This window comes from Electrona antarctica (assembly GCF_951216825.1).
Source record: "Electrona antarctica genome assembly, chromosome: 5".
Taxonomy (NCBI): Eukaryota; Metazoa; Chordata; class Actinopteri; order Myctophiformes; family Myctophidae; genus Electrona; species Electrona antarctica.
The window spans coordinates 17840130-17912218 of NC_136810.1; the positions used below are offsets into that span (position 1 = coordinate 17840130).

General features: G+C 41.9%; 1 protein-coding gene across 2 annotated transcripts; it reads left to right on the forward strand.

The window, feature by feature from the left end:
- Positions 1–263: 263 nt before the first annotated feature.
- Positions 264–37374, forward strand: LOC306923137 (alpha-aminoadipic semialdehyde synthase, mitochondrial-like). Of its 2 annotated transcripts, XR_013790004.1 has the most exons (22): positions 264–340; positions 3195–3228; positions 6714–6860; positions 7154–7232; positions 7369–7496; positions 8707–8852; positions 9323–9445; positions 10133–10244; positions 12211–12270; positions 12837–12904; positions 20325–20446; positions 21626–21767; positions 24153–24263; positions 25814–25922; positions 27171–27311; positions 27813–27980; positions 29675–29770; positions 30344–30459; positions 31863–31951; positions 33177–33353; positions 33899–35664; positions 35892–37374. XR_013790004.1 is itself a non-coding variant. In XM_079501164.1 (21 exons), exons 3-21 carry the CDS (start codon positions 6723–6725, stop codon positions 34015–34017), a joined length of 2244 nt encoding a protein of 747 aa, XP_079357290.1. In that variant the 5' UTR covers positions 264–340; positions 3195–3228; positions 6714–6722; the 3' UTR covers positions 34018–37374. The 2 variants fall into 2 exon arrangements, 1 of the variants encoding a protein (XP_079357290.1); XM_079501164.1 differs by having other exon boundaries at positions 33899–37374.
- Positions 37375–72089: the final 34715 nt, after the last annotated feature.

A 72089-nucleotide genomic window follows, 5' to 3' on the forward strand; every position in this document is an offset into this window, starting at 1 on the left:
ATGCATTAAAACCGGGAAAGCGTCTGTGTCATGTTGGATTTTTTGCTATACGTAGTGTGACAAGTCTGACAACACTACGTACACTGGGGTAGTCTCTTGAGACAGACTGTTGACATCAAGGAAAAGAGGGCGCTGTTTTTCTTTATGTATTGCCAATGGGTACCCAGATTTAACCTGACTCCGCCAGATGGGGCAGCAGAGAGTACACTGGGTTCCCCCCCTCCTGCTCACCCAGTGTACTCTCTGCTGCCCCATCTGGTGGAGTCAGGTTAACCCAGATTGGCTTCAGAGTAGTTTGTGTGCCTCAGTGGATATCTTGCCCACCTGGTTCTCCCTCTATACCAGTAAGACGCCCTGAGATCACGTGCACGTATCCGCCTGGGTGACTGAGCGCTAGCGCTTTGCCATGGGGGGTCAGATCAACGGAATTAATGTCGTCAGATCAACATATAGAATGTCAGAACAGGTCAGCTCCATATATAGAGATCTAAGGGTGGCACTGGCAGCTGGGGCAGTGTCTTGAGTGTACAGGTTTGATGAGGTCTGGCCATATAGCGTATCTTGAGTGTTGAGGATCGAGTCCAAAAATGTACTTAAGTACAGTATTTGTGTACTATGTCCACCACATTGAGAATCTTATGAACATTCAGGTAGAACATTGGATCACACTTTTTGATTGCCTGCAAATGTAGTCTTTCTTCCTGTTCCTGCAGATGAAACATGGAGTCTGCTCCACATCATCACAGTACCCTGCTAGTTCCCTCTGTTAGTGAAGGTGTAAGAGCATCTCAATTGGAAATTGTTCAAGCTAACCTGTCGAGATGACTGAACAGGAGCAGACGTCACAGGAAGAAAGAAGCACCATGCTTTCTCATCTCAAACCCTCACCCTAACTCTAACCTCCCACGGGGCAGCACACCTAAACCTAACCTTAACCCTCTCCCAACCCTTAACGCACCCCTCACCAACCTTAATCAGCAATCCGGTTGTTTTAACGCATCCCTCACCAACCTTAATCCGTGTTGTGTTCTTGTAAATTGTGTAATGCAGATGTTTAATAATTTAACTCTTGAGAGCGTTAGAAACAAATTTTACACTCAGATGAATAGGTTTAAATGGGATTTCTAGGTGTATATAGAGCCGGTATAGGTGTATATGTAGGACTAGTACAGTAGCATGCCAAAGTTTGTGCTATTGCCATTGAGAATGCATTGGGAGTTAAATAACTCAGAAACTACAAAACATTTCAAAGTAAAAAGTTCCAGCATGTGTAGCTGAATTATAAAAAGTGTGAATGGAGTTTCTCGGTAAGTTATTTTTTGACGTGCCAATATCTGCCATTGAGCCCCATTATACATTTCTCAAATTTGAAAGCACTATAGGTCTACAGTATATATTTCTAATACTATTAAACATTTCAAAGATTCCCTTTCAGGCAAACATGTCCAAGATAAACCTAAATAGGTTTGAATGGGGTTGGTGTTTCTAGTATTGTGACGGACCGAAATGGTCCCTGAGCCGTCTGTTCGTGACACCTGTCACTCACCCCTGGGAACCGCCTATTGTGAAAAGCCCCGTTGATTGCGCCGGTGCGCGAGTGTGGAGACCTATACTCTTATGGTGGAGACAGACAGACAACCGTCAGCGTTGGACCTGTGAACGAGGAAGTTAGCCCCTCGATTCTCCGTGTTTGTTCCGTGCGTTTTGGTCCGTACAGTGGCGTATAGCCTCGGGCGTGTTGATTAAATCCTGCAGAGCTACAGCAATCCAAACGGACGATAAACCGCAACGATCCCCGCAGCCTGACCTGTCTCTGTTCCTGTCAGCTCTCACGCACGGAGCAGTGGTATTTCCCCCTTATAAGCGCTTGTTTTGTTTTGGAAACTTATTAAGAGCCGACCTGCTCAGACAGACGGAGTACTGCTCGTTCATTAACATTAACGTTGCGTGCGTGGACCTGGAACAATCATTGCCCTGAAACACGTCATGTGAACCATGGCTAGAAGTTCCAGGGACGAAATGTTCATATAATCGGGAAAAAAAGTTGTTGTTTTCGCTGGGTCATTTATTTACAGTTTGGTAATAAACACAGCGTGACAGCGGTAATGCAAGCCAGCCAGTGGTGTTAATTGTATCATGTACATTGATATGAAATGAACTTCAACTGACGCAAGGTTTTGGTTGAAGGTTACGGACTAACCCCATTCCTTTGAGTGTTTTGACATACATTTTTGTTTCTTTTGTTTATTTACAAATGTTTTGAAACAGTTGGTTTGTTTCGAATTGAGTTGTTTGTTATGTATGTGGGCTGAATTCTCAATATAATAACTGAAACTGAGTTGACAAGTGTCCATGGTGTTTTATTTCTTGGCGTAAAAAGGTTTGCATTTTAATATGTAGGCCTGAGTCTAGCCCCTTTCGGGACCCTCAGTTACCGTTTCTGAATTTTGGCCGACGGTAGCCCAGGGTCCCTGAGTGGTTATTCCACTCTCCATGGGATGCAGATGTACATACCCTCCATTCACGGAGAGCCGTGCTGCCGCTTGAGTGTTGGTGAGATGTTTCAAAGATGCATAAAGCGGCTATAGAATACGGAAATGTGGGAGAAACTGCATTAACGGCCGATGCCGTTAAGTATTTTTACTTTTTTGGACATTTTGGCTTCTCTGAAGTTCTCTCTTCCTCACTTCCTTGACTTCCTTATTGACTTCCCATTGTACCGCCTCCCGAGTGGAGACTGGCTAGCTGCCCGTCCTAGTTACTGCCTCTGATTGGCCGACCGTGTGCATGCAGGATGTTTATAATGCTGTTGTGTAGTGGGAGGCGGGACATGGGAAGTGAGGAAGAGAGAATTTCAGAGAAGCCAAAACTTCAAAAAAAGATTAAAAATACTTAACGGGATCGGCGGTTAATGCAGTTTCTCCCACGTTTCCATTGTCTATAGCCGCTTTATGCATCTTTGAAACATCTCACCAACACTCAAGCGGCGGCGCGGCTCTCCGTGAACTGAGGGTGTAGAAAATTCCCCATAGCTTAATTTATTTGCCTTATTTTGTACAGGCCTTTTTTGGGCAACCTCTAGTCATTCTATAGGACCCAGTTTTCAACTCTAGCTCAGGCATCTGTTGGGGCACTCCCTAATGCAACAGGACCCCAGTTTTGTGACTGTGCAGTTCTAAACTGCAGCTGCACAGACTAACCTGACCAACAGAATGTGTTCTTGAGGAAGTAAGGCAATTATTTGTGTATAAAGTACAATATAAATTCATGTTGTAACAGTTCATTGTGAAAGATGTCATCTACATCATGTTGTCTAAACAGTTCGTTTTTGGGCATTAATTCATATGCTAATTTCTGTGGCTAAGCTAACAGGAATTACCTTGTGGTTATTAGCATCTTAAGCTAGCCTTCTGCTCGGTGCAGCGGCTCACAGTGAGCAAATGGGTTAACATGCTTATTTCCATTAGTTCATGAGGCTTTGAGCTAAGCTTTAAAAGCAAAAGCATTATTTACCATAAGCATGTACTTTGTGCAGTGTTCACTTGATAACTTGACAGTCATTTCATGTATTTTGTATGTGGTGCATAGTGTGTGCTAAATTAACTAGACATGTTCCTATTCATTTACACAATTTAGCAAAGAACCAGCTGTACTCATTTGTCATTCATTTCCCTAATATTCCCATGTATTTCTGGTACTGTATTGCAGATACCATTCATTCATTGAGTCATTCATTCATTTCACCATCCATGTCTGTCAATCAACTAAACTCAACTTCATATAAACCATTCATGTCAAAACTGTGTCAACCTTCTTCATGCTCTCTGACTGGAGCCCCGTGGTGGGCATAGCATCAACCCCCCTAAGTTTATACACGCCTCCACTAGGCTAGTAATATTTTACAGAGGGTATGTACATCTGCATCCCATGGAGAGTGGAATAACCACTCGGGGACCCTGGGCTACCGTCGGCCAGAAACGGTAACTGAGGGTCCCGAAAGGGGCTAGCCTAAGTCCTGTGTCGGTTTCACCAGTGGTTAACCCAGATGAGGAAGAACTCATAAAAAAGGAGAAAAAAACATTTCTCTGGTAGACCGGATCTATCTGGCACCCCTAAAACAATTAACCATTTAACTGCGGAAACCGTTACAGTATGTAGGACTAGTAGCATGCCAAAGTTTGTGCTATTGCCATTGAGAATGCATTGGGTGTTTAAAAATTGGTTGGTCCAATCTACTGTGGATGTTATGAAGGCAAGTTGTTTGTGCCATCTCCTTAAAAAAGACAATCAGTGTTTTGCTTCCACTCAATAAGGAGCCATCCATGCGAACTAGGCCACCAGGCAGAGGGTAATTGGGCGTGTAATTATGAAAAGTCAAAAATGCAAATTAAGTCATGAATACAGTCGCTGCCTGTGCCTGGTCAAGACTGTCTGGACACATGACCTATTTTCTGCACTAAAAAAGGTGCATTTCTTGGAGGGTCTTAGACTGGATTGTGTATGTGAAATTAATTGGAATATCCAGTTCTTAGAAAGGATTACAGTATACCAGTAAGCCGCCCTGAAGGCGAGAAGCGAGGTCTCGATGAACCAATATAGAGCTTCTTAATACGGCAAAGTTAAGAAGCAGGAGTTAAACTCTGGTGTCCTGAAGATGTAGGCCTATGTGTCCTGCTGTCTGGTGTCCTGTGCTCTGTGAATAGTTTTGAAAGTAGAGATGGAGATGGAGGGACACAGACAGATGGGTGGAACGGGTACTCTGACATGGGTATACAGTATTGCTTAGTTGGGTGGGGCATGGATCTCAACTTCTCTCTCTAAGTCGTTCTCAGAATAGCCTTCCATCGTCGCTTCCAGTCATCCCGGTTCTCCATACATCCGGCCAGCTCGTTGGTGCTTTGCGCTCCTTCGTCTTTCTTGAGTACAACCACTGTTAGTATGGGACGTCCTCGTGACTGGTGCCCTTTGGTACTTGGTTCCCACAGCACCAGTTTGCTGGCTGGCAGCTCCTGGTGTCTTTCAAATCAAATCAAATCAAATCAAATCAAGCTTTATTTATATAGCACATTTAAAACAATCAAGATTGACCAAAGTGCTTTACACAATAAAATCTAGAAACAGTTATGCATATAACTTGAAAGCAAATTTGAAAGCACTATATTTCTAAAACTATGGAACATTTCAAAGATTCCTTTTCAGGCAAACATGTCCACCGTAAGATTAACCTAAATAGGTTTGAATGGGGGTTGCCAAAGTTTGTGCTATTGCCATTGAGAAGTTGTTTCAAGTTGCTGTCCGGTGTCCTGTGCTCTGTGAATAGTTTTGAGTAGAGATGGAGATCTATCATTCTGGAGATCAATCATTCTGTTGAGCTGATCATCATTGTGATATCTTGTGATATTTCTTTTTGCTTTTCTGCCGTTATTCATAGACTAGACCTGTACGTGCCCGTCGGCTACTGGCCTACTTGAGAACGATGCAACTTGGGAACCAAATATTACCCATTACACTGGGGAGGCACTAAATGTCAAATTAAATGTCTAAACTAAATGTCAAATTAAATGTCTAAACTAAATGTCTAACTAAATGAGACCCCCATCTGAACATATGTTGTACCAGGGAGCAGTGTTTTTGGCAGAAAATTTAGATTTTAGTTTAGTCATTTAGTCTCTTGAATAGTTTTCATTTAGTTTTGGTCACATTTTAGTCACCTGGAATGTTTTAGTGTTAGTCTAGTTTTAGTCGACTAAATATCATAAGATTTTAGTCTTTGTGTTGTGAGTTGTGAGCTTGTAGATCTACTATTTTCAGCATGCAACCAATTGTAAAATGACTTATGCTGGATCTCTTGTCCACTAAACCCTTCCTAACATTTTAGTCTAGTTTTTATTTGTTGACTATTGTAAACAGCATGCGTGCACATACCGGCAACAGAAGAACCCTGCCTCTCATAAGATGCAATGGAAAAGTGCTAACTGCACTCGCGTGTAAAAGATGCACCATCAAACTTTTAGATGCTGTTTTTCTCCCATGCTAACCAAATGTAACACTGAGAGTGTAACACGTGTAACCAAATGGACCATTAAATGTCTGTAACTCTGAGAGTGTAACACATATAACCAAATGGACCCTTACAGGTCTGTAACTCTGAGAGTGTAACACATGTAACCAAATGGACCCTTACAGGTCTGTAACTCTGAGAGTGTAACACATGTAACCAAATGGACCCTTACAGGTCTGTAACTCAGAGTGTACAGATGTTACATTCCCTTAGGTCTAGGGGTCATTAAAGGATGCAACAAGGCTGGAAAGTGAACTGTTATTCACAGTGCTTCAATAGGTTATATACAAAATAGAAGATATGCAATAAATTACAACAGGTATAAATATGGGAGTATATATATATCTATAATCTTCTATCTAGACAATCTAGACAACCATGACGTACTACGACAATTTAATGGGTTTCCAACCAAATCAAATATCAGGGGCTGAGCACTCTGCTCGAGCCGTATCGTGTTACAACTTAAAGATAGTGTTATTTAAATTATATAGAGAAACAAACAAAACTAGAAAGGTCGCAATTTAAAAAAATTGCAAAGTGTGGTTGCCGCAATCGCTTATATAGGCCCCTCCCACAAACTTTGCTAGACAATTAAACATTTCTGCAACAAACGGTTATCTTTTTTTAAATCTTTGGTTAATGTCCGCAGCATATTGGCATGGCTCATAACTACAGGAATGTCTACCAGGCCATCCAAGCAGTGAGGGACTGTGGGTACGAGATCTCCATGGGACTCGTGCCCAAATCCATTGGCCCAGTCACGTTTTGTTTCACTGGTACAGGCAACGTCTCCAAAGTAAGTGTTCAAAATGTTCAAAACACAACCTGAAAATAACCACACTTACAGTAATCTCAGTTCATACACCCATCACATCGTTTGGCTCATGAGATTATCTTGTCGGTTCTTGTCATTAACCATTTAGGAGTTAAACCACATGAATGGCACGTAAACAGTGCATTTTCACATTTGTGGAAGTGTTCTTCGGGCTATGATAAGAATTGGTAAAATATTGAGAGTTAAAGTTAAGACATAGTTTGGAAATCAAGCCCATGATCCATAACTTCACGTGAGTCTCCTCTGCGGCACAGGGCGCTCAAGACATCATCAACGAGCTCCCCGTGGTATATGTCGAACCTCACGAGTTGAAAGATGTCTCTGAAACTGGAGGTATTCAATTCCTTTCGCTTATTATATACGCCATATACAGAATGATTATGTTCCAATATATAGTGCACACACACACACACACATGCTGAGCCAAACGGCTGATATTATGAATATTCTGTTTGTTAACTTCTGCCAGACATGACTAAAGTGTACGCCACAGTCCTGAGTCGTCATCATCACCTCATGAGGAAGAGCGACGGCATCTATGACCCGCTAGAGTATGAATACCACCCGGAGCTGTACACCTCCAACTTCAGGACCACCGTGAGTGTTTCTCTCCCAACATTCCTACCCCTCGGTACCCCTCATCGGACTAAGTGGCTGCATCATAGCTCTGTCCTCCCCAGTTGGAGGGGGGGGGGGTTGCTATGTGGCTTGCGTTGTAAAACAATGCATGACCCACCCGACCCAAAAATGATGTGTTAATCTAAATCATCAAACAAGGTGAGTGACAGCCACAACACTAGAGGAAGTGGCCGTGATCTGGTACTATCCACATTTTGAACAAACATGGGAAAATGTGGAATGCCCTGCTGCCCCTGACACAATCCATTAAAGGAGCATTCAGTGATTTGGGTGATTTGGAAAACCACCCAGTCCGCCCTGGTAACAAAATGTGCACATGCACGCTCTACAGTGGGGAAGTGCAACAGACCAACAGCACGTGCACCAAGGCCCGCCCCCACTCGATCATGATTGGAGGAAGGCCCCACTCATCCTGATTGGATGACGGTTTTGCCACCCGCCACCAAAACTGAAACTAGGGTTTTTTTTACCCCAGGGGCTCACGGGGGACAGGGAGGAACTCCTTATATGGTCAGCACACTCTATAGTAGGGAGGATTATCCAGAAAAAAAGAAAAAATAAGTGATATTTGAATTAAGTTAAATCACTGAATATACCTTTTAAAGCATGTGTAACACTGGTTTCTTTAGCCTGAAAAATCATATATCAGAGGGAGGTACATTTTGTATGCTATGTTGATGAATTGAATACATAGGACCACAATGGAAACAAGTCCCCGGGATTTTGTTTGTGTTATCCTTTAACATAACCTGTAACCTTACCTGTACTACGACCACATGCTGTTCACATCTCTACTTTATTATAATACAATAATACTAATACTTTATATTAGTCAATGAATCAATCAATCATCACTAAAGCTAGAATATACACCCTCCTGTGAAAAAGAGCCTTTTAATGAAATCATTAGCTTCGTCAATTCAGTTCAACTCAATTAATTTACTGTCATTGCACGTGACATGAGATAAAATTACACTGTCCTGAGTCAAAATGGGAGGGAAAAAAAAGAAAAACAGAGAGAGAAAAGAATATCCACAATTTTAAAGAAAGAGCCATTTCGACATGTAACCATGAAGCAAACAGACTGAGAGCATTTAAGGTTTCAAAAAGGAATATTCAAATATAAAGTGTATATTGTTACTATAATGTTAACTTATTCTTCTTCTAGGTGGCACCATATACAACATGCCTCATCAATGGCATCTATTGGGATCCTCACACGCCTCGACTCCTCCGCCGCCTGGACGCACAGAAACTGATCCGGAAATCCTCATGGGATGGTCGTGACGACGGTTGCCCCGGGCTACCACACAAGTAAGACCCCTCCTCCATTAACCATAACCCATTCTGGGCGGGAACACCTTTTGGTGTTTTAATTATGTTAAACTTTAGCTATTGAAAATAGCTAAGATCTACAACAAAATAGCAGATCTACAAGCAAGGTCAGTCCAGAGATTTTTAAGTTGTGTGAATTTCTGCCTTTTTTATATGCAAATATGACCAATGGCATTGTAAGACTAAACAATGTACATCAATGATGATGTTTAGGTGAAAAAAGAACAGGAAAAAAAAAGATTTGTTGTTGCCCAAAAGTATCTCTGGGGCCTGAAGGCATATGACGGTGACCACAGGTCAGGTGTCAGGTCTTATCTTCAACTGTGTGTACTGTCTCTATGTATGATGGCTCAGTGGGGTTAGAAGTCGACTATAGCTTTGACCTCCAGAGCGGATAAGATAACCTTGCCGACCACCCTCCTCCTCTCCCCACCTCTGTCTCTTCCCAGACTGGTGGCCATTTGTGACATCTCTGCAGATATGGGGGGCTCTATCGAGTTCATGACCGAGTGCACCACCATAGACAGGCCTTTCTGTATATATGACGCCGACCAGCACATCGACCACGACAGGTAGGCACACACACACACACACACACACACACACACACACACACACACACACACACACACACACACACACACACACACACACACAGTGAGTTAGACTACTCTGCTCTCTACTCTTTTTATTTGTTTTTTGCTCAACTACGTTTCATGATCTACTGTACAGCAGTGTTTCTCAAATTCTCAAAACATTAAATAAAATCACACCCGTGTGAAGTGAGTGGTGCAACTCCGTGTGGGGGTCCCCGGGGGGCACCCAGGGTGCCGGCCCGATTCCGGCGAGCCGCCCCGCGTCCGAAACGGTTGAGAAATGACAGAGTTACCGTGTGGGGGTCCCTCTACTGTACCCTCTACTGTAATGTACTGTCACTGTACTGTGCTGGCAGGCACACCCGAAATCACCATGTATACAGTTAATATGTGCGTGTGTGATTGTGTGTGTGTTAGGTTGCGCGCAGGTGGTGAAAAACAACCATGCTGTTTTCGTGCTCAGACACACCCACACCCACCCACCCAGCCAGCCACCCACCCACACACATAGCTCCGTAAGGGAGTGGTTGCACCACTCAGAAATCTACAGTACTACTGCAATCTGAGCGCAAAACAATGTCTTTATTTACTGTGCATAATGAATACGCATAACAAACCATGGCTGTTCCTTCAACATGTTCCTGTTTCTCCCCCCCGTGGCAGCGTGGAGGGCAATGGAATCCTCATGTGCTCTATTGATAACTTACCTGCACAGCTCCCCATCGAAGCCACAGAGTACTTTGGAGATCGCCTGTTCCCGTACATATGGGAGATGGTAAGACACAGGTCGGGAGGTAAGGTGTTTTGATAGTGCTGTGTTTTGGGATTACAGCTCTCTGTTGGAAATATTTCCACACAGTTCAATGTTTTACAGCTACTTTATGTCGCAACAGTAAATTAGTTAGCAGATGTCCTGTTTATTTAACAAGAAGACGGACATTGCCTGCATTTCCCGTTACATACAGCAAAATGCTTGCTCAGTGGCCTTGTAGTTAGTGTCCGCCTTGAGATTGGGAGGTCGGGGGGTCCCTGTGACGTGCTAGTGTCATACCATATCCAGGTGGTGCACTTTGTACATCATGCTGCCTCACGCTACAGAAACAGGAGATGGGCCACATCACTCGGCAAGGCTTACTACAGCCAAATGCACTTTGATTCATGCTTAAGCGTAATGCACATCCAGATTCACCAAAGCAATGAGTCACCTCACCTGACAGGAAAGTTCAACACGAGTTACGTCAAATGAAGTCTTTATTTACATGGCACAATTAAAAAACAACCTGAGTTGACCCAAAGTGCTCTCCAATGGAGATTGACAAAATAAAACAAAACAAAACACAAGATATCCATAATCCGCAGTCCATAGTCCACAAAAGCAAGACTAGAATGTAAAACACACAAACTACAATAGAATATTAAAATAAAAAAACACCATTGTAAAGGGGTATTAAAAAGTCGGTGGGGCGAACGGTTCTCGAGTTATGTGGATTACAGACATGCATACTGTACGTAAACACAGCATTTATAGATACGTAGATTAGAAGTTAAATACATTAACATGGGTTAACTGAACGGGAACCCCTTTTGGTGTTTTAACTAAGCATTATGTTATACTTTAGCTATTGAAAATTAGCAGATCTACAAGCTCATAGCGCGCTATGAGCTTGTAGATCTGCTATTTTTGAAAAATCATGAAAATGCGGCACAAATCTTTGAATATATATTCTTTCAGAAGACTTTTTTTTATTTCGACGTCAGGCCTAAATGGGTTAAATGGACTTTGCAAAACAGCATATATACAGGTCGGGTATGGTAATATTGTGATATGGTGTGTCCCCCCCCCCTATATGCCACGCGTTCATTATTTTGGCTGATACAGTATAATCAGTATAATCACAGGACATTATAGTGGTGTGACAGCCGGTCAGCAGTTCTATTTAGTATCGGTGTGAGCTCAGTGAAAGGTTCCTTCTTCAGCTCAACTTGGCCTCATGATTAGAAGTTCATCGTGTCTACACTGTAAGTTAATTTCTGTAGCAATGCAATACATTTAACCTGCAGTAAGACCTGAGGCCGATTCTACAAATGCTTTCTAAAATCAGTGGGTTTTGAACTTTTATGTAATTGAAAATTATTCAAGATTCTTTCAAACACAAAATTGCAGCTCTTGACACGCTATGAGCGTTTATATCTGCTATTTTTGAATATCCAACGCTATCTGAAATGACACAGATATACCGTACAGTATTTCCCGGTTTTAATGTTTAAAGTTTGTGTAAGAATGTTAATTTGGTAATTTGTTCTCCTAGTTAAACGTACCTGTATTCTGTGGTAATTCTAACTCAAGACATATCTCAGTTCATATTGCGTATATGTATACAGTACATGTTTACATATTTACCTATATACAATGCTGTACATGATTTGAGTCTTTGAGAACAATGTTATGATGTAACACTTTGATATTTCCTTTTTTCTTTTTACATTTGAGTTTCAGTTTGACAAAAAAACTACACTGAGAAGAGAGAAGATCTGAACAGTAACCAACGCTATGGCGAATCAATGCAAAACTATTGTAATGAGTCTGTGTATGTTTACTGTTTGCTAAGGGAGAGTCTTACAACGACTTGTGAATGTGAACACGATTGTTTGCCAAAACCACCGAAAGATAGGCCCCCCCCCCCTGCTTAAACAGTAAAATACAACTCTAGTTCATATAGAATTCTGACTGTATTCAACAGCTGCCCTCTGATGCTACCAGGCCCCTGGAAGAAGAGGATTTCAGTCCCCAAGTCAGAGACGTAAGTACCTTTTTAAAGGACCTTTGTTTGTTTTGGTCTTTTTTGGGGTTTTTTTTTTTTTTTTTTACAACTTTTACAGCGATTTATTTATTTATTTATTATTATTTACTATAGTCCTACTATACCCCAGGAAATTACATCTGGCAAACAAAGATCACGGGATCTACTGAATGTGATGGGGGAGGTGACAAATGGACAGATTGAGCCTACGACACAGAGTATGGCATCCCCTAATATCCTCCTTCACATTCAGTAGATCCTGTGATCTTTTGTGGCCAAATATAATTTCCTGGGGTTTAGTAGGACAAGTAGTAAATAACAATAAATAAATCCCAGTCAAATTTTGTAAAACAAAATTACATATTTAGCCACCTGTTCGAATGCCCCCGCCCCCCCTGTCAAAAATAGCTAAAATTGCTAAAACAAAAGAAAGCAGCAAATGCAAACAAATGTAAGACTTATCTTTTACTTTCTCTAACAAACTAAAACATGAACCAAAGTTGTCATTTTGAGTGTTTAAAAAAAGAAGAAAAAAATAAACATATATATATATTTTTTGTCAATAGGCTGTCATCACTTCGAACGGAAAGCTCACACCAAAGTTTGAATACATTGAGAAGCTTCGGGAAAGAAGGTAAGACTTGTGATTCAGAGAGAAGAATGGCTCACAGTCACCACTCACTTTGAACTCTCTAAAGACTATTCAAAACAGAAACCTGCTGCTGTTTTGAATAAAGTCTTTGTAGCGTCAAATGTGAGTTGCTAGCCATTCTTCTCTCTATGATTTTGCCTCTGCGCCGAATTTGGATGATGTGCTTTATTTATATCTTTGTAACTAATCTTTAAGAATAATGTTACAAAAATTACTTGGCCATGTGTGTGTGTGTGTGTGCCTGCTCCACCAACGAGGTTATGCAACCAATCTAAAGATGACACATTTCTAAAGATTACGTGAAAGGTAACATTTTTGTTATAGTTTGTATAGCCATTATACTGTTAATTTGGCTGCTTCTAGCTAAATACACTGCATAGCAATATTTTACTGGCTGTATTTGCACCTTTATCCCCCCGTTCCACTAGCCACGTCAGCATTATTTGTAGAGAGTAGACTCTCTAAGCAAATAACGCTGATGCATTTCAAGTGTTGTCGTGTCCTCCAACTAGCCAGAGCAGCACTATTCCACTCTAGGTTAGACACTTAAACCACTTAAACCTGGAGTCCCTCAGGGCTCTATACTAGTGTGCCCTGGCCTAGGGGGAACCTAAGGTGCAACAGGACTCTCTCCTTTTCCAGTCCCCAAACAACCAGTCAATACCAGTTTAAAAGGACAAAATGTCAGTCATTTATTGACTAGTTGAGACACACACACACACACACACACACACACACACACACACACACACACACACACACACACACACACACACACACACACACACACACACACACACACACACACACACACACGTATACCTCAGGTTGGACCCTTAAAGACCTAGTGAAATGAACATTTTATTTTGAAGTGTCACTCTGAAAAGGAAAGCTGTGTGTGTTTGAACCAATCAGAACGTCTCATCCCTCCAGGCTATGGGGCGTAGCTCCGTCTCATGCACAACCCATGCACGCACCAAGCCCCCAGAAAGGCTGGCCAACGTTGAAGCCGCGAGACGTAGTGGTCATAGCTGGAACTGCAGGCGGGCCCCTGCATTTTAGCACGAGGAAACCCGATGCAGCTGGCGTTTAACATTGAGCATTGAATTAAATCAAGATACATTTTTATGCATGCGAGCCTCTACATGTCATCACGCAGCACGTTTTCGTTCAAAGGAAGTAATTTAAATTGTCCTTTTTATGGATAAAAGATAAAGATACACAATTGTTTTGGCATCCATTGTTAGGCATGCCCATACGATGATCACGGATATGGTCTAAAAGTGTGAAAAACGTATTTTTCATTTCACTAGGTTTTTAACTCCTAATCAAAGACTAGTAATAATGCTTAATACCCAACAGAAAACAACAATACAGATATCTGACCTCGGATAAAGAAGAAGTAGGTCGGGAGTGGCTTATTGTCGGTATCAGCCGGTAACACGTGGGAGTCTATCCCTGTTACAATGCGCTAGACCCCTGGGAGATGGAGTCTATCCCTGTTACAATGCGCTAGTCCCCTGGGAGATGCAGTCTATCCCTGTTACAATGCACTAGACCCCTGGGCGATGGAGTCTATCCCTGTTACAATGCGCTAGACCCCTGGGAGATGGAGTCTATCCCTGTTACAATGCGCTAGACCCCTGGGAGATGGAGTCTATCCCTGTTACAATGCGCTAGACCCCTGGGAGATGGAGTCTATCCCTGTTACAATGCGCTAGACCCCTGGGAGATGGTCTATCCCTGTTACAATGCGCTAGACCCCTGGGAGATGGAGTCTATCCCTGTTACAATGTGCTAGACCCCTGGGAGATGGAGTCTGTCCCTGTTACAATGTGCTAGACCCCTGGGAGACGGAGTCTATCCCTGTTACAATGCGCTAGACCCCTGGGAGATGGAGTCTATCCCTGTTACAATGCGTTAGACCTCTGGGAGATGGATTGCTGAGGTGGAGCGCCACACCTACCATCAGCTCCCAGTACTTCCCTTCCCGCAGGACTTGCTGCACCAAGCCGTACTACTCATACACTGAGTTGGCAGTGCCCGAGAGGCAAATATTGTACCCCACTACAATTATTTGAAAACCTTTGTTTCTAGTTAACTTTGTAGATGTTGATTATTACTACAAAACATACAGTAACCATTTCAGCCCTATTTAAACATTGACTATTTGAAAATAGCCAATCTACAGCTTGTTGATCTGCTATTTTCGATCTGCTATTTTCTGTGAAAGCCTTCCCCACAAATGACGACACAGGTTTAAGTGCTTAACTCTTTGAGAGTTTCATGGATTTCTATATAGTTTTTAGACTTCTCTATGGCAGAATGGCGTTTTTGAATGATTTATTGAAAATTCTCTGTTGTGAATGTGTGACAACGAAAGACCTTCAGAGAAAGCTTGGCTTGTCTGCTTCCAGGAAAAAAATGAACTGAGTTGATAAAATGTTTAGTTTTTGTGTTGGAAGCCATTTAAAAGAGCCTGCATTTACACTGGGTAGTGTTTCTAGGACAACAAAAAAAGTTATGCCCGGTTGAAGTTTTATTTTCTAAATAACTTTTTTTCTGCTGGGCGTACATAGCCATGCAATATCTCATTTTAAAGGGTGAGTTGTCTAGTTCAATTAAAATAAAATAAAAAGTTTCTCACATGTACCACTGTAGATATTTTGCCATCTATAAATAGCATGGTCAGTCATGATCAATCTGACCTATCCAGCTAAAAGTCCCCCTAGCTCTGAAATGGAACATCATATAAACTCAATTCTTTTTTGGGGTAAAATTAGACATTCTAACGCACATTTTGATATATACCATGTTTACATAGTCTTACCAGTACCTTGTCTATTCATGCATGTATCTCAAAAACCTGTTGTGAAGAAACAGTTTTGATAAAAAAAACACATCCAAGGACATTGTTTTGATATGACTTTGTGCCCATGATATGTATCAAAATATAGACTTGAATGTATACTGTATTATAACAAAAAATTGGGTTCTTACCATCTACCGTTACAGAGTAAATCACAGTTGAAACTCGCTTAGTCAAACCATAAACCTCAGAATAGTGAACAAAATAGCCATGACAGGTCTAACTCATTGTAAAAGCGTCTTTTATTTTTTATGACTACTAATATAATACAATTATAATAAATATTACAGAAAATAAATAGGCCTACATACAAAACAGTTGTCCCCAAACTCCCCAGTGTCCCCAAACCACTGCATTCCAGTTGTTCTTGACGGTGTGTGTGTGTGTGTGTGTGTAGGCTAAATTAAAAAAAAACAACAACTGAAATGAATGAATGCATCCGGTTCAGTGTCGGAGAACTCCATCGCAGTCTTGACTCTTCGTCTTCATCATCATCATCATCATCCTCCTCCTCCTCCTCATCTGATGCCAGTTCTAAATATATAAAAATAAACATTTAGCTGTAGTCAGCCCGGCCAATAGCCAGTTGGGGGGGGGGGGACGTAGGCTATCTGACATCATCGTCATCATCATCATCACACGGAGACACACTAAACAATGTACAATCATGATAGTATACAATATTCAATGAATGCGATTATCATGCAAGCTCAGACGTCAATGAAACGTCATACAGATCTTATATAATACGCTACTGTTAGCTTCACTCCCCGTCCCCCCTCCGATCCTTGTAGCAAGGTCATCAACAACCACGCGTTGCTTCAGTAAACGATGCATGTTTGTTCTCCGTCTTTGTAGACAGTAAATAAAAGGAGCGAACATTACTCTAAAGATCAGATCGCCTATAAGGCACGCTACAATATAAAATACTTGTACTGCCATGCGTGCATGCCTGCTACGATACATTTGTACTGCACCGACCAACCGATCGACACCACCATCCAGACATTAGCCAGCACCAATGCACCGACCGACACCAACCCCCCCATTAGCCAGCACCTTTGGTGCTGGCTAATGGCTGGGGGCCATCGTGGTGAGTCATTCTGGCGTCATGATCTGACTAGTAGTAGTAATTATCCAAGCATCTATTTGTAGCGATCATCTTATGATTTCTGATCACTATAGAAGGATCTACAATAAGATTACCTCAAAACATTCCGGGTTGATCGTCTTCTTCAATGGTTTCCCGGTATAGCTCATCGGACGACGATGGGGAGACAATGAAAAAAGGAGGGAGGGAGCAGCGAGTCTCGCTGTAAGCACTGGACCAGGGCTACTCCGCCTGGAGAAGGCGACTGGGACGCGTATGGATCAATACTACTACCACAAAACTCGCTCAAATAAATAGTACTGCTTTCAACTTTTTCTGCTAGAAAATCGCTCGGGCGAGACGGGTAAACAGGCAAAACAATGAAAACTATGAAGACTCCCTCTGCCCCCACTGTTTACAGGGGGTGGGACCAGCTTCCAATGGCAACACGTACACGTGACACGGGTTTTCTGGGTAATGTAGTTGGAATATAAGCTCAGGAATTTAAACAGCGCTTCGGAGCATATTAATATGTTTAGATTAATCAAAAACGGCGAAGACGCCAATTGGCGTCATTGATCATTTACGGAATTCTGATGAAGACGCCAATTGGCGTCTTTCATCTTCTAAGGGTTAAGCCCTAACTTCGTTCCCATCCTTTTCTCGTGTCAAGAGGGGGAAAGCCTGGTAAAGAATTATGGCTTCCGGGCGGGACTTTATTTGGAACTTCCACTGGAAGCTGTCTTCCTTTTGTGACCAATCATGATACGGTTTTCATGTCCAGGGAATGTAAAACGAATGAATAACGAAAAGTTTTTGAAAGTGCCACAATTTCTTTCCTAATATTTCTGACAATTTAACAAAAGGAAGAAAAAGGCCCAAACTAGGGATGTCAGGTGTAACGTGCGTAAAAGGCAGTGTACAACATCTTTCCAGGTGCCAGGATTTCCCGGGTATAATTCTAACACTTTGTCATTGTTCCTGCACAGTGTTTTCGTGGTGTGCTGGGTGTGCCAACCTTCCTCTGCCCTAACACCTTGCATGGCTAGCGTGCCACCTCCACCCTAGCAGACGAAGGACTTTACCCTATTACTATAAGGGGTACATCTTTTATTATCACCATGTCAATGAAATCAGCCCTTCCTTTTCACGCCTCCTCTGCATTTAGTTTTTGTCCTCAAATGACAACGCCATCTGTTGAGCTTTTTGTTACTATTTTATCCATCAATATTAATTTGCCAGATCTTTCGTTTCCCCTTCAGTGATTCATTTTGTACCATTCTTTCCTGAAATTATGTTGATTTGAGTACAATATATTGCTAGGAAAATGTTTCTTTCTAATCCTTTCGAAGCAGTAGTAATAATATGGCATATAAAAAGGATTTGATTCATTCCTGCTTACGTCAAATATTATAATGTATACAATATAATCATAATAATATTTAGGCTTTGCTTTCGATACATTGCATGTAAATAATTATGGCTTAAGTCATTCTGAACACTCACTGCTGAAATAGATTCACTTGAATGGTTTCTAATCCTTATCCTTTTGACTGCAAACTGGACCGACCTACCCAATATCACAGTTGTTACTAAGAAGGATCAATTTGGAAACAAGGGTGCAGTTGAACTGGAAGTGGCTTATAATCCCTCGCGTTTGAAAATGTTGCTCCGGCCACGCTTTCTATTTGCTGTTATTTAGGCCACTTGTAAGAATGAGTATCATTTCTCCAGACAAGCCATGATGCCTCACAATCTTAATCCCTTTGTTTGAGTTTGGTTCCTTAAGATATGAAAACTTGGGGTAAAAACCTTGCACAGTGGCCCCTGTCACCATTGTTTTTAATTAAGGAAGCAAGCCTTTCTGCGGTGGATAAACGGACCTCATGCCAGTCCTGTTGTGGTTTACGCACGTGTAGTGTCGCATCCAATTAGGACGAGGTTAATGATTACACCCAAATGAATGACTCCTTGGGGATTTGTGAGGGAGCATATTAAATATGACCAAGCAAGTGGCCTGACTTTAGAGGTGGGATTTATTTATATTAGGGGCTCTTACAGTCTTAAGTTGGGATACTCTCCCTAGAATGCAACATTTATTTACTTTTTCTTACGAATCCAACCGCTTCAGTGTAGCTCTAATTTTAATGAATTCATTTGTATATCCATTTCCCTATCATTATGATCTTGCATGATGGTATGTCTCAGAGTAAATCATCACAATTATTGAGAATATTCAAATTAGGGCTGCAAGTTCTGCAACTATTGATTATTTCCCCAGCAATTATTCTAAATATTTTAGATTTTTTTTTGAGGAAATCAATTAGTCTGAACCACTTGCGCCCTGCGCAAGCTCACAACGTAATGAACAATGCAATGTGGTTTGTAGATCTGATATTTTGGCTATTTTTGAACTGTTGCACCTCTAATTCAAATGACGTGAATTGATTCATTATTTCCATGGCATCCTCCCCTCCACTTCCTGCTTGTAAAACCAGTCTCCTGTGTTTGTTCATGATCATATAATATCACTCATTGTTTTTTTAATTGTATTCTCTTTTCTTCAACCTTTTATTTATTAATAGAATTATCAAAATGGTTGACAATTCTAAACATAAATGTGCAAAATGTTATCTGTATACTGGTGAACTTTTTTTTTTTTTCACCCATTATTACCTGAGGCCAATTCTACAAATACCAGTAGTTGTCAAAGAAAAACTAAATTATTCAAACACTTTTTCAAATATGTTCACAAATAGCAGATGTACGAACAGATTGTATATCTGCTATTTGTGAGAACCACTGTTCTAAATCCTAAAAAAATTTTATATGTCGCAGTACGAAAAAAAAACGAGTACTCCCGGTTTTAATGGGTTGATTACGGTTTTAATGGGGGCACAGTGGTGCAGTCGGTTGGCGATGTCGCCTCACAGCTAGAAGGTCCTGGGTTCGATTCTCTCTGGGGAGGCTGTGGGCGCTGGGGGCGTGTTCTCTCCTCCGCGTCATCAGTGCCCATACCCTAGGTGGGGTTGGCGAAAGGGCCTCTCTGTGTGGAATGTTCTCCCCGTGTCCCCCTGACTACCCTCACAAAAAACATCAAGTAATCCTGGTCTCTAAACTGCCTCCCCCTGGCCAGCCGGGGCGCCTGATGAAGGGGAAAATAACTGGTTGGAATAACGTGTTCCTTCCACGCACTACATCCTACTACTTGTCAGGTGAAAAGAAGCGGCTTGGACGCTCATGCATTGAAGGAAGCATGAGGTCAGTCCGTTGCTCTCCCCAGGTTGGCGGAGGGAGTGTAGAACCCAGGATTACATTCGATAATTGACACTGGGTGGAAAAATGGGTTACAAAAATCGTTGGGTTAAAAAAAACGGGGAAAAAAACAACAACAATTCAGGAGTGGTTCCAACACTGTTTACATCGTGTACTTGTCCTCCCAGGGAAAAAGATCAGATCCTGAAGAAAGCTGGGATGAAGCGAGTCCTCCTCCTTGGTTCAGGATACATGTCTGGCCCCGTCATCGAGTACCTGACTCGAGATGAAGGGACTCAGGTCACTGTTGGTGAGTTCTTACTGTTGGATTCACGTAATGTTGTTGGTGAATGGTAAATGGTTGATTTAAGGCTTATTATTGTTCTGTAATATACCACAATCGTTGTTGTCGGGAAGAAACCTTTTTACCTCCAAATTCTCAACATGTTTTCTCGTCAAGCTAATGAGTGAAAATAGCCGCTCTACAATCTCACAATGCATTGCGAGCTTGTATGTAGATTGTAGATCTGCTATTTTCCACCTGTAATATACTAATATGTATTAATACACTAATATGTACTTACTGTATAGTACTTGCTACAACATGGAACTCTTAACAGCCCTTGGGATGGTGGCTTGAATGGTGGACAGTAAGGGCAGGGTCAAAAGGGCAGGGGCTCAAGCGATAATGGGCGTTTGGGCGATGTGTCGGCCGATGCTCGCCCGCTGTTAAAACATACTGTTAGAACTAACAACATTTTTAAGTTATTTATTTTCTTTAATCCATACTGTACTACAGTACATTTGGAATGTAAGTGAATAATGTGAGTTGATGGATTGTGTTTCCAACTCATTCTTTAGTATTCTAGTCTGTTCAGTTCCCAAATTCTTGTTTAATTGCCTGCCCAGAGTGAGGGGTGCTCACAGGTACTCAACCAGGGGAAGTTCATATGATCTTGTCCCCCCCCCCCCCCCCCCCCCCCCCAGGTTCAGAATGGCCCGAAGAGGAAACATTGTTTTATTACACAGCCATTACAAAGTGGAATGCCCTCCCTGCAGTCCGGAAACCCATACATTCCCTAGATTTTTTCTTACCCCATTTAGACCTGAGGCCGATTCTAAAAACGCTTTCTAAAACCTAACCTAAGGTTTCTAAAAACCTTGAAATTATTATTCAAAAATGATTATTTTTTGTTGGTATAGCAATAACTAATGAGACACAGAGGTAGCATCCGGATTCAAAGCTTAAACAACATATAGGTTGCATCAGGTCTAAATGGGTTCAAATGATTTTAAGTCAAGGCTTCATCTCAACAAACATTGTAACTGGTCATAGTTAGATCCCTATCCCGGATAGCCCACTCCTCTTCTCCTTCTCAAGGTGAAACATGTTTCGGCTTTGGTGTTTTATAAAAAATGGTGACATTGTTCGGATTCTTTTTTTTTAAACTGCCAATTCAATATTCTATTCTATCTGTGTGTTTTACAGCGTCGATGTTGTTGAGGAGGAGCTGTGAAAAGGCGGAGAAGCTGGCGGCCAAATACCCCAACACCATCCCTGTAATGTGTGACGTCACCAGCCAGGAGAAACACCTGTACTCTCTGATCAAAGACCATGACCTGGTCATCAGGTAATATACAACAGGTCGTTTCGAGGAAGCGATCTGATTGGTTGAAACAGCCTTCTAGTCGTGGTTCAAACGAGCACCACTCCACACCTAATCAAAACAAAGAATTCAGCTGCTCTGTTTTCCCAGAGCGCAGCAAACTCGGTGGCTAGGCTAGTGACTACATCTGTCATTAAAGAAATATGTTTTTTCAGCGATTTTCTTAGTTTTAAGGGTAACTGTTGTATAATTGCAATATTACACGAGAGGGGGTGGTTTAACGTCATTAATGCACTTCGGCGTTGCTTTCGGAACTCGCCCTGCGGGCTCGTTCATGCAGCATCGCAGGCGTGCATTAATTACGTTAAACCACCCCCTCTTGTGTAATATTGCTTAAATATACTGTAGGAGTTGGGGCGCCCGATTTCCTAGCGGTCCAGGCGCATACCACATAGCTAGGCGCATGCCTGACAGCGTGTCGCGAGCTCGAGTGCCAATCCCAAGGACCTCTGCTGCGTGTCATTCCCGGTCTCTCTCCCTGTTTCCTGTCTATATTCACTATATCCTATCAATAAAGGCAGAAAAGCCCCAAAAATGTCTTTACAAAATAATAGACAAATTCAGAAACGGGTCTCATGGTCGCAGCAAACGTATTTCCTGTAGGCAGAGACGACATATCTGCGGTGTAAACTCGCAGGTCTTCTACTACAGGGGTTCTCAACCTGTGGTTCGTGACCCCTCGGGGGGTCGCCAAATTATTTTGGGGGGTCCCCAAATTATTATTTTTTGTGCAACTGAATGGCTGGAAAAATGGAAATGAAGAGTTTACATAGTACACATAGTACATTCATAAACTTTCCTTAATGATTATATCTGGTTTCAGTATTCATTTATGATTATATCTTCTCTATTATTATGGTTATTTTTGCAGTCAGTTTGTATTGGGGGTGGGGAGGGGGGCGGGGCGGGGGTTGCGAGACATGGCCAAAGCATTTCCGGGGGTCCCCAGCCAAAAACGTTGAGAACCCCTGTTCTACTACATTGAATGGTAGAGTGACTGATGTTAGTCTGCTCAAACGTTACTCTTTTACCTACACACTAACTTTACAAAGATGCCCAGAACATCGCACAAGGCTGCTGTACTATACCTCATACTAAGCATTTAAAGTATGAGGTATAACGTACAGCAGCCTTGTGTTTATACAACAGAAAGATTGGGTATTGGGTAAGACTGACGTTATGTATCTTTCAGGACTTTTCACTGCTTCGTCTCAACCATTACTCTATGGCTCTGGTCTCAGTCTTAGAGTATATATGAATAGAGACGGCACCCGAGTTCTCCTCCCATCCACTTGCATTAAGTTGCTCTAAAGCTTACTTACTTACTTACTCCTCTTCGTCCCCTATGGGACATAAGGCTTCAATGAGCGCTCTCCATTGCATCCGATCCCTGGCAGCATGTTGCGCCTCTCCCCAGGACAGGTTCATCTGTTCCAGCTCCTGCGTCACAGTTCTGCGCCAGGTGGTCTTGGGCCTCCCAGGTTTTCTTTTGCCTGGTGGTGTCCATCGTAAGCGCATGAGGCGATTTCTCTCCTCCTTCCAGAGTGCATTCTGGGATGGATTTTCCCCAAACACATGAACGCGCTGCCGTTGACTATCATTACACGCGTTCACGTGCGTTCACGTATGAAACAGCGTTCACGTGTCATCGTGAACATGCACAATGATAGTCAACAGACCAGCGCGTTCATGTGTTTGGGCCCACGCTGCAATACCAAATTCGGCCACTATGTCCATTTCTCCTCAGGGTTTCCTCCAGGTGCCGTCTCTATTCATATATACTCTAAGGTCTCAGCCACCGCGGTGTATTTTTTGACATTCTGTTTCTCTCCAAAGGTGAAAAAGATGAACACAGGTTCATCCCGATGTTCTGGGCATCTTTGTAAAGTTAGTGTTAGTAAAAAGCAGGTAAAAGAGTAACGTTTGAGCAGACTAACATCAGTCACTCTACCATTCAATGTAGTAGAAGACCTGCGAGTTTACACTGCAGATATGTCGTCTCCGCCTACAGGAAATGCGTTCGCTGCGACCATGAGACCCGTTTCTGAATTTGTCTATACATACATAGCTGACATACATACTGTAGGTGCCATTATGTGACATATAAGTCTTGTGTTTTTATAACTGACGTGGAGGTATGCACATCGATCAAGTAGGGCGTTTATTTACGAAAAAACACAAAGTTTAAATCTGGAGATAAGAGGTTTCTGCAACAATATGCCTCATCATCACATAACAAACACAGTGCCATGCCAGTGTGTAGATTGGCTAGTTTCACTAGTTTCAAACATATTTCTTTGGTTTACTTTCCAGTGGTTCTAACTTTGTCCTCTCCCTCTTCCCTTCCAGCCTGCTGCCGTACTCCTTTCATTCACAGATAGCCAAGCACTGCATCAAGGCCCAGGTCAACATGGTGACCGCCAGCTACCTGACCCCTGGCCTCAAGGAGCTGGAACACAGGTTGGCAGGTTTAGTTTTAGTCATTCATTTAATTTAGTTTCCGTCACATTTTACCTGGAATGTTTTAGTGTTAGTCTAGTTTTAGTCGACTAAATATCATAAGATTTTAGTCTACTAAATCTACAGTTGATTTAGTCGACTAAAATGTATTTTGGTGGGCTTTGATGACGTCGTAATGACTGTTTTTACACTTGCTGAAAATAGCCGATCTACAAGCTCACACGTTGTGAGCTTGTAGAGCTGCTATTTTCTGCATGCAACCAAGTGTAAAATGACTTATACTGCATCTCTTGTCCACTAGTCCCTTCCTAACATTTTAGTCTAGTTTTGATTTGTTGACTAACTTAATTTTAGTCATCATAGCTTAGTTTTCATTTAGTTTTCGTCAGTGGAAAAAGGTAGTCGACGAACATTTTCCGTCTTAGTTTTAGTCGACGAAATCAACACTGCAAAGAGAAAATCAATATGATCTGACATCAGGACAGGAGAGTCCTTATGACTGTGAATGTGTTGAATCATGTATTGAAATGGGGGCTGCCTGCAACTGTTGCATTTCTAACCCAAAATTGCATTTCATTTTCTAAATCAAAATACTTGATTAAATGGAATCGTTCAATTAAAGCTACCGTATATTTCCAAATAGTAGCCCTACTGGAAATAGCCGCCTGGTTCCATTTAAACACCCGGCCAAACAAACGTTACGCCCCGGGCTACTTGGAAATATAAAGTACACTCTTCTGCCCTGGATTTGAACCTGGTTTCTGGAGTTTGTACCATTGAGCAAATTGAGCCTGCCTACTTGCTCAACCATCAGGTCAAAATTAGTGTCAGATCCTGTGTCTATTTGAGACATGGCATGATCCAAATGTATTAATAGAAGAGCAGGGAGACAAAATTGTATAAGTTATATTGTATTACAAATACATACTCTACCATACAGATTTGACAATTATTTACATATTACATTTTATTCATTTAAAAAAAGCTGTTGCACCCCTAGACTGAACATGTCTTTAGTCACTCTTCTACTGATATTTCTGACCCGTGTCAGCTGTCACTCTGTCACTCTATTGAGAAACATGCTTTTCTCAAGATGTTGTTTAAATTTTGGAACAGGAAAAATATAAACCAGGAACAGAGATAGAGATTTATTGCATCAATAAAAGCCAAATCAATTCAAAGTATTCCAGAAACTGGGACACAATCGTGACACATTGTGAGCTTGCAGATCTGCTATTTTCACTACTTCTTGTAAGTTCATTTATTTATGGAATTTCTTTGATTTAGTTTTGTACATATGAATCTTTCTTTTACTTCTGAACATTTTAGATTTTTTTGAAAGATTTTTAAAAATAATAATAATTAAAAAAAAAAACGTATAGGAAACGGGGAAAAAAAATATTTACTCACGACCCACAAAAAAATGAGTCTGCAACCCACAAATAAGTCCTGACTCCTGACCCAGTGTCTGGGAAGCACTCATCATCAACTATGATGTGTCATCGTGCATTCTATAAAAAAACGTGCTGCTGCTTTTCTCTGCCTTCCAGCACTGAGGAGGCGGGCATCACCATTGTGAACGAGATGGGCTTGGACCCTGGCATCGACCACATGTTGGCTATGGAGTGCATCGACCAAGCCAAGGCTGACGGCTGCACTGTGAGTGAATGCACTGATGTGTCATCGTACTGTATACAAGCGCGTGTGTGTGTGTGTGTGTGTGTGTGTGTGTGTGTGTGTGTGTGTGTGTGTGTGTGTGTGTGTGTGTGTGTGTGTGTGTGTGTGTGTGTGTGTGTGTGTGTGTGTGTGTGTGTGTGTGTGTGTGTGTGTGTGTGTGTGTGTGTGTGCGCGCGCGCGCTCACATGCGTGCGTGCGTGCGTGAGCCATGGGGTGGTCAGTTACTGTGTGCAAGTGTTGATAAGGATTGTTTGAACATATGTTGACATAGTGAGCAGTGTGTCGCCATATTGATTGCAAAGCAAACAGCCTGCTATGCTATGTGTGCCACGTTGTTCATTTCTCTCCTCATGCTGACGTCAGGAACAGAACAGCTCACCGGCTCATCCCTAAAGAACTATATGGGAAACACCCACTCCCTTGATGTGCATTTCTCTTCATTGTTGATCAATCAATCAATCAATCAATCAATCAATCAATCAAGCTTTATTTATATAGCACAATTCAGACAACTGAAGCGCACTACAAGGTGCATTTTAAAGCAGGAAGAGAAATGCAGAAACTGGATGCACAAGAATCCAGAGTAGAGCAAGGGGCCAGTGAGGCCATTCAACGTTGAAGGTCTGGGCCCTAGTGGTAGGAGGAGGGACTACAGGCGGACCCGTGGATTCATGACCGGGAAACCCCGTGCAGCTGGGCTTTAACATTGAGCGCTCGGTTGCATACGTCATCCCGGACCTCAAAGTTGAGGTCCGGAGGAGGGACTTCCGGCAGTCTTCCGGGTGCTTCAAAACGCCACTGAGCAACTTCCACTGACATGAATAGCGGAGGGGGCGGAGCTTCGCGCCAGATCAGTCTCTATCCTTTTATATACTCTATGGAGTAGTGTTTTAAACTAAAGTGACGTTCCACCTTTAAGTAGTTGAACCTTTTTTGGGGGGGTTATTTTGTACGGATAACCGAATACAGGTGTTTGAAAAGCACTGCAGTGGATGACGAAAGATTGAATGAAGATCCCGGCAGCATGCCTATTCTGGGGGGAACATTCAACAAAAGCTGCCAATCTATACGCACACGCACATGCATGCACACACACACACACACACACACACACACACACACACACTTGCACACACGCACACACCCACACACACACATGTACACATAAAATCCACACATTTGGTGTTCATTTGGTGGTTAAACGTTTACGCCTCGTGTGTGTGTGAACAGGTGGAGTCCTACAGCTCGTTCTGTGGTGGTCTTCCTGCCCCCGAGTGTTCCGACAACCCCCTGCGCTACAAGTTCAGCTGGAGACCATACGGAGTGCTTCTGAACACCGTCAGCCCTGCCATCTTCCTCAAGGACAACGAGGTACCATAACCATACCATACTGTACATAGAGACAGCGCTTTATGAGCAGAAGAGGGCTTTGTTACGTTTTGGACGCATCAACCGTTACTACTGTGTGCGAACGTCCTGTCATTTGCAGGTCACACTGACAGATACACAAGACACAAAGCTACACAGCATAAATGTAGCTTTGTGGCATTGTAGCTGAAGTTGAAACCAGCTCAACCTTTCTTTGTAGCTTTGTAGCTGTCGTAGCTTTTGTAGCAGCTACAAACGTCTAATGTATCTTTGTATCTTCATGTCGCTGGCTTCAGTTGAAAAATAATGTTAACCTGTATCTTTGTATCTTCATGTCACTGGCTTCAGTTATCTTCATGTCACTGGCTTCAGTTGACAAATGAATGGCATCCTGTTTCTTTGTATCTTCATGTATCTTTGTATCTTCATGTATCTTTGTATCTTCATGTATCTTTGTGCCAGTGTGAACGCAGCTTTACCTCCCTGTGTCCCGCTGTTCCACAGGTGGTGAGCATCCCAGCAGGGGGCGCTCTAATGGACTCCTCAGTAGCCATGGACTTCCTGCCTGGTTTCAACCTGGAGGGTTACCCCAACCGGGACAGCACCAAGTATGCAGAGCAGTACGGCATCGAGTCAGCCCACACCCTGATCCGAGGGACACTCCGCTTTAAGGTGCGCATTATAGAGCGTCGCAGTCCCCCTTTCATGACGACGCCAGGCCCAGGAAATAATTCCCAATGCATTTTCCTCATAGACATTTCAAAAAGTATTTATTTAAAGACCTTTTAAGCGTCGTACGAAGCCAACTCTTGTCGTGACAAATCATGACAACAAACACAATATTTTGAATAAGAAAAACAACAAAAAAAAACTGCCGTTTTTTTCTTCTTTCTAATTATTTGTTCGGCCCAAAACATTGTGTTTATTGTCATGATTTGTCACGACAACAGTTGGCTTTGTCCGCAGCGTAAACGTCTTTAAATAAATACTTTTTGAAAAGTCTATGAGGAAAATGAACGGGGAATTATTTTCCGGATCTCTCGAGGGGGCGGGACTGCGACGCTCTATATAACCCATTAATACTGAGGCCCATTCTACAAGGGCCTTCTAAATCCTAACAGTTTTCTGAGAAACCTATGTTGCTATATATCGTTGCTGTTGGGCGGAAACCTCTTATCTCCATATTTTAACTTTTTGTGGGTTTTTTTGTAAATGAATGCCCTACTTCATCACACTACAGCCTCACACAAACGCATCAAAAGTAGCAGATATACAAGCTCAAAACGTGGCGTGAAGCGTTTTGAGCGATGGCGATTTGAATCCTGAAAATCGAATCTAAAATGACACAGATGATTTCCCGGTTTCAATGGGTGAAGAGACTTTTATGGGGGCAACAGTTAATTTAACTCATGGATCGATTTGAATAAAATACTTTATTTTGAGGTGGGGGATAGATCTATTTATTTATGTATTTTGTTTTTAAAATACAATGCCATAAATGGACTGTGAAGTTGTCCAAAGGGGCTGCAACAGTTAACCACTTTCAAGCTGGCATCCCTATGTTGGGTATGTCAAAGAATAGGGGAAAAAAGCAGATGCACAAGCTCACAACGCATCACATTGCTTGTAGATTGCTTATTTTCGCTACATTTGTTCAACACTATTGTACGAAAGTATAAAACAGTGTGATCTCTTGTTTTCTTTTTCTATAGGAACTGTAAATTATTTTTACAGGAACTGTAAAAAGAAAAAGGAGGAAAAAGTATACAGAGGACTAATCTATCAGAATGATTGAGTACTCGAGAGACTCAAATTGAGTTCTGTCAGATTGGCGGACTGGAGGAATTATAAACTTATGAATACAGTGCTTGACCTCCCCCTGGCCAGCCGGGGCGCCTGATGGAGGGGAAAGGAACTGGTCGGAATAACGTGTTCCTTCCACGCGCTACGTCCGGCCGGGGAAACTCCTCCCTGTCAGGTGAAAAGAAGCAGCTTGGACTCCTCATGCATAGAAGGAAGCATGAGGTCAGTCCGCTGCCCTCCCCAGGTTGGCAGAGGAAGTGTAGCGCCCAGGATTACATTAGATAATTGACACCGGGTGAAAAAATGGGTTACAAAATCGTGGGTATGCTTGAATTTGTATACATTTTAAATTGATGAATCGGGAAAATAATCAATAGAATAAAGAAATAAGGAATAAAGAAAATAATCGATAGTAGAGAAGTGCAGAAGGGATCTTCAACAGGGCGTTGGATAGCCAACGTATGAAGTGGTTTGCATTATCGTGATGCAATATTAACCCCCCAGGACCCCTTTGAAAACCACTGATCATGATAATTTGGGCCATTATTGTGTTTCTTCCACAGGGCTACACCAGCGCCATCACTGGGTTTGTCAAGCTGGGCCTGATCAACACGGATCCCAGCCCCATGCTGGGACACACCTCAGCTCCTGTCACCTGGGTGAGGATCCAACATCCAGTGTTTTATATCGCTTTCCCCATACATGCTGTAGCCCTGCCTCTACTCCAATTGACTCGACTTGAAAAAGTGCATCAAAAGTGAAGAAAGTCAATCGAAGAACAAGATATTTGGACAGAATCCTCTTTTGTCAGCAAAAGTGCTCTCAGGACTGTTGCCGGAGCCCTCATGCAATTTTGACTATGCTTGCACCTCCTGGTTCTCCCAAAATCTCAATGTCACTAAATAAAAGCTTCAGACCTCTCAACACTTTGCTAGTTTTGGAAGACTCAGGGTAGAACCAAGACAGGTTAAGCAAACATCACATGGGATTGGTATTTAAGGTAGTCAAAGGGGCAGTGCCCTCAATACGCTCATACATGACTAGCTAATTGTCCAAAGTGAGTGACACCCACAGCCACAACACTAGAGGGAGCGACCACGATCAGGCACCGCTCAAATTTAGAACAAACAAGGCATGGTCCATGGCACAAAACACTTTATCTGGGATGTCCTTGGCACGAGAACTACTGCCATAATCCACTGACCCCCACTGTGCTCCTCCCTATGCTACAGAAAGGCCTGCTGTGCAAGCAGATGGGTGTGTCCACGTCCTCCTCCACCGAGGCCTTTGAGGAAGCCGTCTATGAACACATTGGAAGAGACGACTTCAGGATGGACACCCTGAGATGGTAAAGTCTCCGTATCACCTTTCCTTGTGCGCACCCAATATGCTCTGGAGCATTTAACCACTATTCTGGGGATCTTAATATAAATTGAATCAATTTAACAACACTGTGTGTGTGTGTGCGTGCGTGTGTGTGTGTGCGTGTGCCTGCGTGCGGTCTCCAAATGACAGTATGGTGACAATCATACGATTTGCCTTTATGGACTAGCAAGCTATCTCTCTCATTGGCTGCCGTAGTGCCCGTAATAGCAAGCTATCATTCTCATTGGCTGCCAACCACTTTTTGCCTCTAGCCGACCTCTCAGCCGTGGGATGCTATCTGAACGTCATGAAGTCAAACCATTCAACACTACTTTTACGAAACTATAAAGCAAAGACAGCGAGCGCAGCTGGTGATACGAACGGGTAACGACGCGGCCAAGATGGATCTAAACAATACTTTTATCCTAGATCAGTGGTTTTTCAACCATGTTAATGTAAAGGTCTATTATTTATACTACATTTGAGCCACATACCACCAGTTGATGAGATTTAGTCTCTCAGACACAAGAATAATTTGGTGTCGCTGGATACGATTTTGTCCACAATGCCATGCTGTATTGATGTTTTACCATAGGAGAGACAACAGGCAAACGTTGAACAAAATATCAATTATTCCACATCTGATTGTGTAGATTTCTTGTAAATTAATGCAGATGTTTAACACTAATTTAACTTGAGAGCGTAAAATGACGAGTTACACTCTCAAGAGTTAAAGATCTAAGGGTCTATTTGGTTACCAAATCTCCATAATTTAGCTGGGGGACCACCTGGAACCCCTTCAAGGACCACTGGTGGTCCACGGACCACTGGTTGAGAACCACTGTCAAGGATGGATGGATGGAGTGTGCTTTGTGTTTACACTTTAAATGCGATTATGAATATGTGTGAAATGGCATATCTGAAGTACGCGTTCATTTTTCAATCAAATTTTGGTTTTAAAAAAGTGTCTTCTAGGTCAAGGCTCTGTCGAATGATTCTTTTTGAGCTGTCAGCATTGAAAAGGAAGGCAGCATTTGCTGCCGGCCTTGAAATGTTGAATTACCGAAGCTGTGAAAGCAAATAGAGACGGTCCATTTTCCCCACGTTAAAAAAAAAAAGCGGAAAAGGCGCACGATTTGAACCTAAATTCAATAAGTCATTGTTCGTCTATTCAACCTGTCATAAAACAGTGATTAAAGGCAACTGCTCATCTCTTTAGAAATACCCAAGGATGTGTTGAGGTGCTGTCAACTCAGCGGTGATGATGATAAAGATTTCTTTTGAATATATATATATATATATATATATTTTTTTTTAAGATTTGTGAAGGTTTCTGTACTTTTGGAAGGAAAATTGACCTTCTTGGTTTGTACTTGTTTCTGTCAGGCTTGGGATGTTGGGAGATGAAACTGTACCACACGCAGAGAACATCCTCGCTGCTCTGGCAAAACACCTGGAAGCCAGGCTCTCCTTTGGTACGTTTTATACAGTCTGTTGAACAATGTCCGATATGTCGGTGTTGCAGTATACTGTAATGCATCATTTCCCAAACACTAGGTCGGGACCCATTTGTGGGTCCCCTTATTTTTTGTTTCCTAATATTTAGCTTTTAATTATTATTATTTCAAAACATTTTCAAAAAACATTGCCAAAAAAGAAAAGCTTTTGATGAATTAAAAACTAAATTCAAAGATAATTTCATGAATAAATAAAAGAAAAATCGAAGAAATTCCATAAATTAGTATCTAGTGAAAATAGGAGATCTACAAGCACACAACACAGCGCGAAGCGGCACATTGTGACCTTGTAGATCTGCTATTTTCACTACTTTTGGGGGGTTAAAAACGGGTTACAAGTGGTTTAGGAACCACTGCTGTAATGCACTGTATATCTAATGTATGTATATTGTCGGGAGGAAACCTCTGATCTCCATATTCAAACTTTTTGTGTTTTGTTTTTGTAAATTAACGCGTTCATACTACGGCGTCACACAAAAGTACTGAAAAGTAACAGTTTTGGACATATGAGTACTTGTTTCAAACAAGTACCGGTATATCGTCGTCGTTTGCCTGTTCATTAAAGTTAAATGTTATTTTCATATTTTCATGGGACCCTGACGAAGGCTGATTGCCGAAACGCGTTGGCCCTCCCTTTTGTGTAATGATCTTTGCCATACCTCTTAAGCCCCAATCCCCCGCCGGCGGGGGCAGCGGCTGTCCACCTCATGAACCGCTCTCAGCGGGTAAATGGGGCTGGTCAAGGTCTCAGGTTCCAACTCCGATATTTTAGATTTTCCCTCCTGGACCCCCCTGGGTTAACATACAATAAAGGCTTTTTCACTTCACTGGAACGGAGTGCCTTGGATCCTCTTCTTCATCTTCATGATTAAACCTCGCCAACGAGCACCTGTATTCAGTTCAACAAACAAAGGACCACGGCAGCGCTCCCTTCCTCTATTCAATGTTATTTTCATATATTGAAGTTTAATACATACACTATTAGTAATAGTGTATGTATTAAACTTCAATATATGAAAATGACATTTAGTCTATTACATGTTGTATCTATCAAAGTCGTATTTGAATTAAATGTTGATCAAATCTTTTTCAATTTGATTTCAATATTTTGCACCTTTTTTTTTTTAATGCATGTGACCCCATTCATCCCCTTGCCTTTCATGTCCTCCGACACCTCGTTCAGATAAAGGTGAGAGAGACCTGATCGTGATGCGGAACGACGTGGGCCTTCGTCACCCGACCGGCGAGCTGGAAACCAAACACATCAGCATGGTGGTCTACGGAGACCCCGACGGATACTCTGCCATGGCCAAGACCGTCGGATACCCGGCAGCCATTGCTGCACGCATGGTGCTTGATGGTCAGTGCTCACTCGGGGGAATGAGAAGAATGCCATGTGCATGTGTTGATTCCATGGATCGAGTACTTTATCATGTCAATAAATGTACATGGCACCTGGTACAGTAAGACATTAAGGATATAAGGAGAACACACCAAAATGACCTGGGGATTGTTTCCATTCTTTGCTTTGATGTAAAGCACTGTGACTTTGTCTAGAAATGTGCTATATAATATATAAATGCTTTATCATTATCATTATCAATCAATTCATCAACGTAGTATAAAGAATCTACCCAAAAATTCACTCCATCAACGAACACAAAGCACCTTATTGTCGCTGTCGGGTGGAAATGTCCAAAACTGTCACTTTCCAGGATTAAAATTAAGGTGTTTTAGTTTGTAGATGTAGAGAGAAAAAGAGAAAAAAGGACCTTCATCAGGCCTTAAGGCCTGATGAAGGTATCAGGCATCCTGATGAAGGTCTGAACGACCGAAACGTCCAATAAATCTTTTTTCTTCTAATCTTTAGTTTGTAACAAAACTCTTCTATTCACACTTGTGCAGGGGAAATCACTAAGAAGGGCTTGGTGGTTCCGATGACGAAGGACATTTATGGACCAGCTCTGAAGAGGCTGAAAGAGGAGGGCCTCCGCTTCATCTCCAAGAGCACGCTGCAGGAGTAAACCAAAAACTAATCTCAACCTTTTGTGTGATATATCCTTTCGTGTCGCATGCTTGGCTTATCGCTGCCAGTCTGCCAATTACTTGAAATGTATAATGGGATGGTGGCTAGTATTACACTGGCATTGTTTTTCGTAATATAATTGTTTACATCATGGCGGTCAGCAGTGATAAATCAGTATAGAGATACACAAACAAGTTACTGTTTTAAGTCGAGGTTCACAAGGGAACGACTTCTCTGTTCCGTCAATGTAGAGGTTCACTCAGCTCATGGGAATTTAAAACGCTGATTCTCAACCTTTTTAATTTCAAGGCCTTCAAGTCTGATATCGTCTCTGTCGGGTGGAAACCTCATAAGTCCAAAACTGTTACTTTTCAGCATTCAAATAATACTGTAGATAGAAAATAGCAAAAGCAGCAGATCTACAAGCTCAAAACGTATCAAGCTACAAGTTATCAAAAGCTACTGCCAGACAGCAACATATACATTTGGCCACGGACCCCCATTTGATACACATTTTTATCTCTAGGACCCCGATTTACACTTATAGAATTAGTTCACTCAAAAATGACTTATTTTCTATCAATTGCACACCCCATGAAGCCGTGAATTCATGGAGATTGTTTCGTTTTTGTCGCATTACTAAGCCAAAAATCTAGTAGGAGAGTCTCCATTATATTCTGTACACCCTCAGTTACATTGAGTTCCAGACCGGTTAAGGGTCCATTTGGTGGGCCCTGGACCCCATGTTGAGAAACAGTGATTTAAAACAGTGATTTCTCAACACAGTCCCCTGAGTGCCCTTAGACACTGAAAGCTTGTCAAGGCCCATCACCATGTTGTTTGTTTACAACAGTCATACCGGAGGCATAAATGGACGCGCCACAACCTGTCTTTCAGAGCTCTGTTCAGTTTTCTCGAGTGTTGACTGCAATGACCACCAAAACACAATATCATCAATAGATTGACATGTTCATACTTTTATTGCAGTTTGTTTGTAAAGTCTGACCCTTGGCTCTTTTGAGAGGCAATGGAATAGACCAAGGTCTGCACATAATACATTGCATGTGAACACATGAAAAGGAAGAACTGGTGACGGCAGTGCTTCAAACGGTAAACATGAGGAGATGAGGAGATGAGGAGAATAGTACCCCTGTTAAAAGTTCAAGTTCAAGAGCTCAGCTTTGCCAGTGCAGTGGTGGAACAGGGAGAGAGAAAGACAGAGAGTGAATGGAAGGAAGGACAGAGATACATAACAACGTAGCCTGAAAGAGAACTATGCTTTTCTGGGCATAGAGGGGTGGGACAAACTAGCGCTGGAAACCGACGCCGACTTCCTATTGGTTCACCAACCTATAAGCCGGCCTCCACTCCCCCCGCTCCCCACCTCCTCCACCTCCCCTCCCCAGTAGAACGCAGCGGAGAACATTGCCGTCACCAAATTCGGAGTGTCGCCCCTCTGCGCTGTTATTGGTTAGCGAAATACAAGGTTCACTCCAACTCCTATACCACCTTTCCTGCTGGGCTCACCCAGGCTTTTTTTTCTCCTTTGAAAACAAAACGCCTGCGGTCCCGAGGCCAATAACAACGTAACATACAACAGTCTCAGCCTACATGTACAGTATGTGTGTGTTATTCATCCGGATCGGTACAGTGCAGTTCAAGTCATTAATAATTGCGGTGCAACCGAATATATAGAGAGGATTTTTGACGCTTCAAATTCTCCCACCTTCGATGTGATCATGTGGCATAACTTGACACACGCCACTGGCTTGAGTGTCGATGTTTTACGTGTGTGGTTGTTGATCTGTCAGGGCCTTAACTGTTAAATCAGACCTCATACAGCGTCATACAAAAGTATCAAGATCCAACAAGCTCGAAATGCGTCGCAAATTGACGCGTTTCGAGCTTGTCAATCCTGAAAAGTGATGGATATATGGGGTTTCCATCCGACAGACGAGGTGCTATGGTCTTATTATATTCGACCAGGCATGAGCATTGTACAAGTAAGCATCTTAGCAGCAGTGCACAAAAGACATGATATATATTTATTGTAATTAGATTAAAAATACAATGACATTTTTGCTTAAATGTGGCATTAGAGTTATTGAGTTGAAAAGAAACATGCTTTATTATGTTTGTCTGGTTCTAAATGTGGCAGAGTTACTGAGTTGTAAAGAAGCTTTATTACGTTTGTCTGGTTTCAACAGCTGCAGAGCACCTCTTCCAGTCATCTTTAATTCTTAGAATGATTTCAGAGCAGGTGGAAAACGTCTTCTGCAAAGAGATGTGAAAGATGGCCATTTAGCAAATAAATCTGTATTGAAAACAATAAGTAATAATATAATTCTTTGTAAAACTGTTTACATCTGCAAATATCTCAGATGTTATTTTTTTACACATGATAGTTGTATTTTTAGACACTTCTAAACACATCTTTTGATTGGATTTGTACTCAGTTGAGATATGACAGGATGACGGTTGTATAAATGCAAACTGTTGCGGGATCATAACAAAGGATTAATATATTCTTCAATTAAGCAATCTAGGCCTGGGCTGTGGCTCAGCGGTCCAGGCACCTTGGCCGGCAGCCCCAGCCTGGCAGCGTGCTGCGGGCTCGACTCCCGATCCCGGCGGCCTTTACTGCATGTCACTCCCCCATCTCTCTCCCCCTACTGTCTGTCCCTCTATAAAATAAAGGTGGAAGCCGCAAAAAAAACAACATTTAATTAAGCAGTCTAAATGTGAAGTTTACTGAAAGGATCAGTGTGCTAAACATCACTTAATTCTGCATCCATCGGTTATTTGCCTGAATAGGCTTTTTGACCGGTACAAAAACGGTCAGATATGGAAGTCTAAAACTGAAACTGTAACCTGAGGTCAATCATTTAAAGGTTGTTTAAGGGGTGTGTGTGTGTGTGTGTGTGTGTGTGTGTGTGTGTGTGTGTGTGTGTGTGTGTGTGTGTGTGTGTGTGTGTGTGTGTGTGTGTGTGTGTGTGTGTGTGTGTGTGTGTGTGTGTGTGTGTGTGTGTGTGTGTGTGTGTGTGTGTGTGTGTGCTCAAGCTCTATAATCAGATAGTACTCATTAAATTGCCCCTGTTGCTGAACAAACACTCTATGGCAATAACTAACAGAATATAGAGCTATTTAAACAGGAAATATCACATACGGCACCTTTTAACATTCAGTCCAATCCAGTACGAAGCCAAATTATTACGGTTGGTGTCTGATTTCCTCCATTATGAACTGTACAGTATACTTGAATGTGCAATGTATGACGTGTTCTCCTCTGTTTAAACTGTACTCCTTCCTTGCACATCATTTTATATTTCATATCAAATATTAAACATGGTTTTGGCTGAAATGTCTGGTGTGTAAGAATGTTATATATCTAATGTTGAATCTTAAAATGTTCTGAGGTCCAGCATTAAATCACAGACTCCAAAAGGGTGTAGTTGCTCCTGACCCATTTAGACCTGGAACCCCTAAACGTAACTACTGTATACCTTTCAATCCGGGAACCCCTTTTGGGGTAGTTATGTACAGCATAGCAACATAATTAAGCAATATTACACAAGAGGGGGTGGTATAACGTCATTAATGCACGATACAACAGTTACCCTTAAAACTAAGAAAGTTTCTGAAAAAACATATTTTTTTAATGACAGATGTAGTCACTACGACCACAAATGTCCCAAGAAACTAGCTAGCCTAGCCACCGAGTTTGTTGCTCTCTGGGAGAACAGAGCAGCTGAATTATTTGTTTTCATTAGGTGTGGAGTGGTGCTCGTTTGAACCACGGCTAGAAGGCTGTTTCAACCAATCAGATTGCTTCCTCGAAACGACCTGTTGTATAATATACATTATTTGTAAAGTTTTTCTGAAAACTTGATTCAGGATTTAGAAGGCGTTAATGCATTAAAACCGGGAAAGCGTCTGTGTCATGTTAGATTTTTTGCTATACGTAGTGTGACAAGTCTGACAACACTACGTACACTGGGGTAGTCTCTTGAGACAGACTGTTGACATCAAGGAAAAGAGGGCGCTGTTTTTCTTTATGTATTGCCAATGGGTACCCAGATTTCACCTGACTCCGCCAGATGGGGCAGCAGAGAGTACACTGGGTTCCCCCCCTCCTGCTCACCCAGTGTACTCTCTGCTGCCCCATCTGGTGGAGTCAGGTTAACCCAGATTGGCTTCAGAGTAGTTTGTGTGCCTCAGTGGATATCTTGCCCACCTGGTTCTCCCTCTATACCAGTAAGACGCCCTGAGATCACGTGCACGTATCCGCCTGGGTGACGGAAGACTGTGAGCGCTAGCGCTTTGCCATGGGGGGTCAGATCAACGGAATTAATTCTGTACTGGCCAATGTGGCCATGTATGGAGCGTTGCTTGAGTGTACAGGGTTTGATGTCGTCAGATCAACATGTAGAATGTCAGAACAGGTCAGCTCCATATATAGAGATCTAAGGGTGGCACTGGCAGCTGGGGCAGTGTCTTGAGTGTACAGGTTTGATGAGGTCTGGCCATATAGCGTATCTTGAGTGTTGAGGATCGAGTCCAAAAATGTACTTAAGTACAGTATTTGTGTACTATGTCCACCACTGTAAGCTTAAATAATTTGACCAGTCTGATAATTCTCACCTGTCACTTGAAATACCTATCACAGTCTGTCACAGTCACAGTGAGGGTTATCTAATTGAGAATCTTATGAACATTCAGGTAGAACATAGGATCACACTTTTTGATTGCCTGCAAATGTAGTCTTTCTTCCTGTTCCTGCAGATGAAACATGGAGTCTGCTCCACATCATCACAGTACCCTGCTAGTTCCCTCTGTCTTAGTGAAGGTGTAAGAGCAGACATCTCAATTGGAAATTGTTCAAGCTAACCTGTCGAGATGACTGAACAGGAGCAGACGTCACAGGAAGAAAGAAGCACCATGCTTTCTCATCTCAAACCCTCACCCTAACTCTAACCTCCCACGGGGCAGCACACCTAAACCTAACCTTAACCCTCTCCCAACCCTTAACGCACCCCTCACCAACCTTAATCAGCAATCCGGTTGTTTTAACGCATCCCTCACCAACCTTAATCCGTGTTGTGTTCCTGTAAATTGTGTAATGCAGATGTTTAATAATTTAACTCTTGAGAGCTTAAAATTAAACAAATTTTACACTCAGATGAACCTAAATAGTTTTAAATGGGATTTCTAGGCAGCGGCGTCAACTTTGGGAGTGCCTGAGGGCTTGGGCACTCACTGAAAAAATAATAAGACAAATAGCACCCACTGAGATTAAGGCTGAAGATCCCCTCCCCCTGGTCATTTTGTCACGTAGGCACACACCTTTACGGTGTTCACAGAACAGGTATTCAAATGCTAATACGGTGGCTTTGTTCCAGTGACCGCACGGTTCATTCACACTCCGTCTCCTGCAGCAACACAACACTAACACAAGGTGCGTTTCCATAAAGCCGTTTCTTTGCGCATTAAGGCTCTTGCGCAAAATCTCCTGGATGGAAACACATCAACATGCGAATAAGTCTCAATTTTTCGCAAAAACACTTTTTCGCTTGGAGGTTGCGGATTTAGGCTTTTTCGAAAAAAGGGAAATGCGCAAATAGTGTATGGAAACACTTGCGGAAAAGGTTTTTAATTAGAAAGCATTGAACTCGCATTATATCGCTTTTGAACAGTTGGGAAATAAAATAAAACAACGATGGGGAGGCAGTGGAGTGAACGGTGCAGTGGAGTGAACCTAAACGTGTAGGCTATAGGCTATATAGCCGATGAAACAAGTTATTCAACTGTTTGCAGCTGCAATCAATCAATTTACAGTATAAACGACCAGTATGCTCCAATCGAGTCCCGTGACATATAGGCTACATGTGCCCCGAATATATTAAGACAAGCATTACACAACAAATCGTTCTTTGTACGTTCTTTGACTGTAGGTGTCGTCAATACTGTGAAAGCAGCAGACGGTCGGTCAGCCGCTGACCAGGGATCAGATTACAGCGCAGTATATGGGGTCCCGTCCGTTAAACTGAGATACATACAGCATACAGCATACATACAGCGCATCAAATCAATGGTGTGAACATCGATTAGGACTACTTTACATGAGCCTCACTTTACTGGCAAAACAGTGCAACCTACTGCACATTTCATGAACTTATTGCATATGCGCATTTTTATCAGTTTAATGGAAACACCGACAATTCGCTTTTCTTTTTTCGACTTAATGAACATACGCTTCCTTTTTTCGCAAAGGCTTAATGGAACCGCACCTACAGTCAGCGGAGAGGCTGCTGTCTGTGTACCGTCTGTAAAGAGCCATGACTTGAGACTTGACAAACAGAGCCATCTCAGCCAAAATATCCCAAAACAATGTCCGGGGAACAGAACTGTTCCTTTTCCTCAGACTACTTTTACTTTAATTAAAAGGTAAGATGCAGTGGCTGTAATTGGGTCAAGGATCTTGCTTTCGTGAGCAATGGTGTACGAGATTGGTAATACATCAATCAAAAATCATTACATTGTTAGACCATCTGGGGGAAATAAATAAATAAATCTGCGTCGTCGTCGTCCCACCTAGCTAAAGGTAAAATCCACCCGCCGCTTATGGCTGAAACAATTTAATTATTTACTGTTGATCATGCTGAAATGTTGAAACAAGATGCTGAAACAATTTAATGTGTTCGTTAATTGTTGTGAACTGAAAGCGCGCACCACTGTATTTATTAGCAAACTGTAAATTATAAAGTACCAAAAAAATGTTTTTTTTCCCCCGCTGGGGGGGCAGGGAGGCGGGGCGGGGGGCATCCACTGCCGTTATAGGAACCTGCCGCCCCTGTTTCTAGGTGTATATAGAGCCGGTATAGGTGTATATGTAGGACTAGTACAGTAGCATAAGTTTGTGCTATTGCCATTGAGAATGCATTGGGAGTTAAATAACTCAGAAACTACAAAACATTTCAAAGTAAAAAGTTCCAGCATGTGTAGCTGAATTATAAAAAGTGTGAATGGAGTTTCTCGGTAAGTTATTTTTTGACGTGCCAATATCTGCCATTGAGCCCCATTATACATTTCTCAAATTTGAAAGCACTATAGGCCTACAGTATATATTTCTAAAACTATTAAACATTTCAAAGATTCCCTTTCAGGCAAACATGTCCAAGATGAACCTAAATAGGATTGAATGGGGTTGGTGTTTCTAGTATTGTGACGGACCGAAATGGTCCCTGAGCCGTCTGTTCGTGACACCTGTCACTCACCCCTGGGAACCGCCTATTGTGAAAAGCCCCGTTGATTGCGCCGGTGCGCGAGTGTGGAGACCTATACTCTTATGGTGGAGACAGACAGACAACCGTCAGCGTTGGACCTGTGAACGAGGAAGTTAGCCCCTCGATTCTCCGTGTTTGTTCCGTGCGTTTTGGTCCGTACAGTGGCGTATAGCCTCGGGCGTGTTGATTAAATCCTGCAGAGCTACAGCAATCCAAACGGACGATAAACCGCAACGATCCCCGCAGCCTGACCTGTCTCTGTTCCTGTCAGCTCTCACGCACGGAGCAGTGGTATTTCCCCCTTATAAGCGCTTGTTTTGTTTTGGAAACGTATTAAGAGCCGACCTGCTCAGACAGACGGAGTACTGCTCGTTCATTAACATTCACGTTGCGTGCGTGGATCTGGAACAATCATTGCCCTGAAACACGTCATGTGAACCATGGCTAGAAGTTCCAGGGACGAAATGTTCATATAATCGGGAAAAAAAGTTGATGTTTTCGCTGGGTCATTTATTTACAGTTTGGTAATAAACACAGCGTGACAGCGGTAATGCAAGCCAGCCAGTGGTGTTAATTGTATCATGTACATTGATATGAAGTGAACTTCAACTGACGCAAGGTTTTGGTTGAAGGTTACGGACTAACCCCATTCCTTTGAGTGTTTTGACATACATTTTTGTTTCTTTTGTTTATTTACAAATGTTTTGAAACAGTTGGGGTTTGTTTCGAATTGAGTTGTTTGTTATGTATGTGGGCTGAATTCTCAATATAATAACTGAAACTGAGTTGACAAGTGTCCATGGTGTTTTATTTCTTGGTGTAAAAGGGTTTGCATTTTAATATGTAGGCCTGAGTCTAGCCCCTTTCGGGACCCTCAGTTACCGTTTCTTAATTTTGGCCGACGGTAGCCCAGGGTCCCTGAGTGGTTATTCCACTCTCCATGGGATGCAGATGTACATACCCTCCATTCACGGAGAGCCGTGCTGCCGCTTGAGTGTTGGTGAAATGTTTCAAAGATGAAATGAAATGAAATGAAATGAAATGAAATGAAATGAAATCTATATTTACCCAGGGTATCTGGGCTAAGCTCAAGAACTTGTTTCCAGCCAGGCCCTGCTCATAGAACACATTTCATCGTAGTGGTTGATGCCTTGTTCAAGGGCATTTCAGCGGTGATGCATAAAGCGGCTATAGAATACGGAAATGTGGGAGAAACTGCATTAACCGCTGATGCCGTTAAGTATTTTTACTTTTTTGGACATTTTGGCTTCTCTGAAGTTCTCTCTTCCTCACTTCCTTGACTTCCTTATTGACTTCCCATTGTACCGCCTCCCGAGTGGAGACTGGCTAGCTGCCCGTCCTAGTTACTGCCTCTGATTGGCCGACCACGTGCATGCAGGATGTTTATAATGCTGTTGTGTCGTGGGAGGCGGGACATGGGAAGTGAGGAAGAGAGAATTTCAGAGAAGCCAAAACTTCAAAAAAAGATTAAAAATACTTAACGGCATCTGCGGTTAATGCAGTTTCTCCCACGTTTCCATTGTCTATAGCCGCTTTATGCATCTTTGAAACATCTCACCAACACTCAAGCGGCGGCGCGGCTCTCCGTAAACGGAGGGTATGTACATCTGCATCCCATGGAGAGTGGAATAACCACTCGGGGACCCTGGGCTACCGTCGGCCAGAAACGGTAACTGAGGGTCCCGAAAGGGGCTAGCCTAAGTCCTGTGTCGGTTTCACCAGTGGTTAACCCAGATGAGGAAGAACTCATAAAAAAGGAGAAAAAGCATTTCTCTGGTAGACCGGATCTATCTGGCACCCCTAAAACAATTAACCATTTAACTGCGGAAACCGTTACAGTATGTAGGACTAGTAGCATGCCAAAGTTTGTGCTATTGCCATTGAGAATGCATTGGGTGTTTAAAAATTGGTTCGTCCAATCTACTGTGGATGTTATGAAGGCAAGTTGTTTGTGCCATCTCCTTAAAAAAGACAATCAGTGTTTTGCTTCCACTCAATAAGGAGCCATCCATGCGAACTAGGCCACCAGGCAGAGGGTAATTGGGCGTGTAATTATGAAAAGTCAAAAATGCAAATTAAGTCATGAATACAGTCGCTGCCTGTGCCTGGTCAAGACTGTCTGGACACATGACCTATTTTCTGCACTAAAAAAAGGTGCATTTCTTGGAGGGTCTTAGACTGGATTATGTATGTGAAATTAATTGGAATATCCAGTTCTTAGAAAGGATTATACCAGTAAGCCGCCCTGAAGGCGAGAAGCGAGGTCTCGATGAAACAATATAGAGCTTCTTAATACGGCAAAGTTAAGAAGCAGGAGTTAAACTCTGGTGTCCTGAAGATGTAGGCCTATGTGTCCTGCTGTCTGGTGTCCTGTGCTCTGTGAATAGTTTTGAAAGTAGAGATGGAGATGGAGGGACACAGACAGATGGGTGGAACGGGTACTCTGACATGGGTATACAGTATTGCTTAGTTGGGTGGGGCATGGATCTCAACTTCTCTCCAAGTCGTTCTCAGAATAGCCTTCCATCGTCGCTTCCAGTCATCCCGGTTCTCCATACATCCAGCCAGCTCGTTGGTGCTTTGCGCTCCTTCGTCTTTCTTGAGTACAACCACTGTTAGTATGGGACGTCCTCGTGACTGGTGCCCATTGGTACTTGGTTCCCACAGCACCAGTTTGCTGGCTGGCAGCTCCTGGTGTCTTTCAAATCAAATCAAATCAAAAAAGCTTTATTTATATAGCACATTTAAAACAATCAAGATTGACCAAAGTGCTTTACACAATAAAATCTAGAAACAGTTGTGCATATAACTTGAAAGCAAATTTGAAAGCACTATATTTCTAAAACCATGGAACATTTCAAAGATTCCTTTTCAGGCAAACATGTCCACTGTAAGATTAACCTAAATAGGTTTGAATGGGGGTTGCCAAAGTTTGTGCTATTGCCATTGAGAAGTTGTTTCAAGTTGCTGTCCGGTGTCCTGTGCTCTGTGAATAGTTTTGAAGGTAGAGATGGAGATCTATCATTCTGGAGATCAATAATTCTGTTGAGCTGATCATCATTGTGATATCTTGTGATATTTCTTTTTGCTTTTCTGCCGTTATTCATAGACTAGACCTGTACGTGCCCGTCGGCTACAGGCCTACTTGAGAACGATGCAACTTGGGAACCAAATATTACCCATTACACTGGGGGGACACTGGGGAGGCACTAAATGTCAAATTAAATGTCTAAACTAAATGTCTAAACGAAATGTCAAATTAAATGTCTAAACTAAATGTCTAACTAAATGAGACCCCCATCTGAACATATGTTGTACCAGGGAGCAGTGTTTTTGGCAGAAAATTTAGATTTTAGTTTAGTCATTTAGTCTCTTGAATAGTTTTCATTTAGTTTTGGTCACATTTTAGTCACCTGGAATGTTTTAGTGTTAGTCTAGTTTTAGTCGACTAAATATCATAAGATTTTAGTCGACTAAATCTACAGGTGATTTAGTCGACTAAAATGTATTCCGGCGGGCCTTGATGCCGTCGTAATGACTTTTTTTGCTGAAAATAGCAGATCTGAGCTTGTAGATCTACTATTTTCAGCATGCAACCAATTGTAAAATGACTTATGCTGGATCTCTTGTCCACTAAACCCTTCCTAACATTTTAGTCTAGTTTTTATTTGTTGACAATTGTAAACAGCATGCGTGCGCATACCGGCAGCAGAAGAACCCTGCCTCTCATAAGATGCAATGGAAAAGTGCTAACTGCACTTGTTGTAAACTTGTGTAAAAGATGCACCATCAAACTTTTAGATGCTGTTTTTCTCCCATGCTAACCAAATGTAACACTGAGAGTGTAACACATGTAACCAAATGGACCATTAAATGTCTGTAACTCTGAGAGTGTAACACATATAACCAAATGGACCCTTACAGGTCTGTAACTCTGAGAGTGTAACACATGTAACCAAATGGACCCTTACAGGTCTGTAACTCAGAGTGTACAGATGTTACATTCCCTTAGGTCTAGGGGTCATTAAAGGATGCAACAAGGCTGGAAAGTGAACTGTTATTCACAGTGCTTCTAGGTTATATACAAAATAGAAGATATGCAATAAATTACAACAGGTATAAATATGGGAGTATATATATATATCTATAATCTTCTATCTAGACAATCTAGACAACCATGACGTACTACGATAATTTAATGGGTTTCCAACCAAATCAAATATCAGGGGCTGAGCACTCTGCTCGAGCCGTATCGTGTTACAACTTAAAGATAGTGTTATTTAAATTATATAAAGAAACAAACAAAACTAGAAAGGTCGCAATTTAAAAAAATTGCAAAGTGTGGTTGCCGCAGTGGCTTACATATGCCCCTCCCACTGATATTGCCAGCCAATTACAATGTCGCGTCACCCCTGCGATCATGCGTAAGTAATTCGGAGGGGATTTATCCCCCCAAAAAAACATTTTTCTGCAAGAAACGGTTACATTTTTCGCATTTGCGGCGCCCCCTATGGATGAAAATGGAATCGCTTTTGGATTTTGGTTGATTAAACCACCCGCGACATATGATTCAAATTTGGGATGGATTGGACATTCCGTTCGTGATTTTAGGCATTTTTTGTAAAATAGGCCCCTCCCACTAACTTCGGGACGACGATTAAGGCCGAACGATACGGACAAAAAACGCGGTCCGATAGGGCCAGAGATCATGTGTACCGATTTCTGTGAGATTCGGACAAAATCTGTAGAATCAGAAAATAAAAGTGTTTTGAAGAAAATTCAAAATGGCTGGCATTCTGTGGGTAGTGGCTGGTCGTTTGTGTAGATATTGAAAAGGAGGGGGGCGAGCACGCTACCTTGTGGGAGGCCGTTCTTTTGGGCTTTCCATTTACTCCTCTGGTAATTTAACTGGACATAGAAGCGCCTGTTGGACAGTGTCATAGGCAGCACAGAGATCTCTGAATGTTGCTCCAGTTATTTGTTTTCCCTCAAACCCATCCTCAATGTGTTTGGTGAGGTTGAGCTCTGTCCAGCACAGGAGCAGCCGGGACGGAAACCAGCTTGGTCTTTAGTCAGCTTGGTGTCTGAGTGGCATGAGGCGTTGGAGTAGCAGCCTCTCATAGAGCTTGTAGGTGATGCAGAGGAGGGAAATGGGTCGGTAGCTCTTTGGGGATGATGGGTCTTTGCCAGGTTTGTGGCTTGTAACCACTTTGGCCTTTCTCCAGACATGAATAAGGGATGGTTTTCTGTGCCATGCATGTGTTCAGCATCCCCACGAGCCAGGTCTTTGCGTTAGGTCCCAGGTGCTGTATCATTTCTGCCAGTATGTCATCAATCCCTGCTGCTTTTCCGGGTTTCAACTTTCCCATTGCAGTTTCGAGTTCTTCTAGGTCGAAGGGTTTGGTTTGAGAGCTGGCTGATTGTGGTTCGTCTGATACCACTGTGCGATGGTATTCTCCTGTTGGTCGGCGGCGGTGTTGGTTACGACTGTTGGCCACCAATTGTGATGCAACAGAGTTTGCTGTGACAGTTGTGAATTATGGGTTGTGTGGTCTTTGCCAAGACGGTGGATTGTGGCCCATGCCTTCCTGCTGTTATTTGTCATGTTGGTGTTCTCTATATCTTTTCGTCCTGGGCATGACGTTAAACTGTTCCGTTCGAGAGGACCGGCGTCCCTCGAATGTAAACAGCCACGAAAGGAAACTATGTGTGTGTGAGGTGTTCTCTATCATTTCATTCCAGACTTTCTTCGTTCATCCCCAACTTCACTGTCTATCTCCTGTGTTCTCCATTCATCTTGAGCGATCTTGTGCGGGGGGGAGGTGCCGGCTAGCGCATAAAGGCACGGGACAGGTGTTTTCTTGACGCATCCCGTGATGATGCGACAGGTGTCATTTAGGGCTGTTTCAACCAATTTGGTGTGACGTGACCGGCTCCAGCTTGAGCAGGCATACTCTGCTGTAGAGAAAGACAGGGCCATGGCAGTTGCACGGATTGTTTGTGGGTCTGCGCCCCACTTGGAGTTCACTAGTTTTCACAGGATGTTATTGTGGGTGTTGACCGTGGCTTTTGTGTTCTCCAGGTGTTTTTTGAAGGAGTGTCCTGTCCAGTGTAACTCCAAGATACATGGGGTGGGTATGGTTGGAGAGTTTGTGACCATCCCAAGTGACGCTCAGTTCTTTTTTCGCGTCTCGATTCTTCAGGTGGAAGCTGCATAGTTGGGTTTTTGATGGGTTGGGTTTCAGGTGGTTGTATTGTAGTAGCTTGACATTTCTTGGAGGGCACTTTCAAGGACAGACTCAATCTTCTGGAAGTCTGCTTGTTGGGAGGTGCCTTTCACACAATGTGACTACCAGACCACAGACACATTCTGAATGTGAACTACAGCGCTTAAAGTGACCAGAGTACCGTCCTGTCCTATCTTTATACCAGAGTACCGTCCTGTCCTATCTTTATACCAGAGTACCGTCCTGTCCTATCTTTATACCAGAGTACCGTCCTGTCCTATCTTTATACCAGAGTACCGTCCTGTCCTATCTTTATACCAGAGTACCGTCCTGTCCTCCTATCTTTATACCAGAGTACCGTCCTGTCCTATCTTTATACCAGAGTACCGTCCTGTCCTATCTTTATACCAGAGTACCGTCCTGTCCTCCTATCTTTATACCAGAGTAGCGTCCTGTCCTCCTATCTTTATTCCAGAGTACCGTCCTGTCCTCCTATCTATATACCAGAGTACCGTCCTGTCCTATCTTTATACCAGAGTACCGTCCTGTCCTCCTATCTTTATACCAGAGTACCGTCCTGTCCTATCTTTATACCAGAGTACCGTCCTGTCCTATCTTTATACCAGAGTACCGTCCTGTCCTATCTTTATTCCAGAGTACTGTCCTGTCCTATCTTTATACCAGAGTCCTGTCCTATCTTTATACCAGAGTACCGTCCTGTCCTATCTTTATACCAGAGTACCGTCCTGTCCTATCTTTATACCAGAGTACCGTCCTGTCCTCCTATCTTTATAGCAGAGTACCGTCCTGTCCTATCTTTATTCCAGAGTACTGTCCTGTCCTATCTTTATACCAGAGTCCTGTCCTATCTTTATACCAGAGTACCGTCCTGTCCTCCTATCTTTATACCAGAGTACCGTCCTGTCCTCCTATCTTTATAGCAGAGTACCGTCCTGTCCTATCTTTATAGCAGAGTACCGTCCTGTCCTATCTTTATACCAGAGTACCGTCCTGTCCTATCTTTATAGCAGAGTACCGTCCTGTCCTATCTTTATACCAGAGTACCGTTCTGTCCTATCTTTATACCAGAATACCGTCCTGTCCTCCTATCTTTATACCAGAGTACCGTCCTGTCCTATCTTTATTCCAGAGTACTGTCCTGTCCTATCTTTATACCAGAGTCCTGTCCTATCTTTATACCAGAGTACCGTCCTGTCCTATCTTTATACCAGAGTACCGTCCTGTCCTATCTTTATACCAGAGTACCGTCCTGTCCTCCTATCTTTATAGCAGAGTACCGTCCTGTCCTATCTTTATTCCAGAGTACTGTCCTGTCCTATCTTTATACCAGAGTCCTGTCCTATCTTTATACCAGAGTACCGTCCTGTCCTCCTATCTTTATACCAGAGTACCGTCCTGTCCTCCTATCTTTATAGCAGAGTACCGTCCTGTCCTATCTTTATAGCAGAGTACCGTCCTGTCCTATCTTTATACCAGAGTACCGTCCTGTCCTATCTTTATAGCAGAGTACCGTCCTGTCCTATCTTTATACCAGAGTACCGTTCTGTCCTATCTTTATACCAGAATACCGTCCTGTCCTCCTATCTTTATACCAGAGTACCGTCCTGTCCTATCTTTATACCAGAGTACCGTCCTGTCCTATCTTTATTCCAGAGTACCGTCCTGTCCTATCTTTATACCAGAATACCGTCCTGTCCTCCTATCTTTATACCAGAGTACCGTCCTGTCCTATCTTTTTACCAGAGTACCGTCCTGTCCTATCTTTATACCAGAGTACCGTCCTGTCCTATCTTTATACCAGAGTACCGTCCTGTCCTATCTTTATACCAGAGTACCGTCCTGTCCTATCTTTATACCAGAGTACCGTCCTGTCCTATCTTTATACCAGAGTACCGTCCTGTCCTTCTATCTTTATTCCAGAGTACCGTCCTGTCCTATCTTTATTCCAGAGTACTGTCCTGTCCTCCTATCTTTATACCAGAGCACCGTCCTGTCCTATCTTTATACCAGAGTACCGTCCTGTCCTATCTTTATACCAGAGTACCGTCCTGTCCTATCTTTATACCAGAGTACCGTCCTGTCCTATCTTTATACCAGAGTACCGTCCTGTCTTTATACCAGAGTACCGTCCTGTCCTATCTTTATACCAGAGTACCGTCCTGTCCTATCTTTATACCAGAGTACCGTCCTGTCCTCCTATCTTTATACCAGAGTACCGTCCTGTCCTCCTATCTTTATAGCAGAGTACCGTCCTGTCCTATCTTTATACCAGAGTACCGTCCTGTCCTATCTTTATAGCAGAGTACCGTCCTGTCCTATCTTTATACCAGAGTACCGTCCTGTCCTATCTTTATACCAGAATACCGTCCTGTCCTATCTTTATACCAGAGTACCGTCCTGTCCTATCTTTATACCAGAGTACCGTCCTGTCCTATCTTTATTCCAGAGTACCGTCCTGTCCTATCTTTATACCAGAATACCGTCCTGTCCTCCTATCTTTATACCAGAGTACCGTCCTGTCCTATCTTTATACCAGAGTACCGTCCTGTCCTATCTTTATACCAGAGTACCGTCCTGTCCTATCTTTATACCAGAGTACCGTCCTGTCCTATCTTTATACCAGAGTACCGTCCTGTCCTATCTTTATACCAGAGTACCGTCCTGTCCTATCTTTATACCAGAGTACCGTCCTGTCCTATCTTTGTACCAGAGTACCGTCCTGTCCTCCTATCTTTATTCCAGAGTACCGTCCTGTCCTATCTTTATTCCAGAGTACTGTCCTGTCCTCCTATCTTTATACCAGAGCACCGTCCTGTCCTATCTTTATACCAGAGTACCGTCCTGTCCTATCTTTATACCAGAGTACCGTCCTGTCCTATCTTTATACCAGAGTACCGTCCTGTCCTATCTTTATTCCAGAGTACTGTCCTGTCCTCCTATTTTTATACCAGAGTACCGTCCTGTCCTATCTTTATACCAGAGTACCGTCCTGTCCTATCTTTATACCAGAGTACCGTCCTGTCCTATCTTTATACCAGAATACCGTCCTGTCCTCCTATCTTTATAGCAGAGTACCGTCCTGTCCTCCTATCTTTATAGCAGAGTACCGTCCTGTCCTATCTTTTCAATGCAACATTGATATTCTCTTCAGGAACACAATTCTTACCTCGCTCTTATAACATTTGTTATCGTACCAATACCACGATCGCACAGGGCGTACCTCAATGTCTCAGGACACTCACAGTGAAAACAAGCACGCGCACACACACATGCACGCACATGCTAACCAAATGTAACTCTGAGAGTGTAACACATGTAACCAAATGGACCCTTACAGGTCTGTAACTCAGAGTGTACAGATGAAACAAAATGGGCAGGTCCAACACTGGTTATCGAAGCGTGCACACACGCACGCACACACACAAACACGACTACACGTGCACACGCACACGCACACGCACGTGTAACCAAATGGACCCTTACAGGTCCAACACTGTTTTTTTGTTAATCATCGAATGAAATGTGTGAGGTCGGCAAGAGAAAGTAAAACAAAAAAAAATCATAGCAAATACCGGTAATTCGAAAATGTTAGTTTTGTCCTATGTTTTTCTTCTTTATATATTACTTTACTGTTGAAATGTAAATTTTACATTTCAACAAATGGACCTGTAAATGACAACAACACAAAAACTAAGGCACTGGTGTCGTACTTCTGGTTTACCGGAACGGGGTTCAACTCCCTGCAGTGCCCTGCTCAATGTGTTGTATTGGCATGGTTCAACTCCCTGCAGTGCCCTGCTCAATGTGTTGTATTTACATGGTTCAACTCCCTGCAGTGCCCTGCTCAATGTGTTGTATTTACATGGTTCAACTCCCTGCAGTGCCCTGCTCAATGTGTTGTATTTACATTTCTGCGCGATTCTTCATCATTGAGGATTTGAAAAAAGGTGAAAACTAGAAAAAGTGCCCTTCTGGGCACAGGTCTCCACCAGGAGGATAGGATTGTGTGTGATGTTTGGCAAAATGTTTAGAAGTAATATAAACGTGTGTGTGTGTGTGTGTGTGTGTGTGTGTGTGTGTGTGTGTGTGTGTGTGTGTGTGTGTGTGTGTGTGTGTGTGTGTGTGTGTGTGTGTGTGTGTGTGTGTGTGTGTGTGTGTGTGTGTGTGTTTGCGTGAAATTTGGATAAAATCTGAAGGAGTAATATTAGAAAATGTGTTTTACATATGTCGGCCTCCTGGTGGCGCTATAAAGAGCAGGTGGGAAAAATTCCAGGCAAAGGTATTTCCTTGGCCTCTAGGGAGTGTGTATACATGGTTTTACACAGATCAGTGCAGTTATAGGTAAAAACACAAATCGGCCAGTTATAGCGCCACCATGAGGCTGAGTTGAAAATATTCAAGTGGCATGTCTTCCTCGACCTAGTGGGAATGTGCGTGCAAAATTTAACGGAAATCACACCATGTGTTGATGATTTGCAGCATTTTGTTTGAAACGGAGCACTCCTGCGAACTTTGGAAGCCAATCTTAGCCAATCAGGATGGAGTCTGGAAGACCTGTTTCGTTGAATGGCTCTAGAGAGACTGTGTACCAATTTGCGTAATGTTTGGACAAAATCTGTAGGTGTACTGTCAAAACATTTGTTTTGCACAAAGTGGCCTCCTGGTGGCGCTATAACAGGCCAATGTGAAAACTTTGGGGCAGAGGTTCAGCTCTGGCATTCAGGGAGTGTGTGTGCAGAGTATGGCTGCGATCAAGCCAACGGTGCCAGAGATTAGCTGTTCACAGACGGACGGACGGAGTGCAAAACATACTCTCTCCCCATGCCTTCGGCCTGGTGGAGACAATCAAGGAAAAGCGAAAGGCTATAGTCCATCGTCTCTGAGGGCATGCTATAGGGTGCCATTTTTTACGATTTCCGAGGATTTGAAAAAAAGGTGAAAATCGCGGAAAAGCGAAAGGCTATAGTCCATGGTCATGGACCGCATACTGGTCAAGGTCATTTATACTGGTCAAAGTCATTTATACTGGTCAAGGTCATTTACTAGTCTTATGAAGGTCATTTATACTGGTCAAGGTCATTTATACTGGTCAAGGTCATTTATACTTGTCAAGGTCATTGATATTGGTCAAGGTCATTGAGCGGCGCGCTATAGTGCGCGATTCTTCATCATTTTTGAGGATTTAAAAAAAAAGGTGAAAATCGCGGAAAAGCGAAAGGCTATAGTCCTCGGAGGGCATACTGGTCAAGGTCATTTATACTGGTCAAGGTCATTTATACACGATTTCGGAGGATTAAAAAAAAAAGGTGAAAATCGCAGAAAAGCGACAGGCTATAGTCCATGGTCTCGGAACGCATGCTATAGGGTTTATACTGGTAAAGGTAATTTATACTGGTCAAGGTCATTTATACTGGTCAAGGTCATTTACTAGTCTTATGAAGGTCATTTATACTGCTCAAGGTCAAGGTCATTGAGCGGCGCGCTATAGTGCGATTCTTCATCATTGGTGAAAATCGTGGAAAAGCGAAAGGCTATAGTCCATGGTGTCGGAGGGCATACTATAGTATGTCGTTTTTCACGATTTCGGAGGATTTAAAAAATAAAGATGAAAATCGCAGAAAAGCGACAGGCTATAATCCATCGTCTCGGAGCGCATGCTATAGGGTGCCATTTTTCACGATTTCGGAGGATTTAAAAAAAAGGTGAAAATCGCGGAAAAGCGACAGGCTATAGTCCATGGTCTCGGAGGGCATACTGGTCAAGGTAATTTATACTGGTCAAGGTCATACTCCTTTAATTTATACCTTACCAGTTAAACCATAACGTAAGTATAATTGCTTGTAACATCAATGCTGACACAGAGGCATGCTAAGACACTCAGGGTGCTCTAAACATATAGAGTCCCTAGTGTTGGCTTTTTAACAATGATAGCTTCACAGCTCCCTGGACAGTATGACAGACTGAGCCACAATGCCAATGAGCTCAAGTCACAGCTGCTCTTAAATAGGCTTCCACAGGCCGGCCCTCTGCTTGACGATATAGGCTCACGGTGACGAGGTGGGCAGGTGGAATCAGCACTCTATACAATACAACAGCATGTGACTGACAAATAACCGTATTACCATAATCACTGTATAGGCTACTATATAATATATATATAATCACTGATTATGTAACAACAGATGAAAAATAAATTGACCCCTTACAGGTCCAACACTGGTTATCAAAGCGTGCACTCACGCACACACACATGCACGCGCATGCACGCAGACGCACACGCACATGGAACCAAATGGACCCTTACAGGTCCAACACTGTTTTTTGTTAATCATCGAATGAAATGTGGGAGGTCGGCAAGAGAAAGTTTTAAAAAATCATAGCAAATACCGGTAATTCGATGTGCTTCTGTGTTTTTCTTCTTTATATATTACTTTACTGTTGAAATGTAAAATGTACATTTCAACGAATGGACCTGTAAATGAAAAACAACACAAAAACTAAGTGTGGTACTTCTGGTTTCCCGGAACGGGGTTCAACTCCCTGCAGTGCTCTACTCAATTTGTTGTATTTACATGGTTCATTTCTATTTTCTGCTCATTGTGTTGCCTTTTCATAGATTCTTTACAGTGTTTGTAAAAAAAGACAAAAATCACTCCGAGACCATCGTCTCGGAGTCATTTTCGTCTTTTTTTCAAATCCTCAAAAATTATGCAAAACAGCATGCTATAGTATGCCGTTCGAGACCATGGGCTATAGCCCATGGTCATAAATGATGAAAAACGAGGATTTGAAAAAAAGACGAAAATGACTCCGAGACGATAGGCTATAGCCCATGGTCTCGGAGTGATTTTCATCTTTTTTTCAAATCCTCAAAAATGATGCAAAACGGCATGCTATAGTATGCCGTTCGAGACCATGGGCTATAGCCCATCGTCTCGGAGTGATTTTCGTCTTTTTTTCAAATCCTCAAAAATGATGAAAAACGGCATGCTATAGTATTCCGTCCGATATGGGCTATAGCCCATGGTCATAAATGATGAAAAACGAGGATTTGAAAAAAAGACAAAAAGGACTCCGAGACGATGGGCTCGTCTCGGAGTGATTTTCATCTTTTTTTCAAATCCTCAAAAATGATGCAAAACGGCATGCTATAGTATGCCGTTCGAGACCATGGGCTATAGCCCATCGTCTCGGAGTGATTTTCGTCTTTTTTTCAAATCCTCAAAAATGATGAAAAACGGCATGCTAAAACTATGAAACATTTCAAAGATTCCTTTTCAGGCAAACATGTCCACCGTAAGATGAACCTAAATAGGTTTGAATGGGGTTTCTAGGTGTAAGTATGTAGGACTAGTAGCATGCCAAAGTTTGTGCTATTGCCATTGGGAATGCATTGGGCGTTTAAGTTAAATAACTCAGAAACTACAAAACATTTCAAAGTAAAACGTTCCAGCATGTGTCTCCACAGAAAGCTGAATTATAAAAAGTGTGAATGGAGTTTCTAGGTGAAAGTGCTTTTTTGACGTGCCAATATCTGCCATTGAGCCCTATTGTAAATGTCTCAAATTTGAAAGCACTATATTTCTAAAACGATGAAACATTTCAAAGATTCCTTTTCAGGCAAACATGTCCACCGTAAGATGAACCTAAATAGGTTTGAATGGGGTTTCTAAGTGTAAGTATGTAGGACTAGTAGCATGCCAAAGTTTGTGCTATTGCCATTGGGAATGCATTGGGCGTTTAAGTTAAATAACTCAGAAACTACAAAACATTTCAAAGTAAAAAGTTCCAGCATGTGTCTCCACAGTAAGCTGAATTATAAAACGTGTGAATGAGTTTCTAGGTGAAAGTGATTTTGACGTGCCACTATCTGCCATTGTAAATTTCTCAAATTTAAAGCACTATATTTCTAAAACTAAGAAACATTTCAAAGATTCCTTTTCAGGCAAACATGTCCACCGTAAGATGAACCTAAAAAGGTTTGAATGGGGATTCTAGGTGTAAGTATGTAGGACTAGTAGCATGCCAAAGTTTGTGCTATTGCCATTGGGAATGCATTGGGCGTTAAACTTAAATAACTCAGAAACTACAAAACATTTCAAAGTAAAAAGTTCCAGCATGTGTCTCCACAGAAAGCTGAATTATAAAAAGTGTGAATGGAGTTTCTAGGTGAAAGTGCTTTTTTGACGTGCCAATATCTGCCATTGAGCCCCATTGTAAATGTCTCAAATTTAAAAGCACTATATTTCTAAAACGATGAAACATTTCAAAGATTCCTTTTCAGGCAAACATGTCCACCGTAAGATGAACCTAAATAGGTTTGAATGGGGATTCTAGGTGTAAGTATGTAGGACTAGTAGCATGCCAAAGTTATAATTTTTTTCGGACGGCATACTATAGCATGTCGTTTTTCGTGATTTTGGACAAAAATCACTCCGAGACCATCGTCTCGGAGTGATTTTCATTTTTTTTTCAAATCCTCAAAAATGATGCAAAACGGCATGCTATAGTATGCCGTTCGAGACCATGGGCTATAGCCCATCGTCTTGGAGTGATTTTCGTCTTTTTTTCAAATCCTCAAAAATGATAAAAAACGGCATGCTATAGTATGCCGTCCGATATGGGCTATAGCCCATGGTCATAAATGATGAAAAACGAGGATTTTTTAAAAAGACGAAAATTACTCCGAGACGATGGGCTATAGCCCATGGTCTCGGAGTCATTTTCGTCTTTTTTTCAAATCCTCAAAAATGATGCAAAACGGCAAGCTATAGTATGCCGTTCGAGACCATGGGCTATAGCCCATCGTCTTGGAGTGATTTTCGTCTTTTTTTCAAATCCTCAAAAATGATGAAAAACGGCATGCTATAGTATTCCGTCCGATATGGCTATAGCCCATGGTCATAAATGATGAAAAACGAGGATTTGAAAAAAAGACAAAAAGGACTCCGAGACGATGGGCTCGTCTCGGAGTGATTTTCATCTTTTTTTCAAATCCTCAAAAATGATGCAAAACGGCATGCTATAGTATGCCGTTCGAGACCATGGGCTATAGCCCATCGTCTCGGAGTGATTTTCGTCTTTTTTTCAAATCCTCAAAAATGATGAAAAACGGCATGCTAAAACTATGAAACATTTCAAAGATTCCTTTTCAGGCAAACATGTCCACCGTAAGATGAACCTAAATAGGTTTGAATGGGGTTTCTAGGTGTAAGTATGTAGGACTAGTAGCATGCCAAAGTTTGTGCTATTGCCATTGGGAATGCATTGGGCGTTTAAGTTAAATAACTCAGAAACTACAAAACATTTCAAAGTAAAACGTTCCAGCATGTGTCTCCACAGAAAGCTGAATTATAAAAAGTGTGAATGGAGTTTCTAGGTGAAAGTGCTTTTTTGACGTGCCAATATCTGCCATTGAGCCCTATTGTAAATGTCTCAAATTTGAAAGCACTATATTTCTAAAACGATGAAACATTTCAAAGATTCCTTTTCAGGCAAACATGTCCACCGTAAGATGAACCTAAATAGGTTTGAATGGGGTTTCTAGGTGTAAGTATGTAGGACTAGTAGCATGCCAAAGTTTGTGCTATTGCCATTGGGAATGCATTGGGCGTTTAACTTAAATAACTCAGAAACTACAAAACATTTCAAAGTAAAAAGTTCCAGCATGTGTCTCCACAGAAAGCTGAATTATAAAAAGTGTGAATGGAGTTTCTAGGTGAAAGTGCTTTTTTGACGTGCCAATATCTGCCATTGAGCCCCATTGTAAATGTCTCAAATTTAAAAGCACTATATTTCTAAAACGATGAAACATTTCAAAGATTCCTTTTCAGACAAACATGTCCACCGTAAGATGAACCTAAATAGGTTTGAATGGGGTTTCTAAGTGTAAGTATGTAGGACTAGTAGCATGCCAAAGTTTGTGCTATTGCCATTGGGAATGCATTGGGCGTTTAAGTTAAATAACTCAGAAACTACAAAACATTTCAAAGTAAAAAGTTCCAGCATGTGTCTCCACAGTAAGCTGAATTATAAAACGTGTGAATGAGTTTCTAGGTGAAAGTGATTTTGACGTGCCACTATCTGCCATTGTAAATTTCTCAAATTTAAAGCACTATATTTCTAAAACTAAGAAACATTTCAAAGATTCCTTTTCAGGCAAACATGTCCACCGTAAGATGAACCTAAAAAGGTTTGAATGGGGATTCTAGGTGTAAGTATGTAGGACTAGTAGCATGCCAAAGTTTGTGCTATTGCCATTGGGAATGCATTGGGCGTTTAACTTAAATAACTCAGAAACTACAAAACATTTCAAAGTAAAAAGTTCCAGCATGTGTCTCCACAGAAAGCTGAATTATAAAAAGTGTGAATGGAGTTTCTAGGTGAAAGTGCTTTTTTGACGTGCCAATATCTGCCATTGAGCCCCATTGTAAATGTCTCAAATTTAAAAGCACTATATTTCTAAAACGATGAAACATTTCAAAGATTCCTTTTCAGGCAAACATGTCCACCGTAAGATGAACCTAAATAGGTTTGAATGGGGATTCTAGGTGTAAGTATGTAGGACTAGTAGCATGCCAAAGTTATAATTTTTTTCGGACGGCATACTATAGCATGTCGTTTTTCGTGATTTTGGACAAAAATCACTCCGAGACCATCGTCTCGGAGTGATTTTCATTTTTTTTTCAAATCCTCAAAAATGATGCAAAACGGCATGCTATAGTATGCCGTTCGAGACCATGGGCTATAGCCCATCGTCTTGGAGTGATTTTCGTCTTTTTTTCAAATCCTCAAAAATGATAAAAAACGGCATGCTATAGTATGCCGTCCGATATGGGCTATAGCCCATGGTCATAAATGATGAAAAACGAGGATTTTTTAAAAAGACGAAAATTACTCCGAGACGATGGGCTATAGCCCATGGTCTCGGAGTCATTTTCGTCTTTTTTTCAAATCCTCAAAAATGATGCAAAACGGCAAGCTATAGTATGCCGTTCGAGACCATGGGCTATAGCCCATCGTCTTGGAGTGATTTTCGTCTTTTTTTCAAATCCTCAAAAATGATGAAAAACGGCATGCTATAGTATGCCGTCCGAAATGGGCTATAGCCCATGGTCATAAATGATGAAAAACGAGGATTTGAAAAAAAGACGAAAATTACTCCGAGACGATGGGCTATAGCCCATGGTCTCGGAGTGATTTTCGTCTTTTTTTCAAATCCTCAAAAAGGATGGAAAACGGCATGCTATAGTATGCCGTTCGAGACCATGGGCTATAGCCCATCGTCTCGGAGTGATTTCCGTCTTTTTTTCAAATCCTCAAAAATGATGAAAAACGGCATGCTAAAACTATGAAACATTTCAAAGATTCCTTTTCAGGCAAACATGTCCACCGTAAGATGAACCTAAATAGGTTTGAATGGGGTTTCTAGGTGTAAGTATGTAGGACTAGTAGCATGCCAAAGTTTGTGCTATTGCCATTGGGAATGCATTGGGCGTTTAAGTTAAATAACTCAGAAACTACAAAACATTTCAAAGTAAAACGTTCCAGCATGTGTCTCCACAGAAAGCTGAATTATAAAAAGTGTGAATGGAGTTTCTAGGTGAAAGTGCTTTTTTGACGTGCCAATATCTGCCATTGAGCCCTATTGTAAATGTCTCAAATTTGAAAGCACTATATTTCTAAAACGATGAAACATTTCAAAGATTCCTTTTCAGGCAAACATGTCCACCGTAAGATGAACCTAAATAGGTTTGAATGGGGTTTCTAGGTGTAAGTATGTAGGACTAGTAGCATGCCAAAGTTTGTGCTATTGCCATTGGGAATGCATTGGGCGTTTAACTTAAATAACTCAGAAACTACAAAACATTTCAAAGTAAAAAGTTCCAGCATGTGTCTCCACAGAAAGCTGAATTATAAAAAGTGTGAATGGAGTTTCTAGGTGAAAGTGCTTTTTTGACGTGCCAATATCTGCCATTGAGCCCCATTGTAAATGTCTCAAATTTAAAAGCACTATATTTCTAAAACGATGAAACATTTCAAAGATTCCTTTTCAGACAAACATGTCCACCGTAAGATGAACCTAAATAGGTTTGAATGGGGTTTCTAAGTGTAAGTATGTAGGACAAGTAGCATGCCAAAGTTTGTGCTATTGCCATTGGGAATGCATTGGGCGTTTAAGTTAAATAACTCAGAAACTACAAAACATTTCAAAGTAAAAAGTTCCAGCATGTGTCTCCACAGTAAGCTGAATTATAAAACGTGTGAATGAGTTTCTAGGTGAAAGTGATTTTGACGTGCCACTATCTGCCATTGTAAATTTCTCAAATTTAAAGCACTATATTTCTAAAACTAAGAAACATTTCAAAGATTCCTTTTCAGGCAAACATGTCCACCGTAAGATGAACCTAAAAAGGTTTGAATGGGGATTCTAGGTGTAAGTATCTAGGACTAGTAGCATGCCAAAGTTTGTGCTATTGCCATTGGGAATGCATTGGGCGTTTAACTTAAATAACTCAGAAACTACAAAACATTTCAAAGTAAAAAGTTCCAGCATGTGTCTCCACAGAAAGCTGAATTATAAAAAGTGTGAATGGAGTTTCTAGGTGAAAGTGCTTTTTTGACGTGCCAATATCTGCCATTGAGCCCCATTGTAAATGTCTCAAATTTAAAAGCACTATATTTCTAAAACGATGAAACATTTCAAAGATTCCTTTTCAGGCAAACATGTCCACCGTAAGATGAACCTAAATAGGTTTGAATGGGGATTCTAGGTGTAAGTATGTAGGACTAGTAGCATGCCAAAGTTATAGTTTTTTTCGGACGGCATACTATAGCATGTCGTTTTTCGTGATTTTGGACTATTTGAAAAAAAGACAAAAATCACTCCGAGACCATCGTCTCGGAGTATGCCGTCCGATATGGGCTATAGCCCATGGTCATAAATGATGAAAAACGAGGATTTGAAAAAAAGACGAAAATGACTCCGAGACGATGGGCTATAGCCCATGGTCTCGGAATGATTTTCATATTTTTTTCAAATCCTCAAAAATGATGCAAAACAGCATGCTATAGTATGCCGTTCGAGACCATGGGCTATAGCCCATCGCCTCGGAGTGATTTTCGTCTTTTTTTCAAATCCTCAAAAATGATGAAAAACGGCATGCTATAGTATGCCGTCCGATATGGGCTATAGCCCATGGTCATAAATGATGAAAAACGAGGATTTGAAAAAAAGACGAAAATGACTCCGAGACGATGGGCTATAGCCCATGGTCTCGGAGTCATTTTCGTCTTTTTTTCAAATCCTCAAAAATGATGCAAAACGGCATGCTATAGTATGCCGTTCGAGACCATGGGCTATAGCCCATCGTCTTGGAGTGATTTTCGTCTTTTTTTCAAATCCTCAAAAATGATGAAAAACGGCATGCTATAGTATGCCGTCCGATATGGGCTATAGCCCATGGTCATAAATGATGAAAAACGAGGATTTGAAAAAAAGACGAAAATTACTCCGAGACGATGGGCTATAGCCCATGGTCTCGGAGTGATTTTCATATTTTTTTCAAATCCTCAAAAATGATGCAAAACGGCATGCTATAGTATGCCGTTCGAGACCATGGGCTATAGCCCATCGTCTCGGAGTGATTTTCGTCTTTTTTTCAAATCCTCAAAAATTATGAAAAACGGCATGCTATAGTATGCCGTCCGATATGGGCTATAGCCCATGGTCATAAATGATGAAAAACGAGGATTTGAAAAAAAGACGAAAATGACTCCGAGACGATGGGCTATAGCCCATGGTCTCGGAGTGATTTTCATCTTTTTTTCAAATCCTCAAAAATGATGCAAAACGGCATGCTATAGTATGCCGTTCGAGACCATGGGCTATAGCCCATCGTCTCGGAGTGATTTTCGTCTTTTTTTCAAATCCTCAAAAATTATGAAAAACGGCATGCTATAGTATGCCGTCCGATATGGGCTATAGCCCATGGTCATAAATGATGAAAAACGAGGATTTGAAAAAAAGACGAAAATGACTCCGAGACGATGGGCTATAGCCCATGGTCTCGGAGTGATTTTCATATTTTTTTCAAATCCTCAAAAATGATGCAAAGCGGCATGCTATAGTATGCCGTTCGAGACCATGGGCTATAGCCCATCGTCTCGGAGTGATTTTCGTCTTTTTTTCAAATCCTCAAAAATTATGAAAAACGGCATGCTATAGTATGCCGTCCGATATGGGCTATAGCCCATGGTCATAAATGATGAAAAACGAGGATTTGAAAAAAAGACGAAAATGACTCCGAGACGATGGGCTATAGCCCATGGTCTCGGAGTGATTTTCATATTTTTTTCAAATCCTCAAAAATGATGCAAAGCGGCATGCTATAGTATGCCGTTCGAGACCATGGGCTATAGCCCATCGTCTCGGAGTGATTTTCGTCTTTTTTTCAAATCCTCAAAAATGATGAAAAACGGCATGCTATAGTATGCCGTCCGATATGGGCTATAGCCCATGGTCATAAATGATGAAAAACGAGGATTTGAAAAAAAGACGAAAATGACTCCGAGACGATGGGCTATAGCCCATGGTCTCGGAATGATTTTCATCTTTTTTTCAAATCCTCAAAAATGATGCAAAACAGCATGCTATAGTATGCCGTTCGAGACCATGGGCTATAGCCCATCGCCTCGGAGTGATTTTCGTCTTTTTTTCAAATCCTCAAAAATGATGAAAAACGGCATGCTATAGTATGCCGTCCGATATGGGCTATAGCCCATGGTCATAAATGATGAAAAACGAGGATTTGAAAAAAATACGAAAATGACTCCGAGACGATGGGCTATAGCCCATGGTCTCGGAGTAATTTTCGTCTTTTTTTCAAATCCTCAAAAATGATGCAAAACGGCATGCTATAGTATGCCGTTCGAGACCATGGGCTATAGCCCATCGTCTTGGAGTGATTTTCGTCTTTTTTTCAAATCCTCAAAAATGATGAAAAACGGCATGCTATAGTATGCCGTCCGATATGGGCTATAGCCCATGGTCATAAATGATGAAAAACGAGGATTTGAAAAAAAGACGAAAATTACTCCGAGACGATGGGCTATAGCCCATGGTCTGGGAGTGATTTTCATATTTTTTTCAAATCCTCAAAAATGATGCAAAACGGCATGCTATATTATGCCGTTCGAGACCATGGGCTATAGCCCATCGTCTCGGAGTGATTTTCGTCTTTTTTTCAAATCCTCAAAAATTATGAAAAACGGCATGCTATAGTATGCCGTCCGATATGGGCTATAGCCCATGGTCATAAATGATGAAAAACGAGGATTTGAAAAAAAGACGAAAATGACTCCGAGACGATGGGCTATATAGCCCATGGTCTCGGAATGATTTTCATCTTTTTTTCAAATCCTCAAAAATGATGCAAAACAGCATTCTATAGTATGCCGTTCGAGACCATGGGCTATAGCCCATCGCCTCGGAGTGATTTTCGTCTTTTTTTCAAATCCTCAAAAATGATGAAAAACGGCATGCTATAGTATGCCGTCCGATATGGGCTATAGCCCATGGTCATAAATGATGAAAAACGAGGATTTGAAAAAAAGACGAAAATGACTCCGAGACGATGGGCTATAGCCCATGGTCTCTGAGTGATTTTCATCTTTTTTTCAAATCCTCAAAAATGATGCAAAACGGCATGCTATAGTATGCCGTTCGAGACCATGGGCTATAGCCCATGGTCTCGGAGTGATTTTCATATTTTTTTCAAATCCTCAAAAATGATGCAAAACGGCATGCTATAGTATGCCGTTCGAGACCATGGGCTATAGCCCATCGTCTCGGAGTGATTTCCGTCTTTTTTTCAAATCCTCAAAAATGATGAAAAACGGCATGCTAAAACTATGAAACATTTCAAAGATTCCTTTTCAGGTAAACATGTCCACCGTAAGATGAACCTAAATAGGTTTGAATGGGGTTTCTAGGTGTAAGTATGTAGGACTAGTAGCATGCCAAAGTTTGTGCTATTGCCATTGGGAATGCATTGGGCGTTTAAGTTAAATAACTCAGAAACTACAAAACATTTCAAAGTAAAACGTTCCAGCATGTGTCTCCACAGAAAGCTGAATTATAAAAAGTGTGAATGGAGTTTCAAGGTGAAAGTGCTTTTTTGACGTGCCAATATCTGCCATTGAGCCCTATTGTAAATGTCTCAAATTTGAAAAAACTATATTTCTAAAACGATGAAACATTTCAAAGATTCCTTTTCAGGCAAACATGTCCACCGTAAGATGAACCTAAATAGGTTTGAATGGGGTTTCTAGGTGTAAATATGTAGGACTAGTAGCATGCCAAAGTTTGTGCTATTGCCATTGGGAATGCATTGGGCGTTTAAGTTAAATAACTCAGAAACTACAAAACATTTCAAAGTAAAACGTTCCAGCATGTGTCTCCACAGAAAGCTGAATTATAAAAAGTGTGAATGGAGTTTCTAGGTGAAAGTGCTTTTTTGACGTGCCAATATCTGCCATTGAGCCCTATTGTAAATGTCTCAAATTTGAAAGCACTATATTTCTAAAACGATGAAACATTTCAAAGATTCTTTTTCAGGCAAACATGTCCACCGTAAGATGAACCTAAATAGGTTTGAATGGGGTTTCTAGGTGTAAATATGTAGGACTAGTAGCATGCCAAAGTTTGTGCTATTGCCATTGGGAATGCATTGGGCGTTTAAGTTAAATAACTCAGAAACTACAAAACATTTCAAAGTAAAAAGTTCCAGCATGTGTCTCCACAGTAAGCTGAATTATAAAACGTGTGAATGGAGTTTCTAGGTGAATGAATTTTTGACGTGCCACTATCTGCCATTATAAATTTCTCAAATTTAAAGCGCTATATTTCTAAAACTATGAAACATTTCAAAGATTCCTTTTCAGGCAAACATGTCCACCGTAAGATGAACCTAAATAGGTTTGAATGGGGATTCTAGGTGTAAGTATGTAGGACTAATAGCATGCCAAAGTTTGTGCTATTGCCATTGGGAATGCATTGGGCGTTTAACTTAAATAACTCAGAAACTACAAAACATTTCAAAGTAAAAAGTTCCAGCATGTGTCTCCACAGAAAGCTGAATTATAAAAAGTGTGAATGGAGTTTCTAGGTGAAAGTGCTTTTTTGACGTGCCAATATCTGCCATTGAGCCCCATTGTAAATGTCTCAAATTTAAAAGCACTATATTTCTAAAACGATGAAACATTTCAAAGATTCCTTTTCAGGCAAACATGTCCACCGTAAGATGAACCTAAATAGGTTTGAATGGGGATTCTAGGTGTAAGTATGTAGGACTAGTAGCATGCCAAAGTTATAGTTTTTTTCGGACGGCATATTATAGCATGTCGTTTTTCGTGATTTTGGACTATTTGAAAAAAAGACAAAAATCACTCCGAGACCATCGTCTCGGAGTCATTTTCGTCTTTTTTTCAAATATTAAAAAATGATGCAAAACGGGATGCTATAGTATGCCGTTCGAGACCATGGGCTATAGCCCATCGTCTTGGAGTGATTTTCGTCTTTTTTTCAAATCCTCAAAAATTATGAAAAACGGCATGCTATAGTATGCCGTCCGATATGGGCTATAGCCCATGGTCATAAATGATGAAAAACGAAGATTTTAAAAAAAGTCGAAAATGACTCCGAGACGAGGGCTATAGCCCATGGTCTCGGAGTCATTTTCGTCTTTTTTTCAAATCCTCAAAAATGATGCAAAACGGCATGCTATAGTATGCCGTTCGAGACCATGGGCTATAGCCCATCGTCTCGGAGTGATTTTCGTCTTTTTTTCAAATCCTCAAAAATGATGAAAAACGGCATGCTATAGTATGCCGTCCGATATGGGCTATAGCCCATGGTCATAAATGATGAAAAACGAGGATTTGAAAAAAAGACGAAAATGACTCCGAGACGATGGGCTATAGCCCATGGTCTCGAAATGATTTTCATCTTTTTTTCAAATCCTCAAAAATGATGCAAAACAGCATGCTATAGTATGCCGTTCGAGACCATGGGCTATAGGCCATGGTCTCGGAGTGATTTTCATCTTTTTTTCAAATCCTCAAAAATTATGCAAAACGGCATGCTATAGTATGCCGTTCGAGACCATGGGCTATAGCTCATGGTCTCGGAGTGATTTTCATACTTTTTTCAAATCCTCAAAAATGATGCAAAACGGCATGCTATAGTATGCCGTTCGAGACCATGGGCTATAGCCCATCGTCTCGGAGTGATTTTCGTCTTTTTTTCAAATCCTCAAAAATTATGAAAAACGGCATGCTATAGTATGCCCTGCGATATGGGCTATAGCCCATGGTCATAAATGATGAAAAACGAGGATTTGAAAAAAAGACGAAAATGACTCCGAGACGATGGGCTATAGCCCATGGTCTCGGAGTGATTTTCATCTTTTTTTCAAATCCTCAAAAATGATGCAAAACGGCATGCTATAGTATGCCGTTCGAGACCATGGGCTATAGCCCATGGTCTCGGAGTGATTTTCATATTTTTTTCAAATCCTCAAAAATGATGAAAAACGGCATGCTATAGTATGCTGTCCGATATGGGCTATAGCCCATGGTCATAAATGATGAAAAACGAGGATTTGAAAAAAAGGCGAAAATGACTCCGAGACGATGGGCTATAGCCCATGGTCTCGGAATGATTTTCATCTTTTTTTCAAATCCTCAAAAATGATGCAAAACGACCATGGGCTATAGCCCATCGTCTCGGATTGATTTTCGTCTTTTTTTCAAATCTTCAAAAATTATGAAAAACGGCATGCTATAGTATGCCGTCCGATATGGGCTATAGCCCATGGTCATAAATGATGAAAAACGAGGATTTGAAAAAAAGACGAAAATGACTCCAAAAATGATGAAAAACGGCATGCTAAAACTATGAAACATTTCAAAGATTCCTTTTCAGGCAAACATGTCCACCGTAAGATGAACCTAAATAGGTTTGAATGGGGTTTCTAGGTGTAAGTATGTAGGACTAGTAGCATGCCAAAGTTTGTGCTATTGCCATTGGGAATGCATTGGGCGTTTAAGTTAAATAACTCAGAAACTACAAAACATTTCAAAGTAAAAAGTTCCAGCATGTGTCTCCACAGTAAGCTGAATTATAAAACGTGTGAATGGAGTTTCTAGGTGAAAGTGATTTTGACGTGCCACTATCTGCCATTGTAAATTTGTCAAATTTAAAGCAATATATTTCTAAAACTATGAAACATTTCAAAGATTTCTTTTCCACCGTAAGATGAACCTAAATAGGTTTGAATGGGGATTCTAGGTGTAAGTATGTAGGACTAGTAGCATGCCAAAGTTATAATTTGTTTTGGACGGCATACTATAGCATGTCGTTTTTCGTGATTTTGGACTATTTGAAAAAAATATGAAAATCATGAAAAGACGACATACTATGGTCATGGTTTCGGACGGCATACTATAGCATGTCGTTTTTCATGATTTTGGAGGATTTGAAAAAAAGATGAAAATCATGAAAGAACTACATACTATAGTCCATGGTTTGGGACGGCATAATATATTTTGTCATATTTTCATGATTTTGGGACACTATGTCAGAGCAAGGACTTGAACCTGCAGCCTCCTGATTCCCAGGCAGGCTCTGTACCCAGTGTGCCACTGTGCATGCTGTTCTTAAAAGGCTGAATAGATAATGACAGAAGAGCCAGAGACTTGTTTCCATTGTTGTTCATAAACATTTGAACGTCTAGAGATAAACAACAGCAAAAGAAACAATAGACAAATCTCCTGTTATTTTATTTTTTGTATTTTATTTTTGTAATAATGTTGTACTCAAAGGGAACAGCAGACTGTGTTGTGGCAGGTAGCAAGTAGATCAGTGACTTTGCACACTGGCTGCATGATCTGGAGATTGTGGGTTCAAACCCCACTCAAATCTTTACTTGCCAAAATCTGCCATTGACCCCCATTCTGAATTTCTCAAATTTAAAAGCACTATATTTCTAAAACTATGAAACATTTCAAAGATTCCTTTTCAGGCAAACATGTCCACCGTAAGATGAACCTAAATAGGTTTGAATGGGGTTTCTAGGTGTAAGTATGTAGGACTAGTAGCATGCCAAAGTTTGTGCTATTGCCATTGGGAATGCATTGGGTGTTTAAGTTAAATAACTCAGAAACTACAAAACATTTCAAAGTAAAAAGTTCCAGCATGTGTCTCCACAGTAAGCTGAATTATAAAACGTGTGAATGGAGTTTCTAGGTGAAAGTGATTTTGACGTGCCACTATCTGCCATTGTAAATTTCTCAAATTTGAAAGCACTATATTTCTAAAACTATGAAACATTTCAAAGATTCCTTTTCAGGCAAACATGTCCACAGTAAGATGAACCTCAATAGGTTTGAATGGGGTTTCTAGGTGTAAGTATGTAGGACTAGTAGCGTGCCAAAGTTATACATTTCTCATATTTGGTTTCGGACGGCATACTATAGCATGTCGTTTTTCGTGATTTTGGAGGATTTGAAAAAAAAGATGAAAATCATGAAAAAACAACATCCATGGTTTCAGACCTATAGTAGCTATAGTAGCCTATATCATATTATCATGATTTTGGGACATTATGTCAGAGCCAGGACTTGAACCTGCGGCTTCCTGATTCCCAGGCAGGCTCCATACCCAGTGAGCCACTGTGCATCCTGTTCTCAAAAGGCTGAATAGATAATGACAGAAGAGCCAGAGACTTGTTTTCATTGTGGTTCATATTAAAACATTCGAAAGTCTAGAGATAAACAACAGAAAAAGAAACAATAGACAAATCTCCTGTTATTTTATTTGTTGTATTTTATATTTGTATGAATGTTGTTACTCAAAGGGAAAAGCAGACTGCATTGTGGCAGGTACCAAGTAGGTCAGTGACTTGGCACACTGGCTGTATGAACTGGAGGTTGTGGGTTCAAACCCCACTCAAATCTTTACTTGCCAAAATCTGCCATTGACCCCCATTCTGAATTGGTATGAGAAGGCACTCATACCAATGTTTCCACATCAAAGAGCGGTATCTAACAGTGCTAAACCTAGGATTGGTCAACACCTTAATCACGTTATTATGTGACCCATCAAGTCTGCTTTTAAAGCTGAACATAAGGTTTCTCAAGAGAGCCTGGAAGGTGGTTAGACCAGAGTCACAGAAGAGCTGACTAGCACTGCCACCCCTAGGCTTCTTCAGGAGAATCCTGAGAGAATCATTATAAGCCACCTTAAGCTTGCGCAGGCTCTCTTTTTTATAATTCACCCATTAGGGGGCTGTATACAGCGGGGTGCAGTACGCTCTGAATAGGTTCACCTTGACCTCAACTGAGCAGTAGTGAAATTTCCTGGCTAAGATATTAGCTTGGGCATACAGCATTCTGCGTTGTCGGTACATGTCAGCATCATCTTCCATTTTATCAGTTCAGTCAGACAACTCACGAATAGTTAAACCAATATTTATTACAGAATGAGTAATGAGTGTGCATATGATATTAGACTCGGTGTTCGGCTCTGCTGGATTTCTCCCTGCTCGGCATGGTTAAGCAATAACACAGAATATAAAGAGCAGGGAGATAGATATACAATAACCCCCCATGGGGAACATAAATAGCAGAGCCCACCGGTGGTGCTGGGGAGGTGGTGGGAAAAAAACATCACATACAACCAGGGACCATATGCAGAGGAAGGCAGGAAGAGCATGCAGACTGGTGAGCTTAAGTAGCCCGCCCAATTGGTCAGCTGACTGCCGCATCGGCGAATGACGTGAGGGACTTGCACACACTTGTACACCCACATAGTAATGCAGCATGTTAACCCCTTGAGTATAGTATGCGCCTTGAGCATGGCATGAACCCCCCTTGAGGTTGTCTGAATGAACTAACTCCGCAAGCTACGTCTCATTTCAGTCAGACAACTCACGAATAGTTAAACCAATATTTATTACAGAATGAGTAATGAGTGTGCATATGATATTAGACTTGGCGTTCGGCTCTGCTGGATTTCTCCCTGCTCGGCATGGTTAAGCAATAACACAGAATATAAAGAGCAGGGAGATAGATATACAATAACCCCCCCAACACACATACTTTCGGTGAACTCTCACCGTTGATCCGGGCAGGTGACCCACTATGGATACACAGTGACGAAATGCAAATATGCATTTCTGGAACCTGCCGGATATGCTAACCCCCCCAACAAAGCAGAACCGGAACGCCCTACGGGAATACTCAACCGATACACATCCGTGCAGATGTCCCACTGAGAATAGTGACGAAATGCAAGCTATGCATTTCTGGATTTTGCACGGATATTTTAACTTTTACGTGAGCTATGTGTAGCCATGACTGCACGCCGAGCCGTGAGGCTTACCTCTTGAGAAAAACTAATGTGTGGGGCCCCAGCCGATACCTTTTTTTTTTTTTTTCTTCCTCCCAGCATGAGAGACAACCATCTGGGATCGGCTGGGGCATACTAACCTTAAGCTTAAGCTGAAAAAGGCCTGCTTGGCTGCGCTCGCCGATAGGCCATTCCTCTATTGCCACTATAGAGGAATATTCTACGCTGCTGCGCGCGTGTAGTGCAACCATTCACCGTTACGCCGACGTCCTCAGCAAGAGGAACGCCACCGGCCCTCTGTCAGCAAGAGGAACGCCACCGGCCAGCAAGAGGAACGCAAGAGGAACGCCACCGGCCCTCTGTCAGCAAGAGGAACGCCACCGGCCCGCTGTTTCAGAGCCGCTATAAACATAAGGATATTCTAATTTACGAGAGCTAAATGTAGCTATGACTGCACGCCGCAGCCGTGCGGCTTACCTGAACTATTTCACAGGCTTACATGTAGTGCGACCATTCACCGTTACCCCAACGTTAATCTAAAGCCAAAATGAGGAACCACCATTACCCCGATGTAGAGGAACACTGTAGAGGAACATCTACTGAGCCATTTAGTCACTAGCTTGTGACATGCCACCAATGAACTACCCCCAGCGACCACCGTATATGCAAGGTAATAAGATTACCATTCCTGATCAGATACACCACTTGCATTCATTACATCCTGAAACCAACAACTGAAAGCTCTTCTGATTAGATGCACATAAGATTCATGGGCAGCTGAGGACCAGGCCTGAGTTTCGGTTGGCGACTGCCGCATCAGCGTGGCAGTAGAATCAGGAGTAGCGAGGAAATGAGCTGAGAAGACCGATAGCCATGGCTTAGGCAGGGCTCACGCCACCTTACGGAGTCCAGAACGCAGCCAAAGCAGGTTTCCCAATGCAGAACTAAAAGACACAAGCAGAGACAGAGTTACTTATACTTCATCCTGACTGAATGATTAAAAGAGTAAATAGGGGATCCTAAGCACGGATCGGAAACAGAGATCATGCTGAGGGTCAAGATCAGCAGAAGAGACTTCCCACACCACACGAGCCTGATAAGCCGTTTAAAGAGAGATACCGATATTTAAAGAGAAAAGCCTTAGATCTTAATCCTAGACTATTTAGACACCCAAGTGATAGAGGCCCTTTATGAATTAACTTACATGAGCGGCATATGCTCTTCATGAGGCCTTTGAGCAATTGAATATGAGCTTAAAGAGGTTAAAATAGCTTGAGTCGTGCAGACCCGAGAACTATTCAAGACCACCCTCGTCCAGAACTGGGATGAGATACACTACTATGTCCCATACAAGCAATCTATGATCATGCTGCAGAATCAGCAGCACTGCGCATGGGTGATGGTGATGGACTTACTTCTTTGCCAGATACTAGAACCATCACTTTCGAAGAAAACCCAACCGGCCAAGGCGGCCAACACCGGCTGAAGAAGCATTGGTGATTCTCCTGACTGAGCGACCTTAGGACGTCTGAGATTTGTGCTGAAAGAAAGCTTAGGGTCATGAACCTGTTGAACAAATGAGCCGCAGATAATAGATAAAACATGCTTTGAGAGAAAGCAAGATATATGCCTGTCCTGTATAGCCACTTATTTTTATTATAATTATTAATACATGTATTACTTTATTTAACATAACACTAAACAGCTTCTATGAGGAAGCAATGACAATGGCTACAGATAATTGACAACATTGATGCCACCAACTATGAATTTATTACTGCATTCATTTAGATTGCCATCCAATGCCATTAGTAGCAATAACTAAGATGAGCGGAAAAACAAGCCTTGCTGAGTCATGAGGCCCGGGGGCGGATTGATGTACACGTACAGCCCCTGGACGTGACACTAGAATGACGCAGGGACTTACTCCATTACGACCGTTGATGCCGCGTGCCGAGGATCGGAGGAGGCACTGGGTTCCCATTTTTCCGGAGTCTTTGGTATGACCCAGCCGGTGATCGAGCCACAACCTCCCAGTCTCGGGGCAGACTCGTCTAGCCGCGAGGCCCCTGGGCTGGTACCAGAACGTGAAGGCTTACAACAAGAT

Coding starts and splice junctions, on each gene's coding strand:
- LOC306923137 (XM_079501164.1), top strand. CDS start 6,723: ATGGCTCATAACTACAGGAATGTCTACCAGGCCATCCAAGCAGTGAGG. Junction 10,245..12,210: donor TCCCGTACATATGGGAGATG/GTAAGACACAGG, acceptor TGTATTCAACAG/CTGCCCTCTGATGCTACCAG. Junction 12,271..12,836: donor TCAGTCCCCAAGTCAGAGAC/GTAAGTACCTTT, acceptor TTTTGTCAATAG/GCTGTCATCACTTCGAACGG.